We start from the raw sequence: 72,089 nt of genomic DNA, 5'->3' as shown, positions 1-72,089 counted from the left end.
GTAAGCTTAGAGAAAGAAGATAGAAATGCAGTTACTGAGATGGAAAAAAAACAAAAATTTTCCTGTCTCTGTTGTACCTAACTCATGGCACTGAATATTAGAAGTCATAACTCGTCCTTGAAACTTAAGGATGGTTCTTCCTTTACCCTGGATTGTAAATATAATTTCCCATCCATATTGTATTGCCTCTATCATCTCCAATCAGGTAGGAAGAAATAGTAGCATCTTATCCTAAGATCTTGCATTTCTGTTTTGGATTTCCCACTCACATGGGCTTCATGATTTGAAAGATGCTTTGCTTCATCAACATTGAGCCTGAAACCAGAGCTTTGCCATCTCAAAGGGTGCTGTGGGACATTACAGGTACTCTTCAGGTAGAATTCTAATTTTACTGACATGTATGTCTTTCTCATAGAACTAAATAGCAAAGCCATCCAAATTTGCCACCTGTTACTGCTCATTTGTATTATATGTTGCTTTTTTGTTCACAGTGTAAATGAAGACCTATTTCCCAGAATCTCTCTTAGGTGCAAATGTTAGCAGTAATGACAACTTTGCATGAATCATTCAGATTGTGAAAATCTTATCTATAAGGAAAACTGAGATCATGTTGTCTTTGAATTAATCAAGGAATGAATTGAAAGATAGTAACTATCATGGAATGTCTACTAGAAGTGTGGGAGATGGAAGAAGGTAGATGTAGGCTATTCGATGATGGTAATTAGTAAGTAGAAAAGAGATAACCATTTGTCCAGATGTTTTTCACTAATGATTCCCAACATGTTCCATGTTAAGACACACTAATTTGTCTAATTTTACTAATTCCCAAAAGTAATATGTGGTTTCTTAAAAGTAATTAAACTAGAATTAAATATTATGATAATCAAACAGGTCTTTAAATGAATTTTACATGATGTGACTTGTTTTTACCCCTTAGGATGACTGCAAATTGTCTGTCCTGACTTTGTGACAACTCATGCTACTACAAACTAAAACCTTCACCAGCTATAGAGGAGAGGACTGAGCCACAATTCTGTCTGACTTTTAAGTTAGTCTTAGGAGTTCAGTTGTAGATGTCTTTTGGTGCAGTCTAATTTATTTCCCAAGCAACATGGCAGCAATCATCAATGCAATGTCATTACTAGCCTGCATGTTTCACTTTCTATTCCTCAGTTTCTGTTCCTGACTTTATCTGTAGTGCTTATCCTTTCTCCAACCTGGTCTGCAATACTGGTTCTCCTATGTAACTTAGAACCTCTTCCTTTGCTTTGTATCCATACACATACTTCAGCTTTACCATCTGAAGTAGAATGTCTGCTTCAGGACAAGTTTTTCTATCCCCAGCTTCTCCCATCCCTGCTCACAGACTGTGCTGGGGAGTCAGAGTGGTTGGCTGGTCCTTACTTCATGAATCCCATCCTTGGGATGTACACTCACTGAGCAAGAATGGACTGATTTCAGGGTTCTACATGAGAGCAATCTGCATAATGACACATCATAATCTGAGGACCAATATTCAGCAAAAATGATCAGAATTGCTGCCATTTCTCCTTTCCATGTGTTCAATTAAAATTTCATTTAAAACCATTGTGTTCATGTGAGATCTCATCACAAGAGGCAATTCTTCTTCCCAGTGATTTTATTTAGCTCCTATTTATGCACTTCATAAGATACAGTCACATCTCAAACTGTGTGTTTCACTCTTGCTTTGAGCACATTGATAGAAGCTATTGTTAGCTATATGTTCTTTCTATTAGCCTTTTCAAAGTTCTTTGTTAACAATTAGTCATGAAAGTTCATCCATACACTGTGTATTATGCAAGTATTAAATTCAAGAGGAAGAAGTTTTTGACGTTCATACTTTTCCTAATATATTTTAACAGAAAAGAACAGGCTAGAAAATAGCATTACATTATAGTTCTGTTAGAAGTAACATTCACAGACACACCTATTCATGTATTTAAAATCAGTGAAAGGGTGTACATTAAATACTAACATTAGTTGCCTCTAGCTGCTGAGATTGATGGATTATGTGTATCTCTTTATATTTTCCATTCCCTCAACAATGAGGATGTGATTCCATCATAACCAAGAAAAGGTAATTTTAAGTGACTCAATTAGTTAATCAGGTCAACCAGTGTGTGCAAAAGGTGACAAGCTTTCCTGAAGAGACATTAACATCTTTATTGTTGTTGTGAATTGAGGTTGCAAAAACATCGGAACAGATCTCTAAGAGTAAAAAGAAAGCAAGTGGGAAGTTAATAAGTTTGCACGTCATTTTACAAACTAACTTTCAAAAAAGGTAAACTCAATTTCTATCTGATTTATCAAGTGCTTAATCATTTCTTACTCCAGAGTCCATACTTCACACTTCCAGACAGAAATGACCATGTGATATCCTTTTTTATTCCCCCCCCCCGTGCTATTCCACACTGCCATTGAACAAACAATGTATTTATAGACACAGTGTGTACCCAGAAAATGTTTGCAGATGGATTTCCACATTTCTGTTTTTCAATAATCCCAGCCTGGTCAGTTTTTCGGAATTATACACGATGCCTTTACAGAAACTTTCTTTTTAGCAGTTCCGGGGGCTTCAAATCTGGGCCTAGGTGCTGTCCCTGGGCTTCTTTGTGCTCAAAGCTAACTATGTAGCACTTGAACCACACCACCACTTCTGGCTTTTGTGAGTACTTTATTGGAGATCAAACTCTCACAGATTTTCCTGCCTGGGCTGGCTTCAAGCCTCAATCCTCAGATCTCAGCTTCCTGAGTAGCTAGGATGACAGGTGTGAGCCACCAGCACCTGGCTCCAGAAACATTTTTTCTCTTCCTACTATCCTTACTTAAGGCACCCATCCTAGACCTTCAGCAGAGCAGACAAAAGACCTCAGCTATTTTCAAAATCTAGTATCTGTTCCCTTACAGAAAATTTCAGGTTCCAGCCAGCCAATCTTTCTGACAAATTGGAAATTGGTTGGTAGTTCAGTTAAGATCTAGGATGCCAAGGAGGAGTTTTCCAACATGAATAGGATGTACCTGATTCAATAGCTCTAACTGGATGGCAAGAAAAAGTGTCAGCCCTGAACTACATGCACTCTTTTGGTTCTTTGTTTGTTTTTTATTGGTCATGGGGTCGTTGAACTCTGGGCCTGGGCGCTGTCCCTCAGCTCTTCAGCTCAAGGCTAGCACTCTACCACTTGAGCCACAGCTCCACTTCTGGCTTTTTTCTTTTTGCTTATGTGGTGCTGAGGAATCGAACCAAGGGCCTCGCGCATGCAAGGCAAGCACTCTACCACTGAGCCACCTCCTCAGCCCCCACAGCCACCCTTTTGTACAAAAGCTGTACACACAACCATCTAGATTCTGCTGATCAGTCTTTGAGGCTGTAGGATCTTGTCCTTGGTCCCTGTGGAACTGTCATCCTTACCCATTTCCCCAGGCCTCTGAGTCCAGCCTGAGGACAGATTCCAACTGAGATCAGTGAGCCTGAGCTTAGGGACTGTTTGTCTCCCTAGGCTCCAATGATTAGAGAACCCTTAGCCAGAAGCTGCTCTGAGCACCACCGCCTAGGGCAGGGCCAGCCGGGGGGATTCCAGTGCACAACAGCTGAAGCAATCCACACCAGAGTGAAGGGACTGCAGCCAACCAGGGTGTGAGGAGGGGGAGATGGATCTGTGCTTAGAGACCCCTGGAAAACAAGGCTCAGCTTGTCCTGCAGCTCTCATCAGCAGATGCACACAGGTCAGCATTTGTCATCTTGTGTTACCTGAGGGGACAGAAATGCCGTTTTACTTCATAGACCCCTACCACCTCCCCTTCTACCGGCTGCCACTGTCCCTCTACCCTCTAAAAAGGACCAGTCTAGACTCCACTGGTTTAGCATCTTGCTCAGACTCCAAGTCCTTTGATCATGCACCTAGGGGCTGATGATGGAATACCAGGACTGATAGGGAAATTCCAGAAATCCCTGTAGATGTTGGATCATTTCCATTGATCCAATAACTAAGAACCACTATATATGAGACAATTAAGATATTCTGCCATATGATCATATAAAATTATATTTATCAAAATGAACTCTTAAGAAGTGTAGTTGTGGAGGTGGGAGGGAAGGGATGGTGGGGAAAAACAAAGGAGGAGGTAACAATGCTTGATAGAAAATGTACTCATTACCTTGCTCATGTAACTGTAACCCCTCTGTACAGTATTTTTACAATTAAAAAACATAAAAACTAGTTTAAATAAACAAAGGAAGACAGTTTAAAAAAGAAATGAAAACATTTGTTCTCTGTACCTGTTGTCTTATATGTAAGTTTATGTTTTGGGGAGGGTAAGGTGGAGTACAGACATGGTGGGACAAAGGATGAACAAATGCAGCAGTGATACTCACTAGACACTATGTTGAAAATGAACTGTACAAATTGTGAGGGTGAGTTGGGAGAGAAAAACTGGGAGAAAGTGAAGGAAGGGGTGACACTGTTCAACCAGAAATGTACTCATTACCTGGCTTATGTGACTGTAACCCAAGCACCTTAACAATAATAATTTTTAAAAAACACATTCTGCCAAGAAGTGGACTATTGGGGAAACAGTATAACTAGATTTGCAGTACTGGTTTCCATGAAGCCATGAGCCTTCCTATCCAGTTTTTCCCTTGTCTCTGTCCTGATCTGCTGCTTGTTTATATAAGATTCCTCTGAATATAGATTTCTGTCACTTTCCTTATGAATCGGTTTACTAACAAGTACAGGGGCAAACTGAATACTAGATAAACCAATAGTAGAAATGCAAAATGTTATATACACTGTGAACTTTATTCAGATCCCTGCGGCCTAACTTGATAGTCTTGAGCTCAGTGGGTCAGGCTCTGAATTTTGTGAACAAAAATAAATATACCCAGTGACATAGGGCTGCAATCACTCAGTTTGTACTACAGATCAAGTGGGGATCCCTTAATCCTGAGAGGCCACTGGAGACTAAGTCTGGTAATGTGTTGTATAAACTAGGTAAATGCCATAAGAGTATGTCTGCAGCAGACCCTAACTAAACAAAACTTGATTCTTGTATTGGAAATCTGAAAAAAGGTAGAATTCTAGAAAGTATAAATGAGAATGTGAGACAGAATTGAATATATAGCATGTCTGGGTGCTATTCTAATCAATGCAAATGTGTCAACTCTTTCAATACTCACACTACATTTAAGAGATAGGTTATCTTATTGTCCCTATTTTGCAAGTTAGAACACGAACAGAAAAAAAAGGTTAACTTGTCTAGGATCATAAAATTAGGAAATGAGGAAAGTGGTTCTAGGAGTCTGCCAGTTAGATTTCAGAGTGTGGTGGTGGTGGTGGTGGTGGTGGTGGTGGTGGTGGTGTGTGTGTGTGTGTGTGTGTGTGTGTGTGTGTGTGTGTGTGTGTGTGTGTGTGTTGTGCTGGAATCAAACACAGAGCCTCAGTGCTCTTCCACAGAGGTGCATTACTAGTTCAGAAAATTGTTATTCTGAACCAGAATGCTTTATTTCCTAAAAAAGATGAAAGAAAACTTGCCTCTGTAAGCAGGGCTCGCTTCATAAGCATATGGTCAGGGCATTGATACAGGTCCCTGAGCTAGGAGTTCAACATTACTGTCATGATATTTTTGGTAATTTGAATGTTTTTTTAAGTGAAACACAAAATTTAATGTGATGATTTTGTATGCACTGAGAGTATTTGATAGAATTCAGACCTGAATCAAGAAAATGTGGCATATACATACATATATATATATATATATATATATATATATATATATATATATATATATATATATATATATATAAATTCTTTTACTCCATCAGAAAAAATAACACCGCCCATTTGTTAGGAAATGGAAAGACTTGGAAAAAATTATATTAAGTGAAGTAAGCCAGGTCCAAAGAAACATAGGTTCCATGGTTTCCCTTATTTGCAATAACTAGTATATGTCTAAGACATGCAGAAAAGTTCAAAAGCTATGTATATATGACCATATAAGATGAGGGTAAGAGAAATGAACCCCAATATAGGGACACAAAAGGTTTTCTCTTTCTTGCTATTGTTTTTAATGTACTTATAAACTACTATGTGATTTTTTTTTGTTTTTCTCCCATGGTATAACCCATTTCCAATGTATTTGATTCTGGTGCCCTGCATCTTGTATATACATTTTGCTAATTTGGGGAGGTGAAGGGAAATTACAAAATGCTGGAATAAGGATACAGCCTGACCCATTGTAACAATGAGATGTTCAAGACACTATGTTGAAAACAAACTTTACAACTTTGGCAAGGGGGAGGGAGGAGTTGGGGAGGTGGGGAGGGAAGGGACAGTAGGGGAAAAACAAAGGAGGGGATAACAATGCTCAGTAGAAAATGTAGTCATTACCTTATTCATGTAACTGTAACCTTTCTGCATAGTATCTTTACAATAAAAATATATTTAATGAAAATAAAATAAGAGTAAACACAAGAACATTATAACAACAACGACAACAAAACAGAATTCAGTCCTGGTTTGGTCCATTTCCCAAACTCCCTGGGATCTTGACTTTTCACTCTCTGACCCTTTAGAATCAATGACCTTATATCACCTTTTATAAACTTCCCTCCTCATCCCAACCACTGACTACTGCATCTCTCTACTTGTAGGGGCCTAAGCAAGTAACACAAGGAAGATTAAGCTCAGACACTGCAAAATCTTATGGTTAGACATACTAACAGCTACCCAAGACACAGAAGGTCAGTATCATATTGCCTTTTGTAGGTGACTCAGTAGTGCCTACGGCATGACTCACCTGAATCCAGGTACCTGGTACATCCTAGGAAGAAATTAAAATAACATTAGTGTATAGAAAAAGCCTGTTTATAGAAAGCGGATTTTCATGGATAGACTTCCTCCTCCCTGTCTAAGGTATATTGCATCTGTCCAGCAGGTGATAGGGTATATGTCCTGAATCATGGGACAGTGTCATTGGACATCTATGACAGTCTGCACCTGCCTCACAAGCAACCTTGTGCCTGAAAGGGTATGGAATTAAGCAGTAAATTTAAAACACCATGAAACACTATAGAAAAAAGGAAAAGACTTTGTATTTCAGTAGCTTCAGTAGAACTTTTTCCTACTGCTTGAAAAATGGGTATATATATATATATATATATATATATATATATATATATATATATATACTTTGCACTAGATATAAAAGTTATACAGGCAGCCGGGCGCTGGTGGCTCACGCCTGTAATCCTAGCTACTCAGGAGGCTGAGATCTGAGGATCGCGGTTCAAAGCCAGCCCGGGCAGGAGAGAGCGTGAGACTCCTATCTCCAATAAACCACCAGAAAACCGGAAGTGGCGCTGTAGCTCAAGTGGTAGAGCGCTCGCCTTGAGCTGAAGAGCTGAGGGGCAGCGCCCAGGCCCAGAGTTCAAGCCCCACGACCGACAAAAAAAAAAAAAAAAGTTATACAGGCAGTCCTCACTTTAAGGACTGTTCATTAATAAAGTATTTTGGTATACTCCAAAGCCTATCAGATTCTTGGTAGAAATGACAACAGCTGATGAATTTGTACCTTTCTCTAGCTTTTCTGGGACTGTTTATGAGGAGAGAGACTTTGGCATGTCAAGGAAATAGATGGCAAGTTTGTATTTGCTGTTCAAACTGATAAGGCCCACATAATCCTGTATTCCCAGCTGTATTGAGGATTATACCACATAAAAGGATTTAAATAGACAGTACTCTAGGGTTATGAATCAGGAAAGCTGAATTCCAGTTCTGCCTCTGTCAGTGACTGAGTAATCACCATACATTACTTTTCCTTAGGGACACTGTGAAAAATAACAGGTTTCTTTAACCTAGTGTTTTCCATCATTGAATTTCTGGAGAGGTTCCTCAAGGAAGAACAAGTAAGAGCCAGGTAGGGTATGTATCAGACTTCCTTCATTCAAACATTTTAATTTTCTTGTTTGTTTGTACTTTTGGTTTGCACTGATAATCAAGTATTCCAATTACTAAGAACTTAATAATCTGTCAGACTAAAGGAAGATACTCTTAGAGGAGGAACCTAAAGGTATAACCTCCTCACTCTAAGCATCACATAGTGAGAACATAGGAAGATATTCTTAGGAGAGGATCACAATGGCTCAATAGCTATGTGCATACGAACATATAAAATTATGGTTATCAAAATGGACTCCAAAGAAATGGAAGTGAGGATTTTTTTAAATTTTGGTTTATGCTAACATAAAGCTAATATACAGAAGGGTTACAGTTACGTAAGTAAGGCAATGAGGACATTTCTTGAACAGTGTTACCCTCTCCCTTGTTTTCTCCCACTTTCCCTCCCCCTCAACTCTCCTCCCACCAAGTTCATTTCCAACATAGTGTTTTGTGAATATTGCTGTTGCATTGATTCATTTTGTCCTTTGTATCACCATTTTGTTATATCCCTACCCTTCCCCAAATCAGAGAAATGTATATGCAAAACACAAGCTACCATAATCAAAGGCAGTGGAAATGAAAAAAGAAATAACTTCATACAATACATTAAAAAAACTCTTGTTTCCATATCTTGGAGCTCATTTTGATTAGCATCATTTTATATGGCCATGTGTACATAGCTATTGATCACCTGTGATCCTCTGCTAGGACTATGCTAGACATATACTAATTAGTATGGATGAAGGAAACTATGGAGCCTATGCTTCTTTGAGTCTGGCTTACTTCATTAATATGATTTTTTCCAAATCTATTTTCTTATGAATGGGGTGTGGTCATTCTTTCGGATGGAAGCATAGAAATTAAAATGGATTCAAGGAAGTGGTAAAACCTCCCATGTAGCTGGTTTGGGAGTATTAACATTGTGAAAATGGCAATGCTGCCAAAAGCTTCTACAAATTCAACGCAACACCCACCAATATCTAAACATCATTCTTTTTTTTATTGTGAAAATACTGTACAGAAGGGTTACAATTTATGGGCAAGATAATGAGTACATTTCTTATCAAGCATTGTAGCCTCCTCCTTTGCTTTTCCTTCCCATCCCTTCCCATCCTTCCCCCGACCCCCACCTAATTTACCTCCTCCCCCCACCAAAGTTGTAAAGTTCGTTTGGACATAATGACTTGTATATCTCATTGTTGCAGTGGGTCCACCTGTATCCCTATTTAAATGGTTTGTTTTTTCCCTTCCCCTCCACAAATTATACTGCCCACAAATACAGTGAAACCAGGGGTTATACAGTGGGGGAGGGACATACAAAGCAACAAAGAAATAATCTTATAAATTTTTTAGAAACAATTTCATGAAAGAAAAAAAACATTTGAATGCATATCTTAGGGTTCATTTCCCTAACATCAACTTATCTGCCCTTTTCTGCTTGACTCAGACTTATACTAGTTATTGCAAATAAGAGAAACCATGGGACCTATGTTTGTTTGGGCCTGGCTTACTTCACTTAACATAATTTTTTCCAAGCCTTTCCATTTCCTAACAAGTGGGACAATGTCATTCTTTCTGATGGAGGCATAGAATTCAATTGTGTATATATACCACATTTTCTTGATCCATTCATCTATTGAGGGGCATCTGGATTGGTTCCATATCTTAGCTATGGTAAATAATGCTTCAATAAACATAGTTGTGTTGGTAGTTTTAGTGTGGTCTTGTTTGTGATCATTCGTGTAAATGCCCAAAAGTAGGATTGATGGGTCATAGGGGAGCTCGATATGGAGTCTTTTGAGGAACCTCCATACTGCTTTCCAAAGTGGTTGAACAAGTTTACATTCCCACCAACAATGCAGTAAGGTTCCCTTCTGTCCACAACCCCTCCAGCATCTGTTGTTATTAGAGTTCTGGTTTATAGCCATTCTAACTGGGGTGAGGTGGCATGTCAATGTTGTTTTGATTTGCATTTCTTTTATGGCTAGGGAGGTTGAGCATTTCTTCATGTGTCTATTGGCCATCATTCTTTACTCTTCAGAGAAGTTTCTCTTTAAGTCTTTAGCCCACTTATTTATTGGGCAGTTGTTTCTTTGAGGATTTGTTGTTGAGGGATTTAATTTTTTCAGTCTTTGAGGATTTGTTGTTGAGGGATTTAATTTTTTCAGTTCCAGGTATATTTTAGATATGAGACCCTTGTCCATTGTATGGCTAGTGAAAATCTTCTCCCAAGACATGCGCTTCCTATTGATCTTGCTAGCTATATCTTTTGCCATGCAGAAGCTCTGCAGTTTTATGCAATCCCATTTGTCCAACCTTTCTTTGATTTGTTGTGTTTCTGGGTTTCTATTAAGAAAATTTTGGCCTGTGCCAAGGAGCCCTAGAGTTTCCCTTATTCCTTCCTGTAATGTTTTCGTGGTGTCTGCTTTGACTTTGAGGTCTTTGATCAATTTGGAGTTGATTCTGGTGCAGAATGATATATAGGGACCTAGCTTTAGTTTAACCAATTTTGGTTAAACTACAGGTGTTTAACCAATTTTGCCAACCCCATTTACTGAAGAGGCTGTCTTTCTACCATTCTACTTTTTTAGCTAACTTATTGAAGATTAGGTGGGTATCGGTCTGTGGGTGCATTTTTGGGTCTTCAGTTCTATTCCATTGGTCCTGAGGTCTGTTCTTGTGCCAGTACCAAACTGTTTTGATTACTATGACATTTTAGTAGAGTTTGACGTTTGATATTAATATTCCTCCAGCACTGTTCTTTCGGCTAAGGATTGTTTTTCCTCTTTGGGGTCTTTTATTGTTCCATATGAATTTTAGGGTTGCTTCTTCTTTTTAATTGAAGAATGAAGTTGGAATATTGATAGGTATCACATTAAATTTGTAGACAGCTTTTGGCAGTATTGCCATTTTCACGATGTTAATCCTCCCAATCCAGGAGCATAGGAGGTTTTTCCATGTCCTAAGTTCTGCTTTAATTTCTTTTTTTAGGTTTTTAAAGTTTGCATCATAGAGGTCCTTTACTTCTTTAGTTAACTCCTAGGAAGTTTATTTTTGTGAGGCTATTACAAAAGGAATTGCTTTCCTGATAAAATCATATTTGTAAAAGAAACTTCATAACCCATCATTCTTAATTCTCTCTGAGTCCACTTACCTCTGGCTTCTGATCTGGAGAGTCCCTAACCTTTTGTTCCACAAAAAGATGATTCCTTATTTGAGAAAGAAATCTGCCATTTTCTATTGCCAGAGAATAGAAAAAAGCAAAAATCCATTGAGGGACATGGGATTGAAGTCAGTGGTGAAGTGAAAGTAAAGTAAATGAAGGAAAAGCAGTTTAGCTTCCCTACTGTGGAGTGACGAGAACCATCCACAAAACCCTGAGGGGAAGCTAAAATCTGATACTCCTGAAGGTAAGAGTTTCTATTTTGTCTTCATTACACAACAGGATATAACAATGCCCATTGGAGAAAGTGGACTGAATAAGAAAAGTTGTGAGTGAATTTCAATGCTATAATGTGTTTTGAACCTTTACTAAGGCTATTAGAATGTATGTTAGACCAGTGGTTGGAGATGAGGAAATTAGCCTGACATGCCTCTACTTCCAAAGGGTTTCAGCCTAACTGCAAAATAGAAATTCAGAAAAATGCTGCGAATTTTATTAAACAGCCAAATATCCTAAGGTATAATAATAACATGCAAAATGAATGGAAAGAAAGAATCTGACTCTTATTTCTCCCTGAAACATCAAGTAAAGCTACCTGAAAAAGAAGTTGGGATTTACAGTTTTGACTATAAAGATTGGTTGGACTTAGGGAACGGTGATATTTATATGCTGTATTAGGAGTTTGAAATTTATTTCACTCACAAAGGGTGACACAGAAAGGTTTTAAGCTGTGAAGGATGAGAGAGGACTGCTGTGATTGGACCTGCATTTAACCACTATGGTCATGTGAAACAGATTTGATATAATCCAGGGTAGATTCAGGAAGAAAGGATATGAGACCAGCTAATCCCAGCCCCCCCCCAACAAAAAACAGAACGAAAAAATAAGAGAGAATCATATCTTGGATCTTTCACAGTGCTAGGGGAAGTGAAAAAGGCGCTAATCCAAGAAGCATTTGGAAGAGGGAATTAGTAGAATTGGTTCATGATTGAATGCAGGGAGTTGAGGAATTGACTCGGGTTTGGGGCTCAAAAACCTGCGTGATATAATTCACTTGGATGGGACATGGGAAGAAGAAGAGAAGGTTTAGAAAGGGTGCAATTTTGAAATGTAAAGGTTTCAACTGCCTCAGGTACAGGTTCCAGTTGGCAGCTGCATACATACATATGGATCTGGAGCTCTAGGGAAAATGGCTTTCACGTGGCTATGCAGTAATCCCAACAACAGCTGTTAAAACCATAGGGTTTGGATGTTCATGGTTGATGGCTACTATGGCTACACAGTTTCTTGGACTAGAGGTCAAAAATTACACTGTTCTTGGAGTCCATGGATTGTATGTGATTGTAGATGTAGATAAATCATACTTTGGTTTTGTTATTGTTGTTGGTGTGGGTTTCCTCTGTTTCTTTTGTTTTACAGACACGGTCTTAGCTATGTAGCCAAGGCTGGCCTCAATGCTTCACTCTATTTTTGGTTTTCTTTTAACCTTGGCCTAATTTGATTATCTCTTCCCACTGGTTGCTAGATTTAGGTTACTTTCTACTTTCTATGCTTAGTTTCTTCTCTATAAAATGAAAATATATTAAACGCTTATATATTTTAGACATAGGACAGTAAGGTTTTATGGATCATTTTTTTGTGCTAGGATTGTGCTCAGAGCTTCATGCATGCTAAACACATAAATGCTCTATCATTGATTTACAATTGCAGTCCATTAGTCAACATGTTTGGGTAGGATAACAATATCCATGAATTTGTTACATTATTATAAATTCTGATGAATAGCCATGGATTAGTGAATTAATTAGGGGATGTACTTATACTTGCATTGCCTATTGGGCATACATTAAAAAATGACAATGTCTGTTACATTGTTCGGTCAAAATTTACATATTCACTAAAAATCACATACAAAAAAAGTACAGCTGCAATTTGAGACTGGAGATCCCAATAAGAAATTATCAATTGTGTCTTTAATACATTCTCTTCAAATTCTAATTTGAAAACCCATTCCTTTTTTGGCTGATTATCATTGTGTTTAAAATGTATTTATGGGGGCTGGGAAGGTGGCTCAGTGGTAGAATGCTTGCCTTGCATGCCTGAGGCCTTGGGTTCAATTTCTCAGAACCACATAAGCAAAAAGAAAAAGCCTATCTAGTATATGATTGAGTCAAGCAGAAAAGGTCAGATAAGGTGATGTTAGGAAAATGAACCCTAAGATATGTATTCAAATGTTTTTTTTCTTTCATGCATTTGTTTCTAACACATTTATAAGATTATCTGTTTGTTGCTTTGTATGTCCCTCCTCCACAGTATAACCCCTGCTTTCACTGTATTTGATGTTGGTATAATTTGTGGAGGGGAAGGGGAAAAACAAGTCGTTTAAATAAGGATACAGGTTGACCCATTGCAACAATGAGAAGTACAAGTTGTCATGTCGAAAATGAGCTTTACAACTTTGGTGGTTGGGGGAGGATTGGATGGGGGGACGGGGGGAGGCTGGGAAAGGATGGGAAGGAGAAACAAAGGAGGAGGCTACAATGCTTGATAAGAAATGTACTCATTATCTTGCCCATGTAATTGTTACCCCTCTGTACAGTATTTTCACAATAAAAAATAAATAAAAAAAGAAAAAAGCCAGAAGTGGTGCTGTGGCTCACGTGGTAGAGCGCTAGCCTTGAGCTGAAGAGCTGAGAGACAGAACCCAGGCCCAGAGTTCAGGCCCCACGACTGGACCCCCAAAAAATGTATTTATGGCAAACTCAATAATTATACCTAATAACTCCTGTATAAAAACACAGCAATTGGGGCTTGGAAGGTAGCTCAGTGGTAGAGCGCTTGCCTTGCATGCCTGAGGCCCTGGATTAGATTCCCCAGCACCACATAAGCAAAAAGAAAAAAAGCCGGAGGTGGCGCTGTGGCTCAAGGGGTAGAGCGCTAGCCTTGAGCTGAAGAGCTGAGGGACAGCGCCCAGGCCCTGAGTTCAGGCCCCACGACAGGACCCAAAAACAAAAACAAAAACAAAAACACAGCAATTCGAGTCTTCTGAGTCCTTATAAAAGAGTTAGACTGAAATTCAGTTCAAAGTGCACCAAATAAATTCATGATGTAAGCACATGTACAGGGTAGTAAGGTTATTGTATCTCAGTTACCATCCATTCTTTCTTCTGTAATTTTTATGAAATTATGTATGTTTTAACTTTCTTGATATGTTGGCGTTAGTTTAACTTCTATCCAATACTATCATACATACAGGTTCAATGGTCAGATTAGCAAATTTATTTGCACAAAATTACATATTTTCTTCTTCAATATTTCTCATCAGGAAGTGCATATTATTTTGTTCATATAATTTCCCTCTGTTCCTCTAAACTGCCAGAGCAATTGAATTCTTCCTAACAAGGTTTCATTTGTAGGCAAAGGAAACACTGAATAAAACGTGAGCAAGTCTTTATTAGACCTATTATATTCTTGAGGTACACAGCAGAAGATCAGAGGTTATATCTCAATAATTTTAGTAGGCAGCTTTCACTTCTTGATTTCTCAAACTATATATGAGAAGATTTAGCATGGGAATCATCATTGTGTAAAACACTGAGAGCATTTGATTTCCAGCCTTGGAGCCATGTTGAGAGTGCTGTAAGTAAGTGTACATACTTGTCCCATAGTATAGGCCAACAGCAGTCAAGTGGCAGGCACAGGTGGAGAAGCCCTTCTGTTTTCCAGAAGATGAGGGAATTCCCAGGATAGTCACAAGTATCGATATGTAAGAGACAAAAATCACCACAATACAAGTTACCAGGGCAAATCCTCCACATCCAACAACCAGCAACAGCCAGGGGTTTGAACAAGCCAGTGCTTACAGTGGGGGAATATCACAGAAGAAGTGTGGGATGCCATGTGGTTGGCAGAATGATAGTTGTGTGATGGAAGTTGTTACAGCAACAATATTAACTAACCCACCAAGGTAGCATACTACTACCATGCGGAGACAATGTTTTTTTGACATGATGGTAGAGCAGTGGATGACAGATGGCTGTATAGCGGTCATAGGCCATGGAAGCCAAAATATTGCATTCAGCAGAGGCAAAGATTATAAACAAATCATTTGAGTCACACATGCAAAGAAAGGAATAACTTGCAGTTTAGATAACAAACTTTCCAAAGTCTTAGGGGTTGTAATGGAAGAGAAACAGAAATCAAGGAAGGACAGATTAGAGCGGAAAAAGTACATGGGAGTATGGAGGCGGGGACTTACCCTAATCAGGACTACCAAGCCTAGGTTCCCCAATACAGTGACCACATAAACAATAAAGAAGACTCCAAGTAGCAGGACTGCAAGCTGAGGATTATCAGTCATACCAAGAAGGATAAATCCAGTATCTATAGATGAATTCTCCATTGGCACAAGCTGAGAATAATTCTTGACTTTTAAAAAAACTTTTTGGATATCCTTGAAGTGAAAATAAAATAAGAGAAAATTGGATGATGTAAGACAGCCGCATTGGAAGCATATGCCACTATCCAATGTGTCCCATCATCTACAACTCACATTAAATCATTAACAAATACCATTTGAAAATGCACTTTCCAAAGTATATCATAGAAGATATAAGGGCTGAAGAAAAGAGAGAAGGAAAAAATGAGGAAAAAATTAGATAAGAAGGAAAATAAAGACCCAGGAGCTAGAAGTCATTTGCTACTAGTTGAAGAAATTAGTAAATGAGGGTTTGTGCTCTTTACCAATGCACAACTACACATGCTTAGAAATTCATGCTGTAACAATTCATCTTATTCTCTCGTCCTCTAAAAACCATGCCCAATCCTTGCAATGCTTAGTGTTTAACTGGCATTTAATTCACTAAATGTTGGTCAAATTAATCAAATGATAAATTGTTTTGAAAAATCAATGAATAAATTATTGTAGTGAAAAAACATGCCCAAAGAATTATGTGGATTGAAGCAATAATATATGTCAATTAATTTGACCTTCACAGATGATCTCTCCTCATATCTTCACTGTTTTTCAGAGTATTTCTGACACATTAGAAGTCACTATTATTCATAATTTGTGTTGGTGAGCAGAAGATTTTCCAAGACTATAACCATCTCTTCAATGGACAATTATTGCAAAATCTGAATCTCCTAAGTGACTATAAGAACCAGAGATCAAGCTTGAAGATAGTCACTTGGACCCCTAAAAGAGCAATCAAAGAAGGACCAAGGATTAATTCAACTTTAGGATAATCATCACTTCATTGGTTCCTTTGATAGTGCTTATGGAAAAGGGAACATAGATCTAAAATTAACTGTGACTTTCACAAGGGCTGAGTGAGAAGCTATATCCCAGCAAAGGACCAAGTATTTAAACACCTGTAACCATGTGGCACTGACTAAGTGCATGGCTTTTGATGCTGTTCCTGTACTCACAGACTGTCTCAGAGGCTAGCACTGACCAAAGAAGAGTTGTATTCAGCTCAATCTCTATTTGTAGAATTTAACTGACTCTCAATCTCTCTGGATCACTGTACAGCTATTGGTGAGAGGTGTCTAGAAAAGATTTCTGTATTTACCTAGAGGCTGAACAAAGAGAACTGTGAAGAGCTATCTCAACCTTGATTAAAACAGAAAGTCATGGAACTTAAAATATAGTTCTGTGGAAGAGCCCTTTTCTAGCATGTACAGGGCCCTGAGTTTGATCCCCAGTACAACAGTAATGAAAAAATAGTCATACACTATGGTATAATTTAGTGGCAGAGCAGTTACCTAACATGTATGAAGACCTGAATTCCATGCATGACATTGGCATTGGCATTACAAGAAAGAAAGAAAGAAAGAAAGAAAGAAAGAAAGAAAGAAAGAAAGAAAGAAAGAAAGAAAGAAAGAAAGAAAAATGTGAGCAAGCTGGGCACCGGTGGCTCATGCCTGTAATCCTAGCTACTCATGAGGCTGAGATCTGAGGATTGTAGTTCAAAGCCACCCTGGCAGCAAAGTCCATGAGATTCTTATCTCCAATAAACTACCAGACAAACTGGAACAGGTAGAGTGCTAGCCTTGAGCTAAAGAGCTGAGGGACAGTGCCCAGGCCTAGAGTTTAAGCCCCATGACTGACAAAAAAAGAAAGAAAAGAAAGGATATAAAGAAGAAAAGATACAAAAGAAGGGAAGCTCATGCTCATTTCAATAATCAAAAAATACAAATTTTGGGGGCTAGGAAGGTGGCTCAGTGGTAGAGCGCTTGCCTTGCATGCATGAGGCCCTGGGTTCAATTCCTCAGCACCACAGAAGCAAAAAGAAAAAAGCCGGAAGTGGTGCTGTGGCTAAAGTGGTAGAGCACTAGCCTTGAGCTGAAGAGCTGAGGGACAGCGCCCAGGCCCAGAGTTCAGGCCCCACAACTGGACCCCCCCCAAAATACAAATTTTACTGGGTGTCATACTACATATATATAATACCAGATCAAGAGGATTAGAAATTTTAGTCTAACCTGATAGACATGCAATTTCCAGGTCAATCCAGGCTATTTAATGAGACATTGTCTACATCTATGTGCATGCGTATGTCCATGCGTGGACCCATACACATACACACGCACACATACACACACACACAGACACACACACACACACACACACACACACACACACACACACACAGAGGAAGCTTGTTAGTTGGTTTAGTAGCTAACAGCTTTGATTCTGGAGCCATATATGCACACATTGAATCTCAGGAAATCAATGGCTCTGTGACATAGGTACCACCTATGTAAGCTTTCATGTAGTCTGCAAAAGAAGCCAGCTAGTCGGACATATGCCAGGGAGCAACTGGGAAGATAAAATGAAATATTGTAAGTAAACTACTTGATACATATTAAGTACACTAAAGTGTATTCTCCGTTCTTTCATGACAACTCATGTATGTATTAGGGACTTACTAGCACTTTTTCTCACAATATTACACTGGTGTCAGAGCTATAGTATGTATGTATATGCATATTCATTGAAATATAACCTCCATGTTCTATCCTCTTACTACCCCTCTCACAAAATTTGACAGTGTAGATGGAGACTGAGGCTTCATCTAATAAATAAATAAAATAATAAATATAATGAAATAATAGTTTATGCATATGATTCACTCTTTTTCCTGTACCCAACTGTTATAATTAACTCTTAATGCTACTCAGCAAGTAGAACATTGCACAATTTACACCTCCAAGTGAGAAGACTGAAGGAGAAAATATTGGGTTGATTGGAAATAGTGGCAAGAGAACTATTCTCAGAAATGAAGACATGGGTTTGGGTCCTGGCATTTATTTCTATTGACCTGCAGTAGTGAGGGTGTGGTGTGGGGGGACATTGAACCTCCTTAAAGCCCATAATATCTCATGTCAGAAACTGGAGAAAAAATAGGAGCTATGCCTCTGATAGGTTGGGCATGAGCATCAAATAAGATAATGAATGTGAAATCACTCTGTAAACTCTGAAGGGTGATACAATACACATGGAACGGATCCCTATTATTATTCCATTCTGGGAGGTGGGAGCGGGAGGAGGAATACGTCAATATGCTCATTTTCTGCTGCCTGCTCCAGCTCCTGCTTACATAGCTGCACTCTTCGCCCTCCCACTCACCCCCCACACACCCATACATCATCTGCTCTGCTTCTCCACTGAAGGAAGTTCAACCTGTGAAAGCTTAAACAAACAGCTTTAGGCTGTTCACATATCTTGCATCAGAAGAAAGAGAAACATTTCAAATGCTCATTTCACACTGTCGTGTCACTTTGCAAATTTCCCATTTGAGGATAACTCTTTTCCTTAGTATTCGCATGCACTGTAGGCATTATTTAAATTTTTCTTGAGTGAGTAACTGATGATTAGTCTTTAAAATATGGTGAACTTTGTTAATTTAAAAGAAGATTAAATTGCTTTTCCTTCCTGAAGGAAACAAACATACAAAAATTAGACTTTATAGAGGAATAATTTGACCCTCCCATCCATGCATGCTGTACTTGGTACTGTCAGGATGACAACCATAGTGGGTTCATTTGTTATCTTGGTTAATATCGCTTGGATATTTACTTGTTGGAGATACTCAGGCATTCTTATTTGTCGAAGTGACCTTTAATATTTTTAAATGTACTCTTGTACTTGTTCCTAAAGACATTTAAATTTATAGTACTTGTTCTTTAAAATTTTTGATTCCTCTTTTTTCATTTCTTCAGTTATGTAGTTCATTGTGAGTCTTTCCAAAACAGCTTAACATTTCGAATTTAAGTACAGGTTCACATATTTACCTATTCAATAACATTTCTTGAGTGCTTTATAAGTGCTAGGCTTCAAAATACCACCTATTCCAACCCACTAATTTCTGGGTTCAAACACACTCCGGAAAGGTCGAATGACTTATGTATAGTCTCAGAAAATTAGTGCCTTGGCTAGTTTGAGAATCCAGATTTCCTGAGTGAATTCACTGAATCTTTGCATAACACTATTTTGCTTACTTCATTTTTCCTGAAGTTATTGTGGGAGCAAGGAGAAGGAATTTTTTTCTTCAACAACAAATGAAAGACCTGTCAGTATACTTCAGCTATATGCCCTTGAGCAAATCTCTTGCTTGTTCTGAATCTTAGTTTCTTCATCAATAAAATGGAACAACTAAATTATCTGATCTAAACCTCTTTCAAGGTTTGAGCTCTAAATCCCTGTGGCTCTGTGAGTCATAACATACAAAGGTCACCAGCCATTCTTAATATCCGATGGAAGAAGTTGCAAGAGCAAATTCTCTGGTTCTGTGAGTCCATGCTGTAAACCTCACTTTATTTCTCACTTCCCTTTCAGTGTTAGACATGTCTTATTAGTGTTCACTCTTTGTTCAAGGTGCTGAGAATCATTGAAGCAAAGACATGTGGAGTGTTTTTTAAATTTCCTGGCCACCAGTAAGCAGAAGTATATCATATGGTCAAAACATGCTGTATGACTAATAATATGACTACATCAATTGCTGAGCCTACAGCAACTCTGCCAGAAATTGCCTTTTCTGTAGTGAGAATAGTACAACCTAACTTACATAATGGTTTCAAAGATCAAGTAATAAAGTTGTATTAAAATAATGAAAGTGCTCAACACATGTTTAAATCTTAAGCACTATTGTATTTGTTTTTCTTTAAACATGCTTTTTAAAAATCATATGAAATGTCCAGAAACAGGCAAATTTATAGAGACAGAAAGCATAGTAGTAGTAGCCAGGGTCTTGAAGAATGATACAAAAATGAAAGGTACCATTTGGGGGAAGAAGAATGGACAGTGATGAAAATGTTTTGAAAGTAGTCATAGTGATGGTGCTACACAACCATTTGTTTGAAAAACTGATGAATTTTACATTTTACCTATATGTGTTACACAATAAGTTAATTATATTCTATAAAACTTTTACCAAAAGAAGTCTCTTATAGATCAATCATCTTGGACTATATCTAAATCTTTCCAGTGACCCATGGCATAGAAGTCTATATACTGGATGAGATCAGCAATTTAAAAATACCTTGAAAGGGGCTGGGATGGTGGCTCAGTGGTAGAGTGCTTGCCTCACATGCATGAGGCCCTGGGTTCAATTCCTCAGCACCACATAAGCAGAAAAAGCTGGAAGTGGCGCTGTGGCTCAAGTGGTAGAGCGCTAGCCTTGAGCTGAAGAGCTGAGGGACAGTGCCCAGGCCCAGAGTTCAGGCCCCAGGACCACCACCCACAACAAAATGTACCTTGAAAGATTTAACAGTAACAAAAGAAATACGCTCAAATGAAATAATAAAATCAGAATTATGGAACTAATGATACAAATAAATCCGCGATACCTTACATTTGACTAGTAAAGTTCAAATACATTTTAGTTAATGTATAGATTTAATGCAATATCAATTAAAAATTTGCAGGACATTTGTACACCATAATAAATTGATGTAATTCATATGCAATTAAAGGAAGATCAAGCTGTCAAAACATATCATTTTAAAGTAATCATTATTGAAAACTCCTTAAATTTTAAACTTAATCATGAAACCATCAGTAACATAAGACTGATATTAGGTTCAAAATAATGGTTGGTCAAAGAAATTGCACCTGAAAGGGATGGTTAGGGGAAAAATAAAGGAGGGTGTAACAATGCTCGACAGGAAATGGACTCATTACCTTGCTTATATAACTGTAACACCTCTGTACAGTATCTTCACAATAAAAAATATATATGAAGAAAAAAGAGGGAGCTAAATTCTTGCTAAAACTTCTCTGGTATATTACACATGCATGCATGCATGTGCACACACAGAGTATTTAAAAATAAATATTAGGAAACCCGTATTAGTGATAAGAGAAGTGACTTGGGTATGTTGCACACATCATATGCTTCAATATGTCTCAAATGAAGCAACAAGCTAAAAGTAAAAGTCTATCTTGTGAAATGTAGGGATGAAAACCAAAGAGCATTGTTTATCCAGCTGTTATGGCTACTGAAAAGTATTAAAGTGACAGTACTATGGTCAGAACAAGGATGATACATTTAAATGTGTGACTAAAAATCTTTTGAATAATGTGCTGTAAAAAATCAAGAACAATGGTGCAATAACTACCATGCATACTACATATAGTGAGCAGAATTTTTAATACCCTAGTAAGAATAGTTGAAGAAATCACAGGAAATCATTTGACTGATTCCTTGACTAAAGAGAACAGATAGCATATACAGTAGGAAACACACCAAACATGGAATCCCATGACAAAACATTTGATCTCAGAAACATAGAAATGAAAACACAAAATTTCCCCTAATATGTTAGGTATATACATGGCAACCACTGTAAAGCTGCAGGCGATCATGTAAAAAATTGGAGTCAATATACATTTTTGGAATATACTCTGATGATGTGCACCTATTCTTTGCCAAGGTAGCTCCATCTGCAGGAATATGCCTCCAAAGATATACTCCAAAATAATGGGAATAAATGATAAGAAACATCACACTGCTGCTTAAATATGTCTCTACTGTATAATGTACATCTGTACATCAAGATACATTGTTAAGTGATTCATTAGTGTGCAGTACCTAATCCTAGTGGCTGTCGATGAGGAAATCAAGACAAAGAAGTAAAAAAAAAAAGAAAGGGGACTGATTCCATTTGTGTGATTGCAGCAGGCTTGAGATAGAGACAAGAAAGATTTCAAAGGAGATGTGGGGCCGAACTTGGATCTTTAAAGGTGAATAGAGATTGATGAATGATGTGAGCAGTTCAAAGAGAAAAGGGCACTCCATGAAAAATTCCAACTGCCTAGTATCTAGAAGATGGCTAGAGACACTATTAAATATTTGCAGACTATATGGCTATGTAATCATTAGAACTAACCAAATGAAATGTATTTGGAAAATAACCTCAAGCCACATAAAAACATGACTGTACCTTAAAAAGGTCAGCTAGGCACCCAGAGTTCCGGCTATCTGCAATATCTTCTTCAGTCAAGTGATTCAAATTCCATAATTTTAGTCAACAAAGGTGAATGCTAAGAAGCATTTGCTCTGGCTCTGTACTGGGATCAAATTGTCAGGGTCAGGAAGACCATGAACATTTGCTTCCCTACAGTGGCTTCTGGAAAGTAAGGGGACTGCATTCTGCATATATATCTCCTGTGAATCCCAATTGTCTCTTTGATATGCTGCCCATCGTCTCTTCAGCCTCTCTCCCTTCAAACTATAGTCCACTAAATCCTCTTCTATTTCAACAAAGCAATCACAATGCCTAGTCTCCAAAAATCCCTGAGTAATGGGACAGGAGTTAGGAGAACTCAGACTATCTATCTTGTTTTACTAAGTCTGCTGACAGGGAAAAAAGAAAAGCACCAAGGATTGGGAACTTTAGTTTATGTAAGCTTGGAATTCATCAGCTCTGATTTTTTTGCCTGCTATGTTCTTACACAAATTTATTGTGTGTTCTTTCTGCAGACATAAAAACAGAAATGTGAAAAGCAATATAGAGTTACTCAAAGAAAAACTTGTCTCTCTGCCTGAAGTTTTTCAAGTTTAGGCTACAGGCAAACACATCAAAATAGGTCAGATGTTGGGGGGCGGGGGAGGGAATGTCCCAAACCAATGGCTCTCAATGAAAGGGGCCAGTCTGTTATTTGCTCCGCTTCAGTGTTTATGTGATTCAATGAAAAACTGTAAAGTCACTGTACTCATCTACAATTTCTTCTTATTTTTTCCAAGGACAGTTTCAACACTTCATTTATCTCCCCATTTTTTTTTCTAGAAAGACTGAGGCATTTAGCTTCTTTTTTTCATATAAACGGCTAGTCTGAGGCAACTGGGAAAAGCAATGCACATCATAGAATACAGAATCCTTCTTCCCTGAGGGAAGCTGAGGCTAATTGAAAGGTCACTGTGTAAATAGGCTCTCTTTCTGTAATCATATCTTATGCTTGTGCAAACATTTTTTTTCAAATCCTCCACCAATGCTTTCCTTCCATATGTCAGTCAACTCTATTTTCACACACTTATTGGCCTAAGATCCTCGCAAGATATATACTTACATATTTATACCAATTTATGATCAAATCCTATCTTTAGACTCTCTAATGAGAAACAGCAATGGGCAGGTAATATAAGATGAAAAGTGGCCTCAGATCTGACACAAATCAGCTAATAAAATTCACTTTCTGGTCTTCAATTTTCTCATCAGTAACAAATAAGATTGGACTAAAGGTTTGCAGATCCTTAATTCCACTTACAAGGTTCAATGGATTAAATGTCAATGATGTTTTAGAGGCAACATGTTATGTATGAAAGGCATTACTATAAAGTAAGAAATATGTTGACTTGTCAGTGAAACAAAATTGGGTCAAATTCTTGGGCTATTCATAACTATTTGAAATTTAACCATCTTACCCTCTCTTTTATCTATGATGAAAATAGTAAAATGGTAGCTGATAGACTGGTAAATGGTAGCCACTCTAGTGGCTTTATAAGTCAACACACTGTAACTCTGTACAAATCCTCTCTGTATACTACATATATAAAAATACTCTTTTAGATTCAAAAAATTCTACATTTTCAGGGAGTATATTAGAAAGAGGGCAATTCGCCATAAAAAAACTTGATTTTACATACACAGAATGTGAAATTGAATAACTTGTTCAGTCATGCAGTGAGTGCTAAGTCAAAAACCCATGTCATACCATACTCAGGTCAGTAAACTTTATACACCCAATTGACTCTCTTTAGATTAAGCTATATTTCTATTGTTAGTTTGTAATATCCTACAAAAATAATTGCCAGGCATGGTGTCACAGGATTCTGAGTCAAAGAGACGTTTTTCAAAAGAAGTACACATGGCCAATGAGTACATGAAGAAATGTTCAATATCCCTGGTCATAAAGAAAATGCAAACCTCCTTATTGTGTTTTCTAGCTCTGGATTCTGATTGGCTATGGTTTGAATGCTCCCTCCAAAATTTAAATTTAATTCTCATGTTGACAGAATTAAGAAATGAGAGCTTTAAGTGGTGATTAGGTCAAGAGGACTATGCCTCAAACATGCTCATTAGCCTTTCTACAGGTTATGATACAGCAAGGTGTCACTATATGGAGAACATCCCAGCATCCACAGCCATGAGCCAAACATATGCTGCTGCTTCTAATGTATGTAGTTTATACTGTTCTAGTATGGCAACAGAGAATGGAGTAAGACATAGTCGATTCATTATGTCTCTTCTGATAGGATACTCTTAAAATTAAACATTCTAGCTACTTCCTTGAGGAAAAAGCAAGATAAAATTTAATGATTATTTTCTTTTTTTATTGTGAAAAAACTGTACAGAGGGGTTACAATTACATGGGCAAGATAATGAGTACATTTCTTATCAAGCATTGTAGCCTCCTCCTTTGTTTCCCCTTCCCATCCCTTCCAAACCTCCCCCCAACCACACCCAATCCTCCTCCCACCCCTTAATGATTATTTTCAAAGGAAGCAAACTATCTCCAATTCTAAGAATGGTTAGAGACTGTGTTTTAATAGTTAGAGTACAGAAAGGATCAAACTATCTCATTCAATGTCTTTTTTAAATTTTAGGTTGTTATGAAAGGGTTTCATTTCAACAGATCAATTTATGAGTAGAACACATGTTGATCAATGTCACCCCATTACCTCTTTCATCATTCTCCCCCATCGCTCCAATCTCATCCATACACTGAAGTTATGTACTTCCATTTTTACATATGTATATTGAACATAATGACTGTGTTTGCCTGCTTTTCCTCTTTCTATTCATCTGCCACCCTCTTTCCCCTTCACCAACCTCCCAACAAAATATGTTTCAGCTTCCTGGCATCCACTTGTTAAGCTGTTTATTTATTCACCTGTGCTACTGTAGTCACTTGTTACTCTCAAATCAATTGAATAATAATAGTTATCTCTCCAAATGAACGTCGAAATAGGTATTTAAACATTGTTTCATTTGTTTAATTTCAGCTTCCTACTATTTATTCTGTCAAACTGTAAATTAGTTGCTCAAAAGAATACAGTCATAATATTCTATATACACATGTAAAAATGAAACCAGGTAACTTGGAGGGATGTGTGGAATTAGGAGAGAGGGGGTAGAATGATGGCAGGGTGGACATGGTGAATTGTAATCCCTTTATACAACTACTTCATGATAATAGTGAGAAAAACGATCTAAAAAATATTACCTTCAGGGCTGGGAAGGTGGCTCAGTGGTAGAGCGCTTGCCTCGCATGCCTGAGGCCCTGGGTTCGATTCCTCAGCAACACATAAGCAAAAAGAAAAAAGCCAGAAGTGGTGCTATGGCTCACGTGGTAGAGTGCTAGCCTTGAGCTGAAGAGCTGAGGGACAGCGCCCAGGCCCAGAGTTCAGGCCCCACGACCGGACCCAAAAAACAAACAAACAAAAGAAAATATTACCTTCAAAAAACTGTAAAAAGGGATTTGATTTTGACCAGGGTTAACTCTTCCAACATTTTCTCCTTATCCCACCTACCCCTGTTGCCACAAGCCTAATCAATACATAAGTAATGTGAACATTGCATATTATAGCATCCAACTTTCCTGTACAATTGCATTTCATCATTATATTTATAACACACACATATACTTAACTTTGATCAAATCTACCCTATATTTATTGCTTTTCATTAACCCCCTCCTTCCCGACCCTTAATATTTTTTTACTGGGTTATGCATATGTGTAACATGTCTATCATGTTCAACATCCACTACCTTATCCTTTCCACTTCCCTTTCATACAAGCAGTCCCCCTTTGTAATCATGTCATATCATGTTTTTAGATAAACGTTTCATATATATGTAAAAATGTGTAACATGGAAAAGATAGAACTCTTACGTGAAATTCAGATCTATTTAATAGCAGCATTTTAACAGGAAAAAATTCACTGGAACCCCACCCCCGAAGGTATCTAAATATCAATAGATTAAAATAAAAACTGAAAGGTTTCCAACTTGAGCATATTTTCGAATATTTTAACTTATTTGCAGACCAGAAATAGCTAACAATGAAAATACATATTGTGAAAAAAATGTGTAATATGTGCCTTTCTGAACCTGGCTTATCTCAGACACATGATGACCTCAGTTCCATTCACTTTCCTAGAAACGATATAATTGCATTTTTTCTAAATTTTAAAATATAATTTTATTGTAATTATTCAGGTGCTATATAGAGGGGTTATGATTTCATGGGTCAGATAATGAGTACATTTCTTTTTTTGGACAATGTCACCTCTTCCTTCACTTTCCTCATTTCCTACTCCCATCATTGCCCACAAGTTACATAGTTCATTTCCACATTCATTTCCACTGAATATCATGATTGCATTTGTTCACTCTTCCTCCCTTCCTTTCTTCACACACACACACACACACACACACACACACACACACACACACACTTTGCCCCCCCCAAAAAAAGGAAAAAATCAAAACCAAAACAAACACGACCAACATCAACAAAAGCAAAACACTTAATTTCTGTTTTTTGAGAATTTGTATTGAGAAGTTACACTTTTGGGTTCCTCCCCTTAGGGTATCCTCCTTTAATCTGTTTGTGAATGCCTAGAGTCTTGTATAGATAATCATGTTCAGTTAAAATTTCAATCTAACTTCCACATATGAGAGAAAACATGCCATTTGTCTCTGTGAGCTTGGTTTACCTCGTTTAATGTGATTTGTTCTAGGTCCATGAATTTCCCTGCAAATGACATAATTTTATTCTTTCTAAAGGATGAATAAATTTGTATTGTGTATAGGTGTCATATTTTTCTGATCCCCTCATCTACTGTAGGTCATCAGGGCTATTCCATATCTTGTGTATAGTGAATAGTGGAGCAATTAACATAGATGTGCAAATGTCTTTGTATCCTGACTTTTTATTGTAAAGGTGATATACAGAGGGGTTACAGTTACATAAGTAAGGTATGAGTACCTATCTTTTTGAACAGTTACTCCCTCCCTCATTTTCTCTCGATACCCCCCACTTACTCTATTCACCCCCAAGTTTTGTAAAGTTCATTTTCAACATAGTGTCTAGTGGGTATCACTGTTGCATTAGCTCACCCTTTGTCCCACCTTTTCTGTGATTCTCCTTCCCTTCCCCAAATCAGGTAAACTTATATGCAAGACAAAGGATACAGAAATTTAAAAAAAAACAGTGACAACAGGGCATAAACCAAAGGAAAAAAAGAAATAACTGCCAATAGTACATTATAATGTTCTGAATAGATGCCCAAGTGGTATGGCTGAGAAATAGGGAAGTTCTTTGTTTAGTTTTGTGAAGAACCTCCAAACCACCTTTCAGAGTGGTGTACTAGTTTATATTCCAACTAACATTGCAATAGGATTCATTTTCTCCCACATCCCCACAAGCATTTGTTGTTCAGATTCTCTATGTTGGACAACTGGATGAGATGGAATCTCAAAGTACCTTTCATTTGTATTTCCTTTATGGCCAGGGATGTTGAATATTTTTCCATATATCTATTTGCCATATTCACTTCTTCTGAGAGGTCTTTCTTTAGATCCGTTTCCCATCTAATGGTTAGTTTAATAGGGTGGGGGGTAATTTTTTGAGCTCTTTGTATATGTTACCTATTAGGCCTTTGTCGGATGTATTACTGGTAAATATTTTCTTCTAGTCTGGTGGCTGTCTTTCTAATTTAATAACTGTGTTCTTTGCTATGCAGAAAATATTTTGATATAATCACTTTGCCAAGTCTGTTTCCTATTTGCTGTGCCGCTAGAAATCTTTTCAAAATGGTCCTTCCTAAGCCTATAATTTCTAATGCTTCTCTAACTCCACCTTGTAGTAGTTTCAAAGCTTCTGGTCTGATGTTGAGGTCTTTTATTAAGGAGATTCACATCTATGTTCATCAAAGAGATTGCTCTATTGAACAGAGATTGGTATGAAGTAATACTTCTTTATATTTTAATTTTATTGTCAAGGTGATGTACAGAGGGGTGGCAGTTTCATAAATAAGGTAGTGAGTACATTTCTTGTCAAACTTGTTACTTCATTTCCTCATTTTTCCCCGTTTCCCTCTGCCCATACCCCCCAAGTTGCATAGATCATTTCCAACATAGTGTCTTGTGAGTATCACTGCTGCATCAATTCCCCATTTGCTATTTGTCTCACCATTTTCCCCCTTCCCTAATTCAGATAAACATATCTATCTATCTATCGATCGATCGATCTATCTATAGTATATAGTACTGAGGGTATCAAAATCCAATACAGTAACAATAGGGGATAAACCATAGGAGGAAAATAACAAAAGAAAAAAGAACAACATCAAAGGAAACTTCTTGTGTCCATTTCTTGGAGTTCATTTCGCTTAGCATCTCTTATATGGTCGTATGTATGTAGCTATTGAGCTACCCTGTTCTTCTGCTAAGATTGTCCTAGACATATAATAATTATTACTAATAAGGGAAATCATGGGACCTATGGTTCTTTGGGTCTGGTTTACTTTACTTAATATGATTTTTTCCAAGTCCTTCCATTTCCTTAGGAATAGGGAGATATAATTTTTTCTGATGGAAGCACAGAATTCATATATATATATATATATCATTATATATATATATATCATATTTTCTCAATCCATTCATCTACTGAGGGTCATCTGGGTTGGTTCCATATTTTAGCTATGGTGAATAATGCTTTGATAAACGTAAATGTGCCAGTAGCTTTGGTACAGAAGGCTGCTCCCGCTGAGGAAGAAGTTGTTGTCCCAATATCCAGATTTCAAAGTGATTCTGAAATAATTCAACAGAGATTTAGGGGCTGCTAATATTCTGGGTCATTGTGATCCTTACTCTGTGGTTTACTGTTGAATTCTATCTTTCGGAACATTCAATAAAACTATATAAAAATTATGAAGACCATACCCCCTCCTTTTACACAAATCTCCAAATCTCATTAAGAACATAGTACACTGTACAGGTTCCCTTGAAACTTCAGATGACAAATCTTCATCCTTATTCAGATGGGTTAGAAGCTTGCAGATACTTATAACCACCAGCCGTCTATTTAAGACAGACCCACTGACAATAACTATCTTATCATAAACTAATAATTCCAGGCCACAATGAGCTATCAAGACTTCTACTGAGATTGAAACATTGACTAAAAGAATCTATTGGCCTTCTGATTAAAAAGTCACTATGGATGTGAGACATGGCATCTTCATAAAACATAACCACACCAGGAAGCCTATTACGACAAAAACTTCCCAATTCTGGCTAGTCAAGTGCACCGTAAAGCATTCTATTGTTTGCTTTAAAACAATTGGTGATACAAACTTATCCTGTGCATATACTTGCTCCTTAACTTCTATATTTCATATAGCTGATTCTGATTATGATCATGACTACCTGTGCCTCCTGAGTTCTAAATTTCATTTTCTCATATCTCTTTTTATAGACACAATAATCTGTATTGTGGAGAAGCACAAAGCTAAGGGTTGACAAAACATTGCTCAGGCATCAAACATAGTTAACATGCTTAACAGTAAAATGAGAAAGTATCTCCTATGATTTTTGTACCATTAGGAACTAAGTCATTTAACTTTTTCCCCTTTTATTTATTTTTATTTCTATTGTAAGGATGATGTACAGAGTGTTTACAGTTACTTAAGTCAGGTATTGAGTGCATTCCAGTTTTTATTGTGAAAATACCATATAGGGAGGTTACAATTACATGAGCAAGGTAATGAGTACATTCCATTTTGAACAGTTACTCCCTCCTTCATTTTCCCCTCCCAACACCCTTCTCCCTTTTTCTTTTTTTTCTTTTTGTATGTTTTTTATTGTAAAAATACTGTACAGAGGGGCTACAGTTACACAAGAAAGGTAATGAATACATTTCCTATTGAGCATTGTTGCCTCCTCCTTTGCCTTTTTTTCTTTTTTAAAAAATATTTTTATTGAACTATAATAATTGACAAGGAAGTTCATTGTGACATTTTCATATATGCATACAGTTGACCAATCAACCTCACTCCTTCCATCATTGTCCATCTTCCTCACCCTTCTTAAAACAATTAATTGAACTTTTATATATAACTATCTCTCTTCTGATACTGCACTTCAATAGTCCCCTGATGTCCTGGTGCCACCCTTATGTAGGTTCAATAAAGATTTGGTAAAGCTGATCATTAAGGAATGATTGCTTCCCAAAGACACATACCAATGGGCACTCTTCTATAGAGGACAGAAATCTAAACCCTTAATGTCTGGGACTGAATGGAATGGCAGGAATATTGTATTTACTCTGGTTTTTGCATCCTCATTTCCCCCAGTGTTTCCCTTTTGGTTGTAAAGAGGTTTCTGGAAGATAAAATGAAAGTTAAATAAAAATAAAGGATCCTTGGGCCTCCTCTGCCAACTGCATGGAATTTGGAGAAGGGAAGACATTTATGGGATAGTTTTCGTATATTGTTTCCTCTTCCCTAATCCTGAGGAAGAGCTTCCACCCTATCTCCTTTCTCCATTAATGAAACAACAGATAAATGGATAGCATGGTGATTCTTCCCCCAAAAGGCTCAATAATCAATTGACTGCAATTTAATTGACAAGCTACTGTTTGTAGTATTTTTTACAAACTCAGATTAAGCCCATTACTTAAAGATATTTTGTACTTTTTTTACCTATTCTCCCATTTCCTCCTCTCAAACAGGAGCCCACCTGTACCTACCCGCAGGTGAACCCTGTCAGCTGACAATGTTCTGTAATAAACCCCTTACCCACACACACATGGTATAAATGAACCTACCGGACAGAATGTAATTTTATTGTCACAAATTCTCTCTACAGCTAAAAACTGGAAGACTTCATGAATTATACATGAAAAAGCACATAAATCTGCTGGCAGTTGAAAAGAAATTGTGGCATTTCTGCCCCCCTCCAGTCATACATGACCATGCTTCCACCACAACATGTGTAAATGTACCCAATTAGAAATCAGAGAATTGTCAAATGTCAGGGTAGGAAGGAAGTGAAGAGACGATTTTATCTAACCCTCTTATTTTACAGAGGATAAAACAAATACACAGAGGAAGAACTTTCCAAAGGTCACTCGAGTAGCTGAGAAGCGAAATGAGAGCTAAAATTGTAGGTATGTTTTGTATCCTCTGTGTCAAAAGAAACAAACATATATTCAACCAAGAACCTATGTGTATATGGATCTGTCCCCTAACCAAGGAAACACTAATCTTTTCAAAGCAAAAATGAACCCATTCATCATGTCTGGATGTCCCTGTTCTTTTCTGTCTTGCTTTGCTGCTTGTCAATTCCCAGGACAATTTCCTTTTCCCGGCCTCTGAACAGCCCTCACAAATGAGCAATTCCTAAATGCATTTGCTATGACGTATGAAGAGGCAGCCATTCAGAGAAAAGGTCAGTGTCAGTGTCCTCTGTTTCCAAATATGCCTCTTTAAAAAAAATCAGACATTACAATACTGAATACCAATTGCCTAAAGACTTACAAATCTCCTCTAGAAAAGTCCAAGGCTCCTAAAGAAATGCCCAATCCAATGTAAGTTGTAATGTGATTTACTAAAATGAAACATGAAAGCAAAGGGGGCATGAAAAGATATTTTTCTACTGATCTGGGGAATTGTGCTGACAGTTCTGCAAGAGCTAGTAATGACTTCTCTTTTTCTTTGTGTATGTGTGTGGCCAGGGCGGGGTGGGGGTGGGGGGTATAGGATTTGAACTCAGGGCCTGGGCATTGTCCCTGAGCCTCTTTGTGCTCAAGGCTAGCACTCTATCACTTGAGCCACAGTGCCACTTGTGGGGTTTTTTTTGAGTAGTATTTAGAAATAAGTCTCATGGGGACTTTTCTGCTCAGGCTGGCTTCAAACTGTGATCCTCACATATCAGCCTCCTGAGTAACTAGGATTACAGGGATGAGCCACCACTTGGCCAATCATAACTTCTTGTTCTTGTCCTTATGATCATCCACTTGTCTGATGCCTTACAAAGTAACCGGGGTCCCAAACCTGCTTTCTGGTCACTAGAAACAAAAAGTTAGGTTCTTGGGAGATCGGAAAGGAGAGAGGAAACCACAAGGAAAAGGTAATTATTCTGCTGGGTATTTCCTTTGTTGTTGTTTTGTTTTGAAACAGGGTGTCATTGCTACATAGCTCAGGCTCACCTCAAACACCCAGTCCTCTTGCCTCTGCCTCCAGAATGTTTACTCTGTATTTTTATATTAATTGTTGATGGTATCTTTGAAGACTGAGTTGTCTTCAATATAAAATGATATTTGATATTTTTCTTGGATGCTTCCAAACATCACCAGTCTCCAATCTCTCTCTCTCTCCCTTTCACACACACACACACACACACACACACACACACACACACACACACACACACACACAGAGAGAGAGAGAGAGAGAGAGAGAGAGAGAGAGAGAGAGAGAGAGAGAGAGAGAGAGAGAGAGAGAGTCCCTGCATATCATGCCTGATCCATGTAACCAATCTCTCCTTACTACAGTCGTGATGGTCAACTCTATGTACCTGACCTTATTGTCTACCCTGAGGCCTCACACTTCTTGCCATATTGTTTTGTAAAACATTTCTCAAATGTTTAATTCCCCTTTTCATTCTTCAATATTCAGCTAAAAATCACTTTCTCTTTAAAAGCTCCCATAATCCCTACTGCTACCTCAAAGTAATTTTTCCATATAAATTCTACATACATACACTTAAACTGAGATCTGAAATCAAAACACGAGTGAGCCAGATGAGAAGGTTATTGCCTTCCAGAAAAAGAATATATGCATAGGAATGAACATGAAGCAGGAAGAAACTTGACGCTTTCAATAGAGTTAAAAGGAGGGGATAGGTGCTCATATAAGAAGCCAGAAGCACAGTCATTATAATGCACATTAATTCTTTTGGAACTTGAACAAAAACAGAAACACTGAAAAGTATCAGTGTGGAAAATATTTGAAAGGAACAAAAGTATGGGAGGAAGTATAATGATGAAACATGTTGTATAATGATATATATATATATATGGACATAGAAGAAAGTATAATGATGAAAATGTTGAAACATGGTTGAGGTGGGTACATAAGGAAGATATTAAAATGGGGAATCTATTAAGAAATGTAAGAAAATCTATTAAGAAAGATATATGGGAGGTAGCAAAAATGGTTCCCAAAATAATAGTGCTATAACTTACTGAGGACAGAAGAAATGGAGGAGAGCCATGATTAGTTTCAGGTAGTAAGGTTTTTAGGCAATGAAATTTGTTTTGAAAATACTGGATTTGATGTACTATGACTTATGCATGTGGTCACAGCAAATAATAGGTTAGATGTATAGTGAAACTCTAAAGATAAGAAACTGAGAACGAGTGCTTGGTTTGGCAGCACATACAAAAAAATTGGAACGATACAGAGAAACTGAAAACCATCAGATGGTAATTGAAGTCATGAAAGTATATAATATTTTTCTTACAGAAAGAGTTGATGGGGAAGGAAAGCTGTGTACATCACAATAAAGCTCTATTGCAAAGCTATAGAGGGGATGGAAAAAGAATAGTCAGAGAAAAACCCAAGAAAGTGTGGTTTCTTCAAGCCCAAGGAGACAGTACATTAAAAAGAAGGGCAATCATCTGAGGTGAATGCTGTTGAGTTGCCAACAAGAGTGGATTTAGCAGTATGAATATCACTGTGACCTTCTGAGGAGCTATTTCAGTGGAGATGTATGGGACAGAAGACAGATTGGAGTGGGCTGAGGTGAAGAAACAAAGACAGAAATGTAAATAATACAAGAAATTTGTGTTTAATGACAAGAATTAAATTATTTTGTTTGAACATTGGAAAGAGTAGAAAATGTTTAAAAGCCAAAGAATCCAGTAGAGAAGGGTTAGTTGAAGAGAAAGGCAAGCAAGAAGTGAACGAATGGCAAAAGCATCCTGGGAAGGCAAATGGGGATGAAATCCAGACATAGTGTTTCTGAGTGTTGTTGTAGAGATTTTGAGTTAGAGTTGAATGGGTTCTGAGGGCTGAGACTGAAGAGAGAGAGAATGATAGGAAGAAAGACAATTGGCCAAGTTGTCTGTATGCTGCTATTTTTCTAAAGTTCCCAGTACTTCTGAAGACACAGTATGATGCAGTGGTTCAGAACATGTATCTAAAATAAAAGTGCCTTCATTTGAACATGGCTCCACCACCATCTAGTTGCATGGATTTGGTTAAATTATTCAACTTTCCCATTCTTAGTTTCCTCATATGTAAGAAAGGAAGCAAAATTTTACCTCCTTAAAATTTTATTATGAAGATAATCTAAATACACCCAAAGGGCTTAAGCAATGCCTAAAATAATGATACCTCTAGTTTGCTTTTATTATTAAGACTCTCCCAATCACACCTGAGTATGTTTGAAATTGGATTATATTGGAATGCAAGAGCTGATGAAGGGAACGAAATTTTTGTCCCCAAAAATACTACTTTAATTTCCTAACTAGATAAACAATATAGTAGGGATAAAAGGTGTCCTATTCTTAGTTACATATATAACTATAATTTTAATATACCAGTAGTTCAGTGAACACCAATATATCCCAGTAGGGAACACTTGGTCCATAGAGGATGGACCAAAGAGTAATTTCTAATTAGGAGCCCTGAGAATTGTGCCTTGAGCCCTAAGATGATCCTTTTTCTAAATCTAGAAGCTTAGAAAATGCAAGCAATTGAGATTTCTAGTCCTGCTACATTCTTTGCTTCTTTGTGTGTGTGTGTGTGTGTGTGTGTGTGTGTGTGTGTGTGTGTGTGTGTGTGTGTTTATATTAGGACGATGAAGCCTCTACATTGTGGCTAGAAAAATTACCAACTTTTTTTAGGTGGATAAAGAAAAACAATTTTGTTATGGACGAGTTTGGGAAATTAGTCACCAAAAAAATCAGAGTAAGTTTCGTAGAAAAGGAATTTCAATACCTACACACAAATATTTGCCCCCTAGGTTCACTGCAAAAGTATCATGCTACCTTAGTGAGTTAAATATAAAGGCTGAATGACAGCAGATAAATAGTTGTAAAAAGACAGTAGCAGCTTGGGGAATATAGATGGAAACAATAAGTTCAATGGAGCTAGCTAATATGGTGCCCTGAAGGTCAAATCAGGAACACAAGCTGTCAAATTTGCTAATACAATCTGAATTAATGAAAAGCCTAGATTACATGTACATAATAATATGCCAGTTTATTATTTTCAGTACAGCACATTCTGTACATATGAAATGTCTAAGTGTTGCCTAGCAGAGGTCCCACCAGACCTGATCCTGTCTGATTTATAATTAGCACATTTATTTGTTAGTATGCAAATGAGCACTGCCATGGTACTTAGAAAAAAAATTGTGTTGTTAATTAAATACAGCATTCTTCCTGTAATCTTGCTCTAACTATTCATTAGTGATACCAACCTCTTCTTTCTCTTAGAGAGTACAAAGCTAAACAACATATGAGTAAAAGGATGTGAATTTACACAATGACTGTCTGGTTATGTTAGAATGGAACGGTGGCGTGAAGGTATGGTAAGCCTTCAAGTAAGAAATGTGTATGTCAAGTGGATTTACCAACACCACACAGAACAGAGCAAACTGGAGTAAGCAAAGACAAGCATTCCCATTTGTAAGTACATTTTCTCTAATTTATACTTGCACCCATATGGCATAAGCAAACTGCCTTTGAGTCAGGTTCCAATGGTTAACTCTATTCTGTGTAAAAAGTCTCCGCAAATTTTTGTGTTCCTAGAATGTAGGTGGTGCTTTAAAAATATTAATTACAGCCATCTCCATGCACAGATGAAGGCATAAGGAGTACAAATGCATTATAGCACAGCAAGTAAACAAGAGGACTCTGATGTCAGACTAACTGAGCACAGAACCCTGGCTCTATTATGGTGTTTTTGTAACAAGTTGATCAATTATAACCTCCTCATGTATTGATGTCCTCATCTGTACATTGGGAATTTCCATAGTCATATTTATCTCATCAAAATTACTTGATAAGATAATTCATATAAAGCACTGAGAAGATGCTCAAAAGATTAGCAGTCCTACAAAATAGTAGTGTTTAAGATGCTTAGCCTAAATTTTCTTCATTTTGGCTTCTGCCCAATGAATCCCTCTTCAAATGAGTCTAGTTTAGGAATCTAGGCTTTCGATATTGCTTACTGACCACTGCTGCACAAGTTTTCTTCAGTATTTCATGTAAGGAGAAAGAGAATTTCTTTAAAGAATTTTTTATTCAATGTCAGGGGGGAACTGTGAATCTCTGCCTGTGGTAGCCTACAAAGTGATCTGCTAATATGCATATTGGAGTCTCACCTGCCCAAAGCAAGGGACAAGCTAAAATCTTCTCTGCCCATTTCTATGGATCTACAATTCTTCAAAATTAGTGAATGATGGCAGCTACTATTTGTGCAGCCAATAACTAAAATAGGGGTCTGGATATTTTTACATGTGTTACAGCAATCCTCACAATTCCCCTGTAAGACCTTTTCGAATTTTAAGTTGAGGAAATAGTACAGAAAAGAAGCACATGAAAACAGTGAGTTATAAACCCCAATGTTCATTTTTCATTTGTCCACCAATTCTTATTTAAATACAACTGTTTACTGATCTTTACTGTGAATCAGACACTGTCCATAATAGCATAGATACACACCACTGAACACAGAGGGTTAAAAGTCTGTGTCCAACATTGATCGTGATTCGTTGCATTCATATACTATTTTGTTGAATAACTTTTTTATACAGCTACTTACAGATAAAATAAGATTAAAAAATAAAAACAGTGGAAAGTGCAAAAACAATAAATAAATAAATATCCATGCCTTCATGAAACTGGTAAGGCAGCAATGTAATGTGGGACTGACTGGTTCCACGGCCTGATTTCATTCTCTGATCTAGTAGGATACAGTGATGTGCTTTGGCATCATATTACTATTTTACAGTGATATTGAATTTTCTCTCTTTTAGGAATAGCAGAATCATGCACCAAGGAAACCAAACTACCGTCACTGAATTCTTCCTCCTGGGATTCACAGTGGAGTCTGAACAGCAGCAACTCATCTTCATGATATTTCTGTGCATGTATCTGGTCACCATGGTAGGAAACGTACTTATCATCCTGGCAATTATCAGTGACACTCACCTCCACAGCCCCATGTACTTTTTTCTTGCCAATCTATCCTTCACTGACATCTGCTTTACAACTACTACTGTCCCCAAAATGTTGGCAGACATCTGGAGCCAAAGTCCAACTATATCCTTTGCAGGATGCCTTACACAAATGTATTTCTTTATGCTCCTAGTGGACCTGGATAATTTCCTCTTGGCAGCCATGGCATATGATCGGTACATTGCCATCTGTCATCCACTGCGCTATGCTGCATTGCTGAATCCCAGGCGCTGTGCCCTGTTAGTTGTGACCCCATGGGTCATCTCCAACATTGTCTCAATACTACATCTCAGCCTGCTGAGTCACTTGTCTTTCTGTGATCACAGAACAATCCCACACTTCTTCTGTGACCTACAGCCCATTTTAAGGCTTGCTTGCTCAGACACTCAAATCAACAATTTGTTAATCTTAGTCATTGGGGGAGCAGTCATCTTCATCCCTTTTACCTTCATTCTAGTCTCCTATGTTCTTATTGGCAACACTGTGTTTGGAGTTCCATCAGTCAAGGGAAAGTGGAAAACATTCTCTACATGTGGTTCTCATCTCTCAGCTGTGTCTCTCTTCTATGGATCTATTGTTGGGGTCTACTTTCTCCCCTCTTCTACCTATTCAGCAGAAAGGGATAAGGTGGCAGCTATCATGTATACAGTTGTAACACCTATGATGAACCCCTTTATTTATAGTCTGCGAAACAGAGATATGAAAGGAGCACTGATGAGACTACTCAGCAAAAAGCTATTTTTCTGATGTTAGCTCAGCCATAAGTTATCTTTTTTCCAAAAAATACGTTTTTATTGTAAAAATACTGCACAGAGGGGTTACAGTTACATGAGCAAGGTAATGAGTAAATTTCCTATCAAACATTGTTAAATCCTCCTTTGTTTCTCCCCTACCATCCCTTCCCTCCCTACTTCCCCTTAAATTGTAAAGTTCGGTTTGCAACGTAATATCATTGTTACAATGGGTCAACCGGTATCCTATTTAAGCATTTTGTTTTCTCCTTTCCTCTCCCTAAGCTAGAGAAGTGTATATACAAGATGCAGGGCACTGACATCAAATAAAGTGAAAATGGGTTATACCATGGAAACAAAAAACACATGGTACATTATAAAAACGTTAGGAACAATAGCAAGAAAGAAAAAACACGTATGTCCCTATCTTGGGGTTCGTTTGGCTTAACGTCATCTTATTTGGTCATATGTACATAGCTTTTGACCGTTTCTGCTTGTCCCAGACATATACTTGTTATTGCGAATATGGGAAACATGGGACCTATGTTTCTTTGGGCCTGGCTTACTTCATTTAATATAATTTTTCCAAGTCCTTCCATTTCCTAACAAATGGGGCAATGTCATTCTTTCTGATGGAGGCATAGAATTCCATTGTGTATATATACCACATTTTCTTGACTCATTCATCCACTGAGGGGCATCTGGGTTGGTTCCATATCTTACTTATAGTAAATAATGCTGCAATAAACATAGTCGTGTTGGGAGCTTTAGTGTAGTCTTGTTTGTAAGCATTTGGGTAAATGCCCAAAAGTGGGATTGCTGGGTCATAGGGGAGCTCTATGCGGAGTCTTTTGAGAAACCTCCATACTACTTTCCAAAGTGGTTGAACAAGTTTACACTCCCACCAACAATGCAGTAGGATTCCCTTCTGTCCACATCCCCTCCAGCATCTGTTGTTATTAGAGTTCTGGATTATCGTCTTTCTAACTGGGGTGAGGTAGAATCTTACTGTTGTTTTGATTTGCATTTCTTTTATGGCTAGAGATGTTGAGCACTTCTTCATATGTTTATTGGCCATTCATAAGAGTTAGCTTTATCAGCTTCTTAGACATAGGTGGGATAATGGATCCAGAGCTTCAGATTACAGTGCTCTAGACTTCCTGTGAGTTTTTGGCCTCCAATCCAGGCCCAACTCTAGATTAGAGCCATTTCACTATAAAAAATATTGACAAAACGAACCCCTTCTTTATTCCATTCCACAGTCTTCGCCACTTCCATACAAAAATCTCCTTGAAAAAAACTCATTAATGTAAGTTTCACTATTATGGTTTTTTAATTTAAGTTTTAGTTTATATCTCAGAAGAAAGGAGGGAAGGAGGGAGGGAAATGAAGAGTGAGGGAAGGAAGGAAGGAAAGGGAAAGGAAGGAGGTGAAGGAATGGAGGGAGGGCCTGATGATGATGATGAAGTTGATGATAGCTTATCAATAATGCTACATTAAACTTTCAAAATTCCGAAAGTAATTGGACTCAGTACAGTATACCTCTTTGAGATATATACTGTAGTGCTCCATATGCTGAATTGAAAAAAATAATGAACTAGGAGAAGCAAACTAAACCTCAAGCAATCATATCTTTTGAACTAATATTAACTATACAGTCACTCCCTGCCAGTTAGATTATCAGCAATCTCTACCATCTACTTTTCCCAGAACATGAAAAATCAACCATTTGGTGCATTCTAAATTTTAGCTACACTGAACACTTTGCCATTATTTGTACAGTTTTTGAATTTGTGCAACTCTTGCCCTTGTACATGTTTTATGTTCTCCTTGGAATATCGATATTGTCCCACTTTCTTTTTTTTTAGGCCCCATCTCAAGATATTTTATTTTCTGAACTCTTTTATATTCCTAACAACTTTCTATATACACTCACTTCTCCTCTCTAGCTATCATTTGGTACTCTCATACTATTCCTCTGTTTCTTATGTGCTGAGAATTAAACCCAAAGCTCCATAGATGCTAACCACATTCTCCCACTGAGGTGTATCTTCAACCACCAACACATCAATGAAAACATCATGTCAAATATTGTATCACTTAATAAAATGAATCAGAATAGTTGTGTTATTAAAAAGGCATAGTGATCTTTTGCAGGGGGCATGACTATTTTGTGAAGCTTTGCTGCTGTAGACAGAATCCAATGCCTTAGACAGAGTGGATATTCAGTAATATGAATTGAATAGGAATGCTGTCATTTTTTAGAACTGAAAATTTAGGTTTATTTTATCTTCTGCTAGCTTTCTGTGTAATCCTAGATGAATCAATAAATCTCTCTGAGCTTCAGTGGACCTCTGGTACAATCTGTGAATCAATTATAGGAACTTGTGCCTCCTAGCTATCTCCATTGACTGTATATGATGCTTTGCAGTAAAAACATTATGAGACAGAAGTCTGTGGAATTTCCATGTTAGATAGCTGCCTGGAATTTAAAATTAATGTTTTACTGTAAAAAAAAATCAGGAATTAAGCATATATGGTAATATGAAGGCTTGAGGAATGCAAAAATATTTAATTGTAGAGGGTCATTATGACCAAGAAATATTGCAAACATAAGTGGATTTGTTAAAATGAAACCATTCATACAACTAATTGATGCCAATTTAAAAAAGGTTTTTTGTGAATATGGAAATTACACCATGATGCTTGACCTTTTTATGCAGTAGCCATATAAAACCCTAATATTTGATCAGTGGAATAAAAGCCAGGCTTATGGTGTGTCTGGTACCAACAAAATATAGCCTTCTGAGTTATGCTGTTCAGGCTGAGTGAACTTGGCTCTTTGTTGCTGACACCTTCCAGGGCTGGGTTTGTGGCTTTATACTCACATAAGGTTTAGTCAATGCTGCTCTAAGGGAGGTTTCTCAGGCCTGTGGTAATGATGAAACAATTTGTTACTGATCAGCATTGTTGGAGTAAGGTCAGTTGAGAATTTGAGCATATACACTGAGAAACATGGAGAAATTTCACAGTACCATGAAATTTTTATTTTCTTTGGCAAAAGTATAGGTGAATTTGGAAATTAATAAATTAAAACTGGTTATTTAAAATATTTGGAGAAGCGCTGCATTTGCCCCTCCATTTGTTCATCATAATCATCTTCTTCTTTGTCATCATGAAACCTTCAGCAGGACACTACATAATGAATACCATTTTAGCCAAGGCAATTCAGATTTGATATTTCCTGGTTCATTTAAAACATCAATTGAAACAAAAAGTCATTAAGCAACTCCTAAATTACCTTATTACTTTTCAAAGTACTCTATAGTGGACTTTATTTGAATATCTTTCTTAGCTAATCTTTGACTATAGGGCCAAGATCATTTCTTTGACTATGGGTCCACTGAGTTCTGCATAACCATTTTTGCATAAGCCTCACTGATAATATATCCCTCTGATTTCCACTACAGTTTCTTTAAAATTATAGGAAACCTCCCAAAGCAAGCTAAATGCATAATTCTTCTTAATTGTCAAATTCATCACCAATCTTTACATCTAATCCAGCAACATTTTACTAGTGTTGTTAGTTTCGGTTGCTTTCAAACTGTATTGGTTCACACACTTTTGATTACATGAATTTTAAAACAAACAAGTGCAAATAACACAAGCACATTTTGGTGGGCATATTACAGAACAGACTTGCTATAAGCATTCCTCAGAGCCTGGCCACTGGCCAGAAAGTTTGCAAAGGTAATGAAATAGAATTTAACCCTAAGAATTCACATGTAAATCAGTCGAAACATGGGTTTGCATATATCAAAAGAAGAGAAGCAGAATTTTTTCTGATTGTAGCAGAGGCAGGGGTCCTGGGAACCCTCTCTTTCAGTCTACTCCCCAGTTTATTCCAGATCATGTGTAGAAATTTGATCTGTAATAAGTAAACAAGACTTTTTATTAGTGGTTGACTACCAGTTGCCTATGCCCTGGAATATCTTATCTCATAGCTATCGTCCACTAAATCACAATTTTTGTCACAGAATGTACATATATATGCATATATGATTTATGTATATATTATGAGATTTCTCTTTATCCCATAAACACACTCCCTATGTTGATAAAGGATAATGAAAAATTAAGACATACAAGAAAATGATAGTAATAAGATGGGATCATTGTCATAACAACAAAATAAGATTTCAGATTAGATCTTAAAATAAGCCCAGATGAGGCATGAACAGATCACAGTGGATCAATGGGGAGGTACAAATGTCTCATATAATGACTGAATTGCAAACAGGACTATCGAAAATGAAGGATCTACCTCTATGCTGATGATTTTACTGCCTTGGAAGAAAGGGAGCATTTTGGTATATGTTGCTTCAGGAAAACACAGCTTCTTCTTCATCTGTGAAGTAGGTCTTAGGTTCCACCCTGGAACCTTCTCCAGAAGGAGCACTAAAGCTACTTATTAAACAATAAAACTTTACTTTTAAGTCAAGATCTTGAGCTGGATGATAAGGAGTCTGGGATGAGAGATAAATCAATCACCTGAACTTCAAACATATGGAACATGAGACAAGCTGATAATATACTTCAGTTCAGAAAAAAAAACTTATTTGTAGACAAGTTTGATAATAGTGTATAGGGTATGATTTGAGATGCCTTAAAATATAAAAAAGAAGCATACATAACATATTTATGAGATTGTATTTTAAAAAAGAAGACTCAAATGTTTTTTCTTTCTTGCTATTGTTTCTAACATATTTATAAGATGATTTCTTTGTTGCTTTGTATGTCCCTCCCCCACAGTATAACTCCTGTTTTCAGTGTATTTGATGTTGGTATCATTTGTGGAGAGGAAGGAAAAAAACAAATTGTTTAAATAGAGATACAGGTGGACCCATTGCAGCAATGAGATGTGCAAGACATTATGTCGAAAAACAAGCTTTACAACTTTGGTTGGGGGGGCACCGTAGGGGGGGTGATGGGAAGGGATGGGAAGGGGAAACAAAGGAGGAGGCTAACCCTTCTGTACAGTATTTTCACAATAAATAATAATAATAATAATAATAATAATAATAATAATAATAATAATAAAAGAAGAAACAGTGCATTTCTCATGCCGGTGCATATGAGTGCATGCGTGCGCACGCGCGCGCACACATACACGCACACACACACACACACACATAGAAGTTCATGATGTACTCAATGCCAAATAAAGAACATAAAGACTGTCCTTGTGAAATTATAGTCTTTGGCAGGCAATCTTAATGCAAACCACTCAACAATTAAACAAAAACACTTAACTATACTTAAAAATAAATGATGCTTTTATACTGTGTACAACAAAGAAAGGAATGCTTAGGGAAAATTACCATAAAAATTTTTAGAGTAAATTGATATATACAGAATCACATAGACCTGGCTTTTAATTCTAACTTCTCCAACTCTTAGTTGTAAACCCTTGGGTGGGTCTACATATTGACTATAGATTGCCTCACATGTAATAGTACATACTTTTTAAATGTGAATACCCTTGTTTCCTTCCCAGAACTTCAGAGCCCAAAAAGCCATCAGCCTAATTCTAAATCATCTGGAAATTTCTGTTAAATAGGACACAATCTTCCAAAAGACGATAAAGAAAGAGTAGATGTGGAAAAAATAAAAGAGATGTGGAATCCATCAAAGGAAAATTTCATATATGGTAACATAATGCTGTATCAAACTTTAAGAAAAATAAGGCATTTTCTTAAGCATCTTCTTGAATAATTCTTACCCAGACTGGCCTTGATCTTTATAAAGGAATTTATTTTGAAGGGTGCCAGTTTTGGGAGTTTCAACGCAGCTTTTTTTTCCCCTCAAAGCTAGTGTTCTACTTATTGAGCAACAGCTCCACTTGTTGTTCTTTGCTGGTTGATTGGAAATAAGAGTCTCATAGACTTTCCTGCCTGGGCTGGCACCTAAGTGTGATCCTCAGATTTCAGCCTCTTGAGTAGTTAGCAACTAGCACCCAGTTTAAATTAGTTTTTTTTTAAAGAAGTATACCACTTCTATTTCTTAAATATTAGATAATAGAGCTTAACAAATGAATTAGTGCCATGTAAAATGGATATAACTTGATCTTGGCATAGTGAGGAAATAGAAGGGAATGACAGCAGAAGGGTCTGAAGGAAAAGTGGGAATGTTAACTGTAGCTGAGAGGATCCAAAGAGAGTAGCAATGATGAACATGTAAGATCACCAGTGGAGAGACCATTTGAGTGAATACCTGTATGTGAAAAAAGTTAAATCATAATGTGTATCTGAACAGAAGATAACCAATGGAAGAGAAGTGTGACAATAGAAGGTGCTAATTATTTGGACTCATAAAACTGAAATATCAAGATTGAACTTCAGAAAGCCGCAATATAAAATAACAAAATGCTGAAATAAGGATACAGGTTGACCCATTGCAACGATGAGATGTATACGACACTGTGCTGAAAACGAACTTTACAATTTAAAGGGGGGGGGGAAGAGTCAGGGAGGTGGGGAGGGACGGGATGGTAGGGGAAAAATAAAGGAAAAGGTAGCAATGCTCAATAGAACAATAGAATATGTTCTCATTACTTTACTCATGTAACTGTAACACCTCTGTACAAGTATCTTTACAATAAAAATATATACTAAAAAAATAAAGTATTACTGTAATTTTAAAAAACAGTATAACTAACTCCATACACATAGCATGCTATCTTATGGAATATGGTGAAAGAACAGAATGGGATATTTCATTGTGTTGTAAAGTTTCTAGGTAAGGAAAGGTAGGAACTGCACTCAGTAGGCACAAAGAACAAAAATATCCACATTTGGTTCACACAAGATGAAGACAAACTAATCTTATCTTTCACAAGTTTCATCAATACCTTGGAGATGGTGATATGTAGCAGAAAATGTTGATGGACATCAACAAACCAGGAGCTCTCACTACAGAGACTGCATATACAAAGACAAATAACCCAAAGTAAAACAGACATATTTGACCATCATATGTACTTCCTGATAGAATAAATTCTGTCACCAAATTTTGTTAGTGAATTGATTCTTTTATTCATTTTCCCCACAATTACAATATTAGCTAAAAATATTTCCACTGGTAAAAACAGGAAAAGTTCAGAAGTTCTGTACACACAAATGCACAGATGTTGATGGAGATATGAAGACATGACCTTGAAATGTTGATGTTGTATGCAATAAATGCCTTGAGATTTCATATTCTTGTACTGTGCTACCCGATGTTAAGGAAAATAACAAAAAATATCATCCACAAAAGCGGTAATTGTGAAGGTAATACCATTTTCAGATTCACTTGTATTTTGTACATTCCCTTATGTAATTATAAGTATTTATATTCTAAAGTTCACTAAATCATTACATCTACATATCTGCACATGTACAGATACATATATGAAGACTGTATAATGAAACCTCATAAAATTATAAAAATAAGAGGGAGAATTAGGGACAAGAGAGAGTGATAGAAGGGATGAATATGATCAAAGTATATTATATGTATACTTAAAATAGCACAATGAAATTCCTTTTTTGAAGTTATTGGTTTATTTTATTTTTTGTAAAGATGATGTACAGAGGGGTTGCAGTTACATGAGTCCATTTCTTGTTGAGCATTGTTAGCCACTTCCTTGTTCTCCCACTAACCCTTCCCTCCCCCACCTCCCTCACTCCTCTTCGCACCCCCTAAGTTGTAAAGTTCATTTCCAATATAGTATCTTGTGGGTATCATTATTGCAGTGAGTCATCCTGTGTCCTTGTTTGAACGTTTTGTTATTCTCCTTCCCCTCCCCAGATTAGACAAATGTATATACAAGATGCTGGCAACAAAATCAAGTACAGTGACAACAGGGGACATCCCATAGTGGGAAGAACATACAAATGAAACAAAAAAAATCACATAGTACATGAAAAATAATAACAAAGAAAGATCTCTTGTGTCCATATCTTGGGGTTCATTTTACTTAGCATCACCTTATATGGTGACCATCTGATATATTATCCTAGATGTAGTTATTTGATTACGTGTACTCTAGCCTAGCTCTTATCAAGAATTCTTTGGTCTTGGCAAACATGGTCTACTAGAAGGAAGTATGGTTTGTTTTGCTTCCTTATTGTTTTGGTACTTTTTTTTAGTGTGAACATACTGTACAGAGGGGTTACAATTACATGAGCAAGGTAATGAATACATTTCTTATCAAGCATTGTTGCCTCTTCCTTTGTTTCCCCTTCCCATCCCTTCCCATCCCTTTCCATCTCCCCCCCCCCCCCCAGCGTGCCAAAGTTGTAAAGTTCATTTTTCGACATAATATCTTGTAAATCTCATTGCTGCAATGGGTCCACCTGTATCCCTATTTAAATAATTTGTTTTTTCCCTTCCCCTCCACAAAGTATACCAACATCAAATACAGTGAAAACAGGGGTTTATACCATGGGGGAGGGACAAAGAAATCATCTTTGTTAGAAAAAATCTATGTTAGAAACAATAGCAAGATAGACAAATGAAGAAATGCTCAACCTCCCTAGCCATAAAAAAAATGCAAATCAAAACAACATTAAGATTCTATCTCACCCCAGTTAGAATGACTATAATCAAGAACTCTAATAACAACAGATGCTGGAGGGGATGTGGACAGAAGGAAACCTTACTGCATTGTTGGTGGGAGTGTAAACTTGTTCAACCACTTTGGAAAGGAGTATGGAGGTTCCTCAAAAGACTCCACATAGAGCTCCCTTATGACCCAGCAATCCCACTTTTGGGCATTTACCCAAATGTTTACAAACAAGACCACACTAAAGCTACCAGCACAGCTATGGTTATTGCAGCACTATTTACTATAGCTAAGATATGGAACCAACCCAGATGCTCCTCAGTAGATGAATGGATCAAGAAAACGTGGTATATATACACAATGGAATTCTATGCCTCCATCAGAAAGAATGGCATTGACCCATTTGTTAGGAAATGGAAAAACTTGGAAAAATTTATACTAAGTGAAGTAAGCCAAGCCCAAAGAAACAGGTCCCATGGTTTCCCTTATTTGCAATATCTAGTATATGTCTGAGTCAAGCAGAAAAGGTCAGATAAGGTGATGTTAGGGAAATGAACCCTAAGATACGTATTCAAATGTTTATTTTTCTTTCGTACGATTGTTTCTAACGCATTTATAAGATTATTTCTTTGTTGCTTTGTATGTTCCTCCCACACAGTATAACCCCTGCTTTCACTGTATTTGATGTCGGTATAATTTGTGGAGGGAAGGGGAAAAACAACTCGTTTAAATAGGGATACAGGTGGACCCATTGCAACAAGGAAAAGTACAAGTCGTCATGTCAAAAACGAACTTTACAACTTTGGTGGGGGAGGCGGAGAGGATCGAGTGGAGGGAGGGCAGGGGGAGGATGGGAAGTGATGGGAAGGGGAAACAAAGGAGGAGGCTACAATGCTTGATAAGAAATGTACTCATTATCTTGCCCATGTAAGTGTAACCCCTCTGTACGGTATTTTCACAATAAAATAAATAAATAAATTAAAAAAAAAAAAGAAACAATAGCAAGAAAGAAAAACCATTTGAGTCCTTATCTTGAGGTTCATTTCGCCTAACGTCAACTTATCTGACCTTTTCTGCTTGACTCAGACATATACTAGTTGTTGCAAATAAGGGAAACCATGGGACCTATGTTTCTTTGGACCTGTCTTACTTCACTTAATATAATTTTCTCAAAGTCTTTCCATTTCCTAACAAATGGAGAGAAACCCTAGGTCTCCTTGGGACAGGCCAAAATTTTCTTAATATGTGGAGTCTTTTGAGGAACCTCCATACTACTTTCCAAAGTGGTTGAACAAGTTTACACTCCTACCACCAATGCAGTAGGGTTCCCTTTTGGCCACATCCCCTCCAGCATTAGTTGTTATTAGAGTTCTTGATTATAGCCATTCTAACTGGGGTGAGGTGGTATCTCAATGTTGTTTTGATTTGCATTTCTTTTATGGCTAGAGAGGTTGAGCATTTCTTCATGTGTCTATTGGCCATTCTTATTTACTCTCAGAGAAGTCTCTCTTTAGCCCATTTGTTAATCAGGCAGTTGTTTCTTTGAGGATTTGTTGTTAGAGGATGTAATCTTTTGAGTTCCAGGTATATTTTAGGTATATATATTGTCTGTTGTATGGCTAGTGAAGATCTTCTCCCAATTCGTGGGCTTTCTATTGATCTTGCTAGCTTTCTTTGATTTGTTGTGTTTCTGGGTCTCTATTAAGAAAATTTCATCCTGTGCCAAGGAGACCTAGGTTTTCTCCTATTCCTTCCTGTAATGCTTTCAGGGTGTCTGCTTTGACCCTGAGGTCTTTGATCCATTTGGAGTTGATTCTGGTGCAGGGTGATATATAAGGATCTAGCTTTAGTTTTCTACAGGTGATCAACCAATTTTGCCAGCACCATTTACTGAAGAGGCTGTCTTTCTTCCATTCTATGTTTTTAGCTCCCTTATCAAAGACTAGGTGGCTATATTAGATGGGTTAATTTCTGGGTTTTCAATTCTATTGCATTGGTCCTGAGGTCTGTTCTTGTGCCAGTACCAAGCTGTTTTGATTACTATGGCTTTGTAGTAGAGTTTCAAAATTGGTATTGATATTCCTCCAGCACTATTCTTTCTGTTAAGGATCGTTTTTGCTATTCGGGGTCTTATGTTGTTCCATATGAATTTTTGGATCGCCTCTTCTATTTCTTTGAAGAATGAGATTGGAATATTGATAGGTATCGCATTGATTTTGTAGATAGCCTTGGGAAGTATTGCCATTTTCACCATGGTGATCCTTCCAATCCAGGAGCATGGGAGGTTTTGCCACTTTCTAAGTTCTGTTTTGATTTCCCTTTTCAGGTTTTTAAAGTTTTCATCATAGAGGTTCTTCACTTCTTTGGTTATTTCCTAGGTATTTTATGTTTTATGGGGCTATTATGAATGGAGTTGCTTTCCTGATTTCAGCCATGCTTTTCTCATTGTTGGCATACAGAAAAGAGATTGATTTTTGAGGGTTAAATTTATTTTATTTTTGAGGGTTAATTTTATACCCTGTTACTTTGCCAAAGTTTTGAATCAGCTTGCGTAATTTGGGAGTGTAGTCCGTGGGATACTTTAAATACAAGATCATGTCATCTGCAATGAAATTCCCTTATAAAAGCAATATACTGGTTAAAATCTCTAATGTTATTAGTTTAGAATTGTGTCATCTGGATGTACAGTGTCTTTATTGCAACAAGATAATAGAATTAATATTTTCAATGTCTTCTAAAACCATATCACACAGCACATTTGCACACAGCACTCTTTTCTGCTAAAATATTTATCTTTAAAGTGGTACAGAAGGAGCCTAGAGCAAAAAGAGCTCAGGGCAGCACCCAGGCCCTGGGTTCAAGCCCCACAATTGACAAAAAAAAAACTCTTCAAAGTTGCATATTTTTCAAAAAGTGCCCATTGAATAGTAGACATTCCTTGAGTATATTTTGTGTAGCTAAAATAGTGATAGAAACACAGAGCAACAGAGACAAGACAATATTCCAGGACATGAAAATAGGCTATATTTCTGGAAGAGGAGAAGAAAGCTAAGAGAAAAAAATTTTAGTTTGCATTTCACAATAGTAAAAGTAGTCCTTCCCAACACTATCATGTTAACACTACTAATTTTTTAAATCATTTTCTTGTTATTTTTAAGGAGTTCTACAAAGGGGTTGCAAATTCATGTCAGGTTATGAGTACAATACCTCTTGGGGCTTTTTGCTCCTTTCTTGGCTTTCCCCCATTTTCCGCCTGCCATCTCTACCCACACATTACTTCATAAGCAACAGATTACAAATGAATTAACTGAATTGTAATCAGCTATATGGAGAGTGCAAATAATGTAATGCTTTAAAAAGAATAAGTCAAAGCCCAACAAAATAAGTAGCAGGAACTGGGTACTTTTGAGAGGAGAGGGTGGCCAAGTGAAGATGGGCAGAAGAATGAAAGGGCAGGGGTGGGGAATGTAGGCAAGAATTTATTGAACATACCACAGAATTGAAAAATGCAATGGAAAGGGTGTGTCAAAGGGGGTGAGGGTGTTTTATTAAGGGTTTACACAGATTAAGATGCATGGTACACATAAACTGCTTCAGTGAGTGGCAACTTCTATGTAAGATTACTTAAAGATAATAAAAATGTTTTTTTAAAAACATGAACAAATAAAATGAAATCACCATGGTTTAAAACACAAGGCCATAAAAATATTGAAGATTGAGATTTACATTACTTGGGAACATATAATATGTCCCAATTATCCCATGGATAAGAGAAATATTTGATTCTCAAATTAATTGTCAAATGTAAAATTCCATTCTTTTGAAATTTTGCCTCAAAGAGAAGTCAATGAGATATAATAGCATATGAGTTAGTCATAGGTAAGTCTACAATGTGGAATAGTAATGAGATCTTGGGTTAAGAATACATTTTAATAGATTCTGTAATGAATACTGTAATAGGGCTTATTGACTACGTCAAATATATATACCAGGCCAATTACGTGTTGTCATGGAGCAATGATGTGGAGTCTGTCAGTGTCTCCATGGGTAACATAGCCTCTCAACTTTCCCTATTTACAGAATGACATTAAAACAAATTCTTTCAAAGATTGTGTCTAACTTCAACATTCTGGAATTCAGTTTTACTGCATTTCTTGATTTAAAAATATTACTTAATGCCTATGCTCAATGTTGTTTTTAATGTTTGTAAGATAAACTTAAATAAAAATCAGGATTTCATTAAAATAGTGTGTGAGCTCAAATCATAGCAGCTCCTAAGAAAACCAGAACACTTAAGTGAGGATCAAGACCCTAATATGGGCTTTGCTTTCGTAGAATGGCATGTATTCTACAAACATCATTGTCTACTGTTTATTCTTTTAAATATACCTTCAAGAGTTAAGCAAAAACTCAAACAAGATGTCAAATTTTATTTGAAGACATTATACCATCAGGAAGTTGCCTTGGCTTTACATTTTTCCCTTGTTGCTATATAAGAAAGGAAAGCATGATATAAACAACTGTAGTTCAATGTTTTGAATGTTTATAGGCAAAAACATTTTTCTCTCTTCTCCCTAGTGAAACAGAAGTTTATGAACCAGTCACAGAAGAGACATCTGAAATCTAAATTCAAGTTAACTTAATACAGATCTTCCTAGCATATCCATAAACTCAAAGGGTTTTGAAATTCACATACAAAAGAAAATCTATACAATCCACAAAATCTCCAGGCTATTTAGATAATCATCTTAGAGATTTGTGTTCACAGCAATAAAAAAAGAGGAGGACTCATCTAGAGAATTTTACTAGTTTATGTTTTTAAAAATCTGTATATGTTTAATCACAATGTCAAAAATACACCCTAACAATAGTCTCATTCAAAAAATTTAACTGCGCTGATGCCAAGGAGAATATTTCCCAACTCTCTTAAGGCCAACAGAATGTTTGTGGAAAAACAACACTTGGTTCTGTTGAAAAAAAGCTAATGTTATATGAATCTAAACTTGTTAAATGTCAATTACCGAAAGTGAAAAACAGACAGAAATACTGGTAAGGATAAATTTCCAGAGGAAAGGAACATCCAAACCTGGAGAACGCTCATTATAAAGGCAGACGTCTCATCTGTAGGCAAGCCCAAAAGAAAGCTCAGGATTTTTCCATTCAGGAGAAAAGAGGGGTTCTATGGTAGAGCAACACATCTCCAACTTGATACACTACAAGAAAACAAATCACATCCAGGGAGGGAAATTAAGGTTCCTAACAGGAAAAGGCTTCAAGAAGGAACCCAATGCAGGAGGGCACAGCCAACACATTGATGGCTTTGGGGCAGGTGACATGAGGACTGGACATGTTGAGCTTGGTACTTTCCTCACTCCGACCACTCTCACTGCCTACTCACACTAGGTCAAGGACTATGTCTAGAGAAAACCCCTAGATCATCCACTATGGAACAAAGACTCCAGTTCGTCAGAGTTATGTGAATCATTGTAGTGGGGAAGAAGAAGAGAGGAGGGATGATAGCTTTGGAGAAGAAAGGTGATTGATGATGCCCACTTAGTGGTCAGTACATTGTAAACTCAGTTTGAGTCTGATATCACTGGGAGGGGTTGGGGCACAATAGCTTTCCTCTTTCTGCCTCTGGGTGGGGCTGTGCCTGGTCATGACCACTTCTGCAGAAATAGCCTGGAGCAAATGGAGCCAAAGTTCTTGCTATGCCAACAGGAGCTAATTGACACCCCGGATGGAACAAGGATGCTTTCCCTGGTTCAGTCATTTACTTCAACAATGATCATTTGCCACATCAACTTACCTTCCCAGACACAAAGCATCAGAGGATTTGCTATTAAAAGAAAGACATTTTCTTGCTCATTACAGCCTGCAATGTAAAACATCCAGAGATGCAAAGTCTCCGGTTTTCACCATTAAAGTAGAAATGATTTCTGACGACGTTGAAAGAAAATGTAACTATTTCCCTTCCTGTCACAGTGTTTCCACACTCACCTAGAGATGAGAGCACCCTATTAAAATAGACTCGTCCACTTTGGAAAGATGCCAGTGGGTAAACTCCTGTGACCTGGGGGTGGGAGGCTGATCCCTGATCCGCATCTCTCAGGAGGCAGGGTCACCAAGGGCAGAGCTAATTAGACAGCACTGAGTCATTGCCACTTGCATGTGAGAACACAAACAGAGAACAAACTTTGCAGAGAACAGAGTCAGTGGTTTGGGCAGAGCCCACCCTTTGAGCCAGAGCCTGGAACCACCCAGACCAGTTTGCTACAGACTCTTTTTGGCTCTTGCACTCCTGGAAAGATCTGATGTCCCTCTGCCCTATGGAAACACACCTGTTGGATTGCTCAAGCCCAGGTCTGACCACAGGGACACTTGTAAGCTCCACTTGCACTGACTGAGCTCCTGGGCCATGGGAAGAACTCACAACTAAGGTGGTTTGGTCAAGATGGCAGGGTGCCTTCCTGCTTAATGCTCTGGGCTATGTTCTGGCCACTGTGCTGATCACAGTCTCGGTGCTTGCTCCAGGCTGTCTTCCTTCCTATTCCAAGGAAGAATCAGTGAGGTGGTGTTCTATCTCCATGCGACCACATGCTCATCCATCCACAGTCCTAAAGATTGATTCATTGACCCCATCTGCTGCCATGAACAATCCTATCATCACCCAAGATGAGCATCCAGAATAGATGAGTAAGGAAAATACTCCATATCCACCTCATCATCTTCCTTTCACTCTAATATTTTTCTATACTGCATTAGGAATCCAATATTTTGGAAAGGGTGAAATTCTATTTTTCACCTGATTTATGTAATTGTAGCCCCTCTGTATATCATCTTTACAATAACAATAAAAAAAATTTTAAAAATTAAGTGTGTATATGTGTGGCAGTGATGTATCTTGATTTATTAATTTATACCCATTTCATATTATCCAGTGGAAAATAGATTCAACTGAAAGGGAAAAGAAAAATTAGAGCAGCATTTATTAGGATATGATAGTATGAGTGGGATAGTAATAAAATAACATGGCCATACAAATTTTCTGGTTGCGAGCAAAATATAAATGGAAGCATATATAAAAGTATGACTTCTACTTTTCTGGCTTGAATAACCAATTTCATTTATTGATATAGGGAAGACAAGGCTTGGGAATAAGTTTAAGACCTTGGAGAATGAAGGTGAATGGTGTGCCCTTAATGGTGAACACATACATTTATTCAGCTTTCTGATTGTCTCCAACTCTCAAAAATCAAATCTACTAGGTGAACCCAATCTGCTTAAGGCCATGCCAGCATGACTCAGCCTGGGATCAAGTTCCTGATATCTTTATCTCTACTTCATAAACATTGGTGTTACAGGCATGTGCCACAGAGCCTAGCCAAGACAATAACTAATACACTAATATAAAATTTGATCCATCATCTCTAAGTTTTCAATTAACAGTACGTGGATGGGTACAATAGCTTTCCTATGTTAGAGAGTTTTCTCTTCTGATCCAGATACTTTGTATTCTATGGATCATATATAGAGCGTGACAGGAAAAGTGAAGTATAACATGTTCATTCAAAGACCACTTAAGTGAAAAAGTTTACTTCCTAGAACACTCATAACAAAAGGGACATAATCATTTGACCACCTGTTTCAACAATGACGCAAATGCCACAACCTCAGGCAACTGGGAACATTATTACACTTTTCCATGTCAAGGAAGAAGTTGTCAAGGCTGCCATTCTTGAAGACAAGTAATAAAAATGTCATGATCTACTTCTTTCTTAAGCATGATACAAAGCCTAGGTTGCCATGAAACCAAACAATTTAATAAAAAGTAGAAAATTCAATCAATCAATCTGTAAATGCTTCCATTTCCACATACTTCAAACAATATACTCAGTATAATATGGCCTATTTTAAAGGACAATTCGACCTTTTGGCAACTTTTAGTGTGATGTTACAAACAATAGAAGTAAATAAGTATTTTTCAAGTTTCTTATATAACTGCTTACTTCAAGCAACAATGTTAACGTGGCTAAAATTAATTTAATCTCCTAGGACTTTTTCTGATATTTTGAAATCCTCATATAGATTAGACATGTAGATAATTTAAATTGCTTTTGCATTTCAAATTCATAATATTATTGTTAATCACACCCACAATAATTTAATATAAAGGTAATACAAGAGATTAGCTTTTAGCACATGAGAAGTCCCATTTTGGATCACCAATTAGCAGACAATAATATGAGATTGATGACTGTGGTTTGTGAAGGTGAGTTAACACTCTTGTTATGTAGTTTTCTTACACTAAATCATTCAGACTCTTATTTTCACTCTTTTGGGGCAAAAACATGAATTTGTGAAAGGTATTTTGTGGATTTAGACTAAATATGTGGCTGGCACGATGAATCTTTTAAGGCCATGGCCAGGATTTGTTTATCTATCTATCTTCTGTGAATCAGACTGTGTACCTATTATTCTATTCTGTCACTGGAAAACATTTATTTGAGGTATTATAGTGCTAAATATAATACATGATAAACACAAAGCCATGATGTGAAAAGGATACATAATGATCTGTGTACCATGGTAAAGAATGACCCCCAAATTGCTGTGGAGATACATCACAACAAAAGCAAAAGGACAAATAGAATTAGTAACAAGAGTTGTAATGATAACAACAGTATTACAAAACAAAATTTGAATAAGAAGTTATTTTCCTAGTATTAAACTCAGAGAAAATTTTGTTCTAGGTTTTTATAAAATGGGAAAAATACATTAATGAGAACATTGTCCTCAGAAGCATCCTGGCAATAAAGTATAATAACCAGCTATTTCATGAGACTCTTTTTCGTGATATATTTCAATGTAGGCAGACAGCATACTATGTCAAAGGGTATTTTCATTAAAGTAATTCTACAAAAAGGCAAATAATGTGGTCTCAATGTACATCTTTCTAATGGTTTAGTTTGATTAGTAAAATACAAACCCGGAGAAACAAATATATTTCACTTAGGTTTTTATACACCTTATTTTCCTATCCCAACTTGGATTTAGGTAAGAAACAGGCCAAAAAATGGCAGATGATAATAGGAAGAAAAAATTATCCAAATTGTCATTACAGAACAACTCTTAATATTTCATAGTTGCCTAAGGGACTTTGAGGTAGCTATCATATCATAAAACTTACTCAGTTAACTTAATAATAGATAGAAACATATTGTTTGTTCTCAGAAATATAAGCAGATGAGCTGACATGATCTCAAAGCTCTTACTACAAAACCTGCTGTATTTGTTTTAAATTTTTCTTAATTTTGTCCTGTATAATTCAGAAGTTATAAATATACTGACAAGGTCATGCAAACATGACTACTATATAATTTAGGAACATTTTTATCACCTTGAAAGTCAATCCTAGTCACATTAGAAGACATTCTTGCAGCCACTAATGTACTTTGTGCTTATATAAATTGCCTGGTCTGAGTATTTTTTCATAAATAGAATCACACATTATGTGACATTTTGCGATTGACATTTTTCACATTGCATAATTTTTCTCAAATTTCATCTATGGTATAGAATGTACAAACAATACATTCTTTCAATGGATAATATTTCATTGAATGGCTATAAAATATTTTGTCTATCCATTCAGTTGCTAGACATTTGGATGTTCTCTACTAATGTGATATGATGATTGATGCTACAATTAACCATTATGTACATGCTTTGTGGGAACATACATTTTAAATTATTTATGGTATATACTTAGGCATGGAATTGCTGACTAATATGATAACTTTAACTCTGAAAAAATATTAAACTATTTTCAAAAATGAATATATCACATTACATTTCCACAAGGCATGTATGGGGGTCCAAATTGGCAACCTTTGCAAACATGTTACTGTGTTTCTTTACATGATAGCCTTTTCTGGTAAACGTGAAATGTATTTCCCTAAATGATAATGATGTTGCTTCTTTTCATGTGCTCACTATCATATGTATAGCTTCTTTGAAGAACATCTACTTTAAGTCCTTGGCTAATTTTAATGGGTGTGTTTACTTTCTATGACTGAACTTGTCACCATTGAAATGCTTGTCTCAGCCTCCACCTCCTTTCCCCACACATCTATTGAAACCTACCCTCAATCTGGTATTGAGAAAGGGGCCTTTGGTAAGAGGTTAGATCAGGAATGCTCCAAATTATGTTAATAAATTAAATAAAAACTTAGAACCAGGCATGGGGTCACATTCTTGTAATGCCAACATTTAGGAGGCTGAGGCAAAAGGACTATAAGCTAGAGATTTGCCTGGGCTAAAAGAAAAAAACTAAAATAGAAATCAATGAAATAACACACAAAAACAAGAAAATAACTAAACAAAAGCCTGAATTTCTGAATAATTAGAATAAATTAAAAATAATATTAATAAAGATTTGTACCGGTCAACTAAAGAAAAAGAGAATATACAAGATGACAGTAGCAGAAATGGAGAGAGATCTTCACTACAGATTCCATAGACTCCTGATTTCAGAAATATTATACAGGAATATTATGAGTTTATATTCACAGTTGATAACCTAAATGAAATGGACACAAACTCACATAGCATTAATAAGATCATCTGATATTAAGATTTTTTGCCAGTCCTGGGGCTGGAACTCAGGACCTGGGCACTCTCGAGGAGCTTCTTTTGCTCAAGGCTAGCTCTCTACCACTTGAGCCACAGTGCCACTTCCAGCTTTTTCTTTTTATGTGGTACTGAGGAATTGAATTCAGGGCTTCATGCACGCTACACAAGTACTCTACCACAGGTCAATTTCCCAGCCCTATTAGGATCTTTTGATAAGCCAGTATTAATAAAAAGAAAATGGACCACTGATTAATAGCTTTCTAAAACAGAAAATTCCAGGTCCATATGAATATATCAGTAAATTCTTCCAAACATTTAGGAAGAAATTATATCAATCGTTTAAAAAGCATTCCAGAAGAAAGAAATTACAAAATTAGGAAAATCATAGACAAATATCCTTTATGAACATAGATATAAAAATTATCAAAATTATGTTAGTAACATAAATCCAACAATGTACAAAAACTATTACACCACAAGGGCAAGCATGATTTATTCCAGCTATTTTGTATGTTTGTATTCAAACATACAAAAATGGATAAAATCCAGGCACCAGAGGCTTGCACCTGTAATCTTGGCTGAGATCCAAAGGATTGAGGCTTGAAGACAACATAGGCAGAAAAGTCAGTGAGATTCCATCTCCATAAGGAGCAGCAAAAAGCAGAGACAGAGTTGCGGCATAAATGGTAGAGCATGCAAACAAGCAGATTATGTACTAGACTGAGTTCAAACCCAAGTGTATATCACATATACATATATATATATACATATGCATATACATACAAATATACATATATACACATATTTACTAGTTATACTGATACATATCAGTAGATATATATATATATATATATATATATATATATATATATATATATATATATATATATATCAGAACAATCCATCATAGCAACTGGCTAAAAAAGAAATGATATCAATAGGTGTGTAAAAAGCATTTCACAAAATCCAACATAAATTCATCATAACAGTTCTCAGAAAACTAAGAATAGAAGGGACTTCATTTAACTTGTGAAAACTTACAACTAACATGAAACTTAATGGTGATAAACAAGAAACTTTCACACTATTATCAGAAACAAGTCAAAGATGTTTCTTCTCACCACTAATGCCCTATCCCATATCATACTGAAAGTACAAATTAATGTAGTGGAGCAAAAGAAGAAATACATGTATGGTATTCTCACAATAAAAAAAATTTTTTAAAGAAATGTACTCATTATCTTGCCCATGTAATTGTAACCCCTCTGTACAGTATTTTCACAATAAAAAAGAGGAAAAAAGAAGAAATACAACATGTACATATAAGGAAGGAAGATTTAAATTGTATTTGTATAAGGATGACATGATTGGAATGTAGAAAATCTCTTCAAAATACACCGAAAAAATATTGAAAATAAAAAAATATTATAGCAAAATTGAAAAATACAAGGTTAAAATTCAGAAGTCAATTTCTTTCTTATATATAAGAAATGTAGAGACTGGGAAGGTGGCTCAGTGGTACAGTGCTTGCATAAGGCCCTGGGTTCGATTCCTTAGCACCACATAAGCAGAAAAAGCTTGAAGTGGTGCTGTGGCTCAAGTGGTAGAGCACTGGCCTTGAGCTGAAGAGCTGATGGATAGTGCCCAGGCCCAGAGTTCAGGCTCCACAATCTACAAAATAAAAAAGAAATGTAAAATTGGAATTTAAAATTCAAAATCCAATACCATTACAATTAGCACAAAACTATAAAACAACTTGAGTACAAGTCTGACAAAATATATACAACACCTATATGGAGAAGCCTAACAATGATGAAGAATCAAATCAATCTAAATATATGGAGATATTACATGTACATAGGGAAAATCACTGGGGGGGTTTCTTTTGTTTTCTTTTACTTTTATTTTTTTATTTATATTTTTGTCAGTTGTGGGGCCTGAACTCTGGGCCTGGGCTCTACCACTTGAGCCACAGTGCTATTTCTGGCTTTTTCTGCTTATGTGGTGCTTAGGAATCAAATCCAGGGCCTCATGCATGCAAAGCAAGAACTATACTACTGAGCCATCTTCCCAGCTCCTTTATTTTTATTTATTATGACAGTACTGAGGCATGAACTGAGAGCCTAAGTGCATTTTTATTCAAACCTAGCCCTCTATCACTTTATCAACAGCTCCACTTCCAGCTTTTTGGTAGTCAATTGGAGGTAAATAATAGTTTCATGCACTTTTCTAACCAAAGGCTTCAAACCACAATCCTCAGATCACAGCCTCCTGAGTGTTTCGCATAAATGGTTTATTATAATAATAATAATAAATATTATTATTATTACATTGAGACTCACTGTTTTCAAGATTTCAATTCTTCCCATGTTGGCTTATAGATTTAATGCCATCCCAACCAAAATCTCAAGCATTTATTCTGTGGATATAGACAGACTGTCTAGATTTTATATGAAAACACAAGTCTCACAATATCCAATATAATACTGAAGAAAAACTGATACTCTGCAACTTCAAATTTTACTATAAACTCACAGCAACTAAGATAGTGTAATATTGACAAAGAAATGGAAAAGTGATCAATGAAACAGAATGGAGAGCCCTAAAACCGACCTATATAAACATAGTCAATTGATTTTTGGCAGAGAAAAAAAATGGCAATTCAATGAAGAAAGATAGTCTTTACAAATGATGTTGGAACAAGCAGACAATCAAATACCACAAAATTGAACCTGGGCAGAAATCTTACACACTTTAAGAATATTAAGTCCAAATACACCATAGCTAAATGTAAATTTCAAATTTATAAAAAAAAATCTTTATGGAGAGAACACAGGAGAAAAGCTGGATGAACTTGGCTTTGGCAACAATTTTTAGGTACATCAGCAAAAGAAAAATGCAATATGAAATTTAAAAAAAATATAGCCATCATTAAAATTTAAATTTCAGCCCTGTGAAGGATATTGTTAAAGAATAAAACTATTTCCAAGGCTGGCCAAGCTCATATCAATGCGGGTTTGGTCTCTGGGGGCAGGCAGTGTGGGAATTGGCTTGAGACTCCTGACAGCCAACATGCTGGAGAAGCTGGTGTTGGAAGAGGAAGCAATAGGTTACTCAGAATATGCCATTTACATGTGATTCATAAGGTCGATAGTGTTATGACATTGTTCTAACCAATCCACGCATGTTGTTTTTGATACTACGTTGCAAGTTATAATGGCTTGCTTTTTCTTTGTGGACAACAGTGTCTAACCTGTGCTGTGTGGGAGAATAAGTGACAGAGCTTTATAGGAATGCTAACAGTTACAGATTTCATAAATAAACTTCATAGATACTATGAATCACCTGTGGTACTAATTTTTTTTTTTTTTGCCAGTCATGGGGCCTGAACTCTGGGCCTGGGCGCTGTCCCTCAGCTCTTCAGCTCAAGGCGAGCGCTCTACCACTGGAGCCATAGCGCCACTTCCGGCTTTTTCTGTTTATGTGGTGCTGAGGAATCGAACCCAGGGCCTCTTGCTTGCAAGGCATGCACTCTACCGCTGAGCTACCTTCCCAGCCCCATGTGGTACTAATTTATACATTAAAGAAACCTAAGATTGAAGCATGGAGGGAGCCATATTTTCAAGAAACATTCCAGATTTTATGGAAAATATCTCCAAGCCTCTTTAACACTGTATTCTAATTGATCAAGAATAAAGTCCAGCCAGGAGCCTGTGGCTCACACCTGTAATCCCAGCTACTCAGGAGGCTGAGATCTGAGGATCGCGGTTAAAAGCCAGCCCAGGCAGGAAAGTCCGTGAGACTCATATCCAATGAACCACTAGAAAACTAGAAGTGGCTCAAGTGGTAGAGTGCTCACCTTGAGCTGAAGAGCTCGGGGACAGTGCCCAGGCCCAGAGTTCAGGCCCCATGACCAATGAAAAAAAGTCCACAGATTGCCACTTATTGACCTTATCAATGAGAATGGTTCTCTACAAATATATATATATATATATATACAAATATATATATTTTTTTCAAGTTCTACCATTTTTATGTACCTTATATGCCAAAGCTTACCTTCATGATGCCTTCAGCACCAGGATAAGCTTGGAGTAGGGACATAACACACACACACACACACACACACACACACACATAGACACACACACACACAAGCTGTCCTATCACCAAAGCTTTGAATGTATTTGTGGACATATGTATACCAATACTGCCCATGGTAGATAAGTCAGGAAAGGATGTAGATATTTATTCCAATTTGATGTGATCACTCTTGCTACTGAGATGACATACAATAGTGTAGCTATCACAGTTACCAAAGTCCTATGATAGCTAACACTGTATTTTAAAAGTGTCAGGAAAATCAGCAATCTAGAAACCATGGAAGTTATCACACACAGAATAATAGAGCTGAGGCCTATCACATAGACAGTAGATGAAACAGATAGCATTATGGGTGATACCTGTCAGACATTTTGTAGGCCCTAAGACACACAGTAGCAAGTACCAAGCAAAGGGAACTGGAAACAGAATCGATGCCATAAATATTAAAAAAAACATTCATGGGACAACTGGAACAAAGTTTCTACATCATATTTTTTTCTCATGAACACTGGTTGCCACTGGGGAGAAAAAAAATGGCAAAAAAAACCCACAGAGAAGAATATCCAGATTTAATGATGGGTATTTTTTGAGTGACATAAATATAAAAAGGGAAGATTTTATGTGTTTAAAGATTCAGGATTGCATTTAAAGAATGTTTTGAGACCTTCATCTGAAGAATCTTAAAAACTATAGGTCATTAAAGTACACTGGGTTCTGGAATTTTTATTACTTTTCATTTCAAAGAATGCATTTGTATGGAACAAGTGAAGTGACATAAGGTGTGTGCACAGCATCTTCAGATCACAGTGTCACATGTCCAAATAGCGCAAGGTGTCATTGCTACTGCCCACCCTGCCCAAGAGTGAACACAAAATATCATCAACCTTGGATGTGGAAGTATTTAACTCTTTTACCAAATCAGCTTATTCAATGTGAGGGTGATCTGGCTAAGACATTTGATCACCATTGATCACCAGGGTTGATTTGGCTGATCTGGCTGCCTAGTCCAGTGTCCCCTTCCTCCTTCACCGCTCCATGTGTGTCCCTCCCAAATTGCATGCTCAGTCAAAAAGGATGACCATATATGTAACCGTAACCCCTCTGTACATCATCTTCACAATATTTTTTTTAAAAAAGGATGATTATGCTGGTCTTCAGTCAAGAGTATACAAATGTGCTGAGCTCCCCTGCTAGAACCGCTAGTCATTATATTTGTCACAAAGGTGTAACTTGAATACAAATAATTACAGCAGAAAAGGTCAAAAGCTATATACATATGACCATTTAAGATGATGCTAAGCAAAATGAACCCCAAGATAGGAACACAAGTGGCTTTATCATTCTTTCTGTTGTTTTTAATGTATTTATACTGTAACATGTGATTTTTTCATTTCTTTTGTATGTTCTTCCCCCATGGTAAAACCTCTGTTTTTACTGCATTTGATTCTGGTGCCCTGCATTTGTATATACATTTTTCCAATTTCGGAAGGGGAAGGGAAATAACAAATTGCTGACATAAGGATACAGCTGACCCATTGTAACAATGAAATGCACAAGACACTGTGTTGAAAACAAACTTTACAGCTTGGAGGGGGAGAAGTAGGGGAAGTGGGGAGGGAAGGGATGGTAGGGGAAGAACAAAGGAGGGGGTAACAATGTTCGATAGGAAATGTACTCATTACCTTACTCATGTAACTGTAACTCCTCTGTACAGTATCTTTACAATAAAAACATATACATTTTTTTAAAACTCAAAGGTAGTTAGATATTTTGTTTAGACTTAGCCTGTAAACAAGCCTGCTTGAAGATACTTTAAAGTTTTGTGAAATTCTTAAGGTAACATTTTTGTTTTCATATAAAAATCTTTTGTTGGGTCGACTTTGCTCTATTTGATTACTGTAACTTTATTGTGGAAATGGGTTTCGTTGTTATATTTCCAGACATCAATATAATGCACATGGATCAAATTCACCTATAACTTTTTCTTATCCTCCCTTCCCCCTTTTGTTTTGAAATTTTAATTTTTTAATTTTCTTTAAGTAGTTGTACAAAGGAGTTTCAACATAACGACTTGTACGCCTCATTGTTGCAATGGGTCCACCTGTATCCCTATTTAAAAGATTTGTTTTTTCCCTCCCCTTCACAAATTATACCAACATCAAATACAGTGAAAGCAGGTTTAAAAAAAAAGGAGTTTCAATTTGACATAGCAATGTATAAGTGCAAGGCATAGTTTTATATGTTCATTGCCTTTACATACTTGTATAAAGCAGTTTCCTTTCAACAAAAGTTTATGAATACAGTGCCTCTTGATCAACATCAGCCCTTTCAACATTCTCACCCATCTCTCTCAACCTGTCCCTTCCCTCACTTTACTCTCTTTTTTTAAAAAAAAAATTTAATTGGAAAGGTGGTGTACAGAAGGGTTACCACTCGGTTATTTAATGAGCACATTTCTTTTTCAACTCTTCCCTCATTTTCTCCCAGTTTTCCCTCCCAATGCCCTCCCCCACAAGTTGTATTGTTCATTTCATCATAGTGTCTAGTGAGTATCACTGCTGCATTTGTTCACCCTTTACCCTACCATTTCTGTGCTCCACATTACCCTCCCCCAAACAGATAAACTTACATACAAGACAAAAAGTACAGAAAATAAAACCAAAGGAAAAGGAGAAAAAACAATACAAAAAGAAAAATAATTTAAAAATTTTTTGTTTCCTTTTCTTGGACTTCATTTTGATAAACATTTTATAACCATATGCACATACCTATTAAGCTTTTGAGATAGTCTACTAAGAATAGTCTCCTTTGGTCTCACTGTGAGAATGTCCAGAATCCTGTATAATTTATCATGTCCAAGTGTGAATTTTTATCTTTCACCATCCACTGAACTTACTTGTAGATTTATAGGCATGGTGTAATTACTGTAAATGAGAGAAAACGTGCAGTCTATGTTTCTTTGGGTCTAGCTTTCTTCACTTCATATAATTTTTTCCAAGTCTTTCCATTTCCTTATGAATGGGGTGATGTCATTCTTTCTAATGGAAGCATAGAATTCCATTGTGTATATACACCACATTTTCTTGATCCATTCATCCACTGAGGAGCATCCGGGTTGATTCCATCTTTTAGCTATGGTAAACATGCACTAAATTTTTTGGGTATATATTTTCCTCTTCTCTTCATTCATCTGCCCCCATCCCATAATACATATTTATAAATGTTTCAGTACTCTATTTCCTTTTCTTTTCTATTCAGAAATCTGATTTTATTTTCAGATCTCATCAGGGATTGAGTCCACGGACTTAAATTTTGCATGAGATATTTAAGTTAAATGGGAAGAATAATTGTAAAAATACTATACAGAGGGGTTACAGTTACATGAGTAAGGTAATGAGTACATTTCCTATGGAGCATTGTTACCCCCTCCTTTGTTTGTCCCCTACCATCCCTTTCCTCCCCACCTACCCAACTCCTCCCTCCACCCCTCTCCAGAAGTTATTTTTTTAATTTTTATTTATTTTTATTGTGAAAATACTGTACAGAGGGGTTACAATTACATGGGCAAGATAATGAGTACATTTCTTATCAAGCATTGTAGCCTCTTCCTTTGTTTCCCCTTCCCATGCCTTCCCATCCTCCCCCTGCTCCCCCACCCAATCCTCCCCTCCCCCCTCCACCAAAGTTGTAAAGTTCGTTTTCGACATAACATATTGTACATCTCATTGTTGCAATGGGTCCACCTGTATCCTATTTAAACGATTTGTTTTTCCCCTTCCCCTCCACAAATTATACCGACATCAAATACAGTGAAAGCAGGGGTTATACTGTGGCCTCCCCCGAAGTTATAAAGTTCGTTTTCAACATAGTGTCTTGTGCATCTCATTGTTGCAATGGGTCTACCTATATCCTTATTTGAGCATTTTGTTATTTCCCTTCCCCTTCCGAAATTAGAAAAATGTATATACAAGATTCAGGGCACCAGAATCAAATACAGTGACAACAGGGGTTATACAGTGGGGAAATCGGTGCTCTATTTTCATTCATGGAACTAATGTACTTTGATCATATTCATTCCCATCATTTTTTTTTTTTTTTGGTCGGTCGTTGGGCTTGAACTCTGAGCTTGGGCGCTGTCCCTGCACTCATCAGCTCAAGGAGAGAGCTCTACCACTTGAGCCACAGTGCCACTTCCGGTTTTCTGAGCGGTTTATTGGAGATAGAGTCTCAAGGACTTTCCTGCCCTGGCTAGATCTGAACAGTGATCCTCAGATCTTCTCCTCCTGAGTAACTAGGATTATAGGCGTGAGCCACCGGCGCCCAGCTTCCCATCAAATGCTTCTATTACTCTTTCTCTTCACCCATTGTTTTATTCCACAACAGACCCCCTTTCACATTCACATCATTCCTTTTTATGTATAGATTCTGCATATGATGCAGAATCTGGCTTGTTTTGCTTTCCATGATGCTCTTGTTTTGTGGTGTTTTGTTGTGTTTTAGAATGAAAAGCAAAAAAGTCTGGGGGAAAGCCTGAAGCATACATCAAAGAAGTATTGATATCCAAAATATGCCTGTACTCCTAGCTACTTAAAAATAATTTAGTAGTCTGTATTCTAAGTACAAAAAATATGAGACTTTAGTGGTACAATTATAAGGGTAAATCCACTGCAAGTATTTGAGATCATTACTGAGAGGAATATTTAGTTTGAAGTTAAGAATCTTCATTAGGTTGTTATTTAATTGGAGCCATAAAATCATTTGTACAGCATGAGAAATTATATAAATTAAGATAACAGTATAAATTAAGAGAATTTCTAAATTTAAAACCAAAGGAAAGTTTGTGACTATATGACAGAAAATTGGGTGGCTCTGTGGAGATAAGTCCTCACATTTTGATGCAGCACAGTGAAAATGACATGAGCAAACAACTACCTGTCGCTAAATATATTTTGTCATTCCTTTTTTAAGCAAAAATATCTGCCAGTATGAGACTTGAACTCAGAGCCTGGCTGCTATCCCTTAATATTTTGCTTAGGAATGGTACTCTGTCACCTGAGTCACAGTTCCACTTCCAACTTTTATGTAGTTAATTAGAGATAAGAGTCTCACTGGGAATGTGGCTTAGTGGTAGAGTGCTTGCCTAGCATGCATGAAGCCCTGGGTTTGATTGCTCAGTACCACATAAACAGAAAAAGCCGCAAGTGGTGCTGTGGCTCAAGTGGTAGAGTGCTAGCCTTGAGCAAAAGAAGCTCAGGGACAACGCCTAGGCCCAGAGTTCAAGCCCCAGGACTGGCAAAAAAAAAAAAAAGAACCTCACAGACTTACAGACTTTCCTGCCAAGACTGACTTTGAACCACTATCCTTACATCTCAACTTCCTGAGTAGCTAGGATTGCAGGAATGAACCCACAATTTCCCAGCTGAGAAGAGTATATAGTACTCTTCCCAGCAACCATTGCACATTCTGTTCTTTAACACTAGGTGACAGAATTCATTATGGGAATGCTGCTGCTGTATGTCAGAATATGAGTTACTCCAAGATCAGCTATAAGAGGAGCTGGAATTTAAATATACATGTCCTCTATTAGAAATTATTGATGAAAAGGAGGCTCAGTACCTATATACATATGATCTTATAAAATGATGCTTATCAAAATGAACTCCAAGAAATGGAAACAAGAGGGTTTTATTGTACTGTTTGTGGTTTATTATTATTATTATTATTATTATTATTATTATTATTATTATTATTATCTGTTTTTGCTCTTTTGTCTTGTATGTAAATTTATCTGATTGGGGAGGAGAGGAAGCATAGAAACAGTGGGACAAAGGGTGAACCAATTCAGCAGTGATACTCACTAGACACTATGTTGGAAATGAACTATACAGCTTGGAGGGGATATGTTGGGAGAAAAATATTGGGGAAAAATGAGGGAGGGGTTACACTATTCAAAAAGAAATGTACTCATTACATGACTTATGTAACTGCAACCTTTCTGTACATTACCTCTACAATAAAAATTTAAGAAAATTATTGGTGACCATTTGTAAGGAAATGGAAAGACTGAGAAAAAATTATATTGAGCAAAGAAAGCCAGACCCAAGAAAACACAGGTTGCATTGTTTCCCTCATCTGTAACAATTACAATGTGCCCATAAATCTACAAGTAAACACAATGTATGGTAAAAAACAAAAAATTACACTTGGACACCATAAATTATGCAGGACTCTTAAGCCTTCACAGTGAAACCAAAGGAGCTGGGATCAAAAACGCATATAAGAAGTTCAGAACAGGAACTTCTACTACAAAGGTCTATGATACAGACCTCAAAGTGTGCAATCACCAAATTGCTCTTACTCTCACCTCCAAAATCAAAATACACTGTTGGATAAAACATTAATCTGGCCGGGTGCTGGTGGCTCACAAATGTAATCTTAGCTATTCAGGAGGCTGAGATCTGAGGATCGGGGTTCAATGTCAGCCAGGGCTGACTGGAAGTGGCACTGTGGCTCAAGTTGGAGAGGGCTAGCCTTAAGCTGAAGAGCTGAGGGACAGCGCTCAGGCCCAGAGTTCAAACCCATCACCAACAAAACAAAAATTAATCTGATTATTATTCTCTGTGATAATAATGAGAGGAGGATGTAGGTACTTAAATCAGTTTCATTTGCTAGTTCCTTCACATTCCAAATATGTCTGTGACTAAATTGAACAATCAATCCATAGTTTTCTCATAACAGGATGAGGCTGACATGTGATGCAAATTCAGTGACACAACATTACAATGTTTCTTGAACATTGTTGTAGCAACTTGTTTGGGGACTAGCTGCAAGATAATTTATTACTATAGAAAAAGACATATAGGAGTATTTTATTTAACAAAGTCACCTCAACAACAACAAACAGCACACAACAAACTAGGCAAGGCAGGACCCTAGATGCAAATTGTATTGATGTCAAAGATTTCCAGGTTAAGAAGGTCTCACATTGATACACTGAATCTTATAGAGGGCAGACATCAAAATTCACCATAAAGTCCAGATACACCAAAAATGCAGGTTACTATAACTGTTCCAATGACTGCCTGGTGTTCTTGGCCCTCTATGCTATACTCAACTGTCTTGGTGAGAGACAGAAGTATACCTTTTGGTGTACTATACAAAATGAAGTTGTGGAATTAGACCTATCCATTTAGAAAGTAGGAGATAAACAATGCTTGATTGCATAACTAGTAGGAAATAGCTATCACTAGCATTTGATTCCTGCTTTCTCTTCTGTGTCTATTCAATACCACTGGCTGTTAATATTACTAATTGCTCTTAGTAAATATTTTGATAAATGTTTGCTGATATCTAGAGTGTCTCTGTGAATACAGCAGCTCATCACCTTAGCTTATATTCATTTGCATTCATAATTCATTAATTGACTAGCTTGTCAAATACTTGGCTAGGTATTGTAGAAAGTTGTAGGAAGAACTAGAAAGACACTGTTCCTGACTACAAGGACTTCGCAATTAATCAGGGAAGGGAAGGAAAGAAGGCATACTCACTAGGGCAGAGTGGAGAGGAGAGGCATGTTATTAATGCCAAAGAAACTCTTGGTGAGTGATGAGGAAGGACAAAGGAGGAGTGTGAGGGGAATCAATGTTTGCATCCATGGTGGTGTAAAAGGGCTACTTCAGATATGAACAAAACTGCAGCAGCAGGAAATTATGTTACATGTTTAAGGAAAAGGAAATAATCTGATAAGGCTAAAGTGGGAAGAGTCCCTAATAATGTGGCAGACATGGCTTAAAAAAAAAAACACAGAGAATCTCAATTGTCATGCTAAAGGTTTGTTATTGATTGATTGGTTGGTTGGTTGGTTGATTAATTGCTTTTTGTGTTAGGTGTGGATACTGTCTGTAAGTTTTTGCTAAGGGATAGCACTTTACCACTTCAGCCACAGCTCCACTTCCACCTTTTTGTTGATTAATTGGAGATGAGTCTCATGGACTTTGCTGCCTAGCTGAATTCAAAGTGCAAACTGTATATCCCATCTTTGCAGTGAAGGTTTCTAAGCAGAAAATAAAGAATAGCTTAGGAGATCTGTTTCCAGTATCATCTTGTATATATACTTTTCTCATTTGGGGAGGGGAAGGGAAAAAACAAAATGCTTAAATAGGGATGCAATCTGACCCATTCTAACAATGAGATGTACAGGACACTATGTTGAAAACGAACTTTACAACTTGTGGGGCGGAGGGAGGGAGGAGTTAGGGAGGTTAGGAGGGAAGGGATGGTAGGGGAAAAACAAAGGAGGAGGTAACAATGCTGGATAGGAAATGTACTCATTAACTTACTACTGTAACCCCTCTGTACCTATTTTTAAAATAAAAATGTATAAAAAAGAATAGTTTAGGAAAACTAGCAAAATAGCAAGTATGATGGACATAGAGACCAAAAGTTGTAGGCAAAAAATTAAAACCAAATAATTAATATACAAAAAACTCAGATACTTCATTGACCTGATAAAAGCTTAGTAAACAGTGAACAAGGAGATTAGAAGGGGGAATAGAAAGAATATGGCAATGCCAATAGATGATGAAGATGTAGAGTTGCCAGGCTTTGCTAATGGACAGGTTTTGAGGACAGGAAGAAGGATAGTGACAAATCTGACGCTTTTAGCCTGACTGGAAAGATTGTAAAGTCACTAATAGAGGTGAAGCACAAAAAAGCAGGAAAGGTATGGAAGGTGCTGATGATAGGTTTGATTTTTGAAAAATAGCTCTACAGAGGAGCCCTTCTCAAATTCAATGGTACATTTGAATCATCCAAGAATTTTGTAAAAATATTGATTCAGTAGGTGAGAAACCAGGGCCAAGGAAGTGCATTTGTAATGAGCTTGCAGGAAATGTCACTGTGACAAGCAATCAGAACACATGGTAAAGAAGCAAGTTTGGAGAAGGGTGGCAAACTGTGCAGTCTGAGAGAATTTTTAAGTATAATGAAGCAAGCTTGCCCATGCTTGCCTAGAAGATGTCCCAAGAAATAAGTTTGAAGGCAGTTTTAAATTTAAAATGTGTATAAAAGGAAATACATTGTAATGCAAGTTATATATATATATATATATATATCAGTTTAGCAGGATTTATATTTTTATTGTAAAGATATTGTACAGAGAGGTTACAGTTACATGAGTAAGGTGATGAGTACATTTCCTATCAAGCATTGTTACCTGTCCTTTGTTTTCCCCATCATCCCTTCCTTCCCCACCTCCCCAACTCCTCCCTCCCTCCCAAGTTGTAAAGTTTGTTTACAACATAGTGTCTTGTACATCTCATTGTTACAATGGGTCAAGCTATATCCTATATCCTTGTTTCAGCATTTTGTTATTTCCCTTCCCCTCCCTAAATTACTAAAATGTATATACAAGATGCAGGGCACCAGAATCAAATACAGTGAAAACCGGGATTATACCATGGGGGAAGAACATACAAAAGAAACAAAAAATCACATCGTACATTGAAAACGACAGCGACAAAGATAAAACCTCTTGTGTCCCTATCCTGCGGTTCATTTCGCTTAGCATCATGGTCATATGTACATAGTTTTTGACCTTTTCATAGCAGGATTTTTAAAAGCATTTTAGTTCTTTTCTACTAAATCAAAAGCATTCACATACATACACAGGGATAGTAAGTATTCAGATTCACAAACACATATAATTTTTTCTTGTTCTATTTTTCTTTTATATCCATATATAAATTATTCTATTATGCTTTTAGGTGGCCAATATCCACATTAGCAAACTAAGATGGAGAAATGAGAAGTAAATGCTCTGTCAAAAATATTTTTAAATGAGTATCTGATTTACTTACAAGTTGCACTTTGGCAGGGAAGGAGCTGCTGGAGTTTAAACTTAGGGCCACATGCTTGCTTAACTTTGCTTGTTCAGCTGGTATTCTACAACTTGAGCCATACATCCAGCCCAGCTTTTAGCTGGTTATTTGGGAGATTTGTGGACTTTACAACCTAGCCTGGTTTCAAATTGAGAGCCTCAAGATCTCAGCCTCCGACATAGCTAGAACTATAGACATGAGCACCTGACATCATGTTGCTTTTTCTCTGTCACTTTCCCGTCAACTT

At 37.0% G+C, this 72,089-nt stretch overlaps 1 protein-coding gene and 1 pseudogene across 1 annotated transcript; one reads left to right on the top strand and one right to left on the bottom strand.

The window, feature by feature from the left end:
* Positions 1-14,632: 14,632 nt before the first annotated feature.
* On the bottom strand, positions 14,633-15,520 carry LOC138839742 (olfactory receptor 5J3-like; annotated as a pseudogene).
* A 22,177-nt stretch (positions 15,521-37,697) lies between these two features.
* LOC138839358 (olfactory receptor 1S1-like) lies at positions 37,698-38,633 on the top strand. Its single transcript, XM_070038932.1, has one exon. It carries the CDS (start codon positions 37,698-37,700, stop codon positions 38,631-38,633), a length of 936 nt encoding a protein of 311 aa, XP_069895033.1.
* Positions 38,634-72,089: the final 33,456 nt, after the last annotated feature.

This window comes from Dipodomys merriami, unplaced genomic scaffold (genome assembly GCF_024711535.1).
Source record: "Dipodomys merriami isolate MVZ:Mamm:240054 unplaced genomic scaffold, mDipMer1.0.p SCAF_3, whole genome shotgun sequence".
NCBI lineage: Eukaryota > Metazoa > Chordata > Mammalia > Rodentia > Heteromyidae > Dipodomys > Dipodomys merriami.
This window is presented reverse-complemented; position numbering and strand designations above follow the sequence as displayed.

What these genes read in the sequence shown, in the direction of transcription:
- LOC138839358 (XM_070038932.1), top strand. Translation starts at nt 37,698, where the DNA reads ATGCACCAAGGAAACCAAACTACCGTCACTGAATTCTTCCTCCTGGGA.